Source organism: Gossypium raimondii, chromosome 8 (assembly GCF_025698545.1).
Source record: "Gossypium raimondii isolate GPD5lz chromosome 8, ASM2569854v1, whole genome shotgun sequence".
Classification (NCBI taxonomy): domain Eukaryota; kingdom Viridiplantae; phylum Streptophyta; class Magnoliopsida; order Malvales; family Malvaceae; genus Gossypium; species Gossypium raimondii.
Window position 1 is genome coordinate 33,451,903 of NC_068572.1, and position 72,089 is coordinate 33,523,991.

The 72,089-nt window shown below is 32.1% G+C and overlaps 4 protein-coding genes across 16 annotated transcripts; 1 reads left to right on the top strand and 3 right to left on the bottom strand.

Moving 5' to 3' along the window:
- The first annotated feature begins 9,411 nt into the window (after positions 1–9,411).
- Positions 9,412–12,783, top strand: LOC105791266 (uncharacterized). Of its 4 annotated transcripts, XM_012619268.2 has the most exons (7): positions 9,412–9,561; positions 9,657–9,832; positions 9,912–10,754; positions 10,946–11,057; positions 11,644–11,739; positions 11,828–11,940; positions 12,401–12,783. In XM_012619268.2, the coding sequence occupies exons 2-6, from the start codon at positions 9,774–9,776 to the stop codon at positions 11,909–11,911; spliced, it is 1,194 nt and encodes a 397-aa protein (XP_012474722.1). In that variant the 5' UTR covers positions 9,412–9,561; positions 9,657–9,773; the 3' UTR covers positions 11,912–11,940; positions 12,401–12,783. The 4 variants fall into 4 exon arrangements, with proteins under 4 accessions (XP_012474722.1, XP_012474723.1, XP_052490248.1 ...); XM_012619269.2 differs by lacking the exon at positions 12,401–12,783 and having other exon boundaries at positions 11,639–11,739; positions 11,828–12,031; XM_052634288.1 differs by lacking the exon at positions 12,401–12,783 and having other exon boundaries at positions 11,828–12,031.
- A 1,307-nt stretch (positions 12,784–14,090) lies between these two features.
- LOC105791267 (probable aquaporin NIP5-1) lies at positions 14,091–18,354 on the bottom strand. Its single transcript, XM_012619272.2, has 5 exons — positions 18,272–18,354; positions 16,294–16,537; positions 15,308–15,727; positions 15,159–15,220; positions 14,091–14,641 (listed from the first exon to the last, which is right to left on the bottom strand). The coding sequence occupies exons 2-5, from the start codon at positions 16,510–16,512 to the stop codon at positions 14,446–14,448; spliced, it is 897 nt and encodes a 298-aa protein (XP_012474726.1). The 5' UTR covers positions 16,513–16,537; positions 18,272–18,354; the 3' UTR covers positions 14,091–14,445.
- A 1,933-nt stretch (positions 18,355–20,287) lies between these two features.
- LOC128043030 (protein MAIN-LIKE 1-like) lies at positions 20,288–21,023 on the bottom strand. The gene is made up of 3 exons (XM_052634823.1): positions 20,893–21,023; positions 20,730–20,814; positions 20,288–20,626 (listed from the first exon to the last, which is right to left on the bottom strand). Exons 1-3 carry the CDS (start codon positions 21,021–21,023, stop codon positions 20,288–20,290), a joined length of 555 nt encoding a protein of 184 aa, XP_052490783.1.
- A 17,404-nt stretch (positions 21,024–38,427) lies between these two features.
- LOC105791268 (uncharacterized) lies at positions 38,428–46,435 on the bottom strand. Of its 10 annotated transcripts, none has more exons than XR_008198823.1 (7): positions 45,832–46,432; positions 45,661–45,757; positions 45,344–45,405; positions 45,044–45,093; positions 44,825–44,945; positions 44,087–44,143; positions 38,428–39,610 (listed from the first exon to the last, which is right to left on the bottom strand). XR_008198823.1 is itself a non-coding variant. In XM_052635149.1 (7 exons), the coding sequence occupies exons 5-7, from the start codon at positions 44,118–44,120 to the stop codon at positions 38,492–38,494; spliced, it is 654 nt and encodes a 217-aa protein (XP_052491109.1). In that variant the 5' UTR covers positions 44,121–44,143; positions 44,836–44,945; positions 45,044–45,405; positions 45,661–45,757; positions 45,832–46,433; the 3' UTR covers positions 38,428–38,491. The 10 variants fall into 10 exon arrangements, 7 of the variants coding, with proteins under 7 accessions (XP_052491109.1, XP_052491107.1, XP_052491108.1 ...); XM_052635149.1 differs by having other exon boundaries at positions 38,428–39,015; positions 39,515–39,610; positions 44,836–44,945; positions 45,044–45,405; positions 45,832–46,433; XM_052635147.1 differs by having other exon boundaries at positions 38,428–39,015; positions 39,515–39,610; positions 45,044–45,405; positions 45,832–46,433.
- Positions 46,436–72,089: the final 25,654 nt, after the last annotated feature.

The window sequence follows — 72,089 nt, forward strand, 5'->3', positions numbered from 1 at the left end:
CGAAAAATCCAAAAGAAATAATCAAAATCTGAAATTTTTTACAACTGTTATCTGTCTTTTTTTGTTTGGTGCTGCGTTGTTCGTCTTTCGTTTGTTGCAGGAATGGCCGTACGATGATGTGGCACGGCGTAGCGTGTGGAGGCGTGGGGAGAACGGCGTTGGAAGCTGTTGCGACGCTCGTGCTAGGGCTGAATGCCTAGGGTTTCTTTTTCTCTTTGGTGTTGGGCCGTATGTATTCAGGTTTGGGCTTGGGTTTTAGTGGGTTATTGTAAACGGTTTTGGGTCACTGTAATATGGACATTTTGGAGATTTAATATATATATTTTTGTTTTTATTATCCATATTGGGCTGGGCAATATTGGGCCATTACATATTTTATATACCATTTATTTTTAAGATGTTTTGTGTATAACTTGTTCTAAATTTCTTATTACACAATATTTATTTTTAAACTCATTTATATATTATTACTTTATATATTACCTATTTTCATTTTTATATATTATTTATTTCAAACTTGTACATATATTACCTACTTTTTATGTATAATTTATTTATTGATTTGTATATTGTTGATTTCAAATTTCTTTTCCTTTATTATTCATTTTCAAATTTATTATTTTTAAATTTGTTTACATTTTATTTTGCCTTATATATATATATTTTTACACTCTTTGTTTTAAATTCATTGGTCTTTGATTATTGATGCTAGGGTTTAAATATTTGCCATTATGTGTTTTTATAAATTGTTTATTTGTATTTTCATATTGCCCTTTTTTTATCAAAGTTTTTATGCATCATTTTAATATTGCGTCAATTTTTCCAAATTTTAAAAAAGAAAACTTTTAAAAATAAGGCAATATTCGGTACTTTGGAGCTTTGAGAAAATCGTGCCCTAACTTACTGGGTTTCGATTTTTTTGATCCAAATAACCGAATATCCTTTTTAAACTTTAATGCATGAGACAAGCTTAGTTTCAAGGGTTAAAATGTCGTATCCTAACTTACTGGATGTGACATCTTATTACTTTGGGACAAGGAGGTCTTAACATCAAATTCGATTTATTCAGGTTTTTAAAGAGGATCGTATTTTAAAATCTTTTCAAATTTTCGACATTTGGATGTTAATTAATCAATTAGGTACCAATTTTTGGGCATTACGAGGGTGCTAATCCTTCCTCGTGCGTAACTGACTCTCAAGCCTGTTCTCTCGAATTTTGTAGACCAAAATCATTATTTTAATAAATCAAAATGTTTTATTAAAATGATTAATCTCAAGGTGACCCGATTACACCTCGAAAAAAGATTGGTGGCGACTCTATTTTTGTTTTAAAAGTCGACCCCGTTTTTCAAAATAAAAATGGTTTTGACAATGAGCTATAGGCTCAATGGTTAAAGCATTAAGTGCCCTTCCAAACTCAAGTTCAAGCTCCTCTTCCTCTTTTATTTTGGGATTTCAACAAACCTTAGGGAAAATTGCATGTGCCGCCTCCTAGTAGTTTAGCTAATTCTTTTCTAATTAGAATTCATATATTGTCTTTCCTCAAAATTTCAATAGAATTAGAATTCCACCATCTTTTTCTCTTCTTTTCCTAATTAGATTTTCGTATTGCCTCTTTTCAAATCCTAATAGAATTTGCTCTCCATCTTTCTATTTCTTCTTTTATTCTTTTCTTTCCATTTTCTTTACATCATATTTTCATCCTAATTATTAATAATTATTTTTCTTTCTTGAATGAAGTCATCTTTCATTCAATTATTCATTCTAATTATTTTGTAATTGTAGTCAATATCAACCTTACCTTTGCCAAAAATCAGCAAGTACATCTTATTTCTGATGTTTAGATCTTGAATTTTCGTAATACTATTATCCGACGCTAATTTTACTTTCAATTAATCAACTTTTACAGTTCTTGTCAAATCTTTTGACTATCTTGCCAATCTCGACACCAATTATTAATTTGTGTGTAATGTTGATTGAAGGATAGGATTTAGGTGCATCAGACCAGAATCGAGCGTAAGGAACGCCAACCGAACCCTCGCTAAAATGTGTATTCCTTTTCCAAGTGAATCTATGGTGATCATGTGTAAGATTAGGGTCACACGGTCTTCCACACAGACATGTGGACCATAGGTCCCATTCGGTCATGTGCCCTTGTAAACCCTACGCTAGTTCATGAACCACACGGCCACAACTCTCCTACACGGTCTATTACACGGACATGTCTTTCCTATAGGGTAATTTTAGCATTTGACACACGACCACAGTCTATTACATGATCGTGTAACCCTTCCACACAGCCTGTCCACATGGTTATGTGGCCCTTGTTTTATAGTTTTGCCCAGAAATTTATGATAGGTTCATTTTGGTCTTTTTATATTCCCTAAATTGTTTTTAGAGTTTTTATTCACTTAATTAAGTCACTGATATTGTGTTTATTCTTGAATATGTGATTTAATGACTTAAGTGTATTATTATATTGTATGAGATGTATGAGTTAGCTGTTGGGTAGCATGAGAGCTCCAAACATATAAACAACAATGAAGTTATTGGTTTTTTTTTTTTTAACATGGTGAAATTCTTATTTCGAAACTGCTGGGGGCAACGAGTCCTTTTGAACTTATTTTGAAGAAATTTGATTTAAATTACAAGCCTAATATGGTGCGCCAATGGTAATTCTTATTAGGGGAAAATAGCATATGAGGTAAGTCAGCTACCACAGGTGGATCGTTTTGCATTAACTGACAGTTGCGTCTCAAAAATTGCTTTGGATCAAGATGTGTTTCAATTGGAATGCTTCCACTTTGGGTTATAAACTGAATTCAGAGATAAAAAATAATAAAGATTAGTAAACCTAATTATAAATAAGAAATAGTAAAAATAAAATAAAGAAATTGTATCGATAATTTTTAATTTTCCTATTTATCCTACTAATTGCAGAAAATAAATTTAAATTTAATGTCAAAATCTCTCAGACAATGGTGCCAACAACTTGATTGCCTTTAAACGTGCGAACGTTTAGAGTAAAAATCATGCAAATAAAATATATAATTAAGTGCGATATCTGTAAGCGACCAGGTCAAATTGTAATATAGTTTTGTGTTACAATGTAACACTGGTAAGTATTACGAGGATCGTACCCAAAGGAAGTTGAATTAAATCTAAAAAAGTCTTCTGCAATAGCAGGTCTAAATAGTAGTCACTAAAAATTATATTACGATAATTAAAACTAAGATTAAAGTCATAAAATGAAAAAAAAAATACTAAAGCAAAGTTAACAAACAAAAAACTCTCGAATAAAAAGCAGAAGATTAACTCGCTTCAATGGTAGTAATTAAATTCAAAATTCGGATTTTATTAGTGAATTAGTTATTAACTAACCAGTATTACCTTTCGGCCTCGACTAATTAATTAATCGACCAGTACTCACTTATCTCTCGACCTCACTTTTCTAACCGAGATAAATCACGATTTACTGACAACTTATCTCTTAACCTCGTTTAATCTAGATTACTTCCTAGAGTCGTTAATCCTAGGGTTTAAGCCCACATAAATTTATATCAACTAACTCGTATGAGAAACCCTCATTCTTTCATTAATCACTCCTATATCCACTTGTTAATCTCCCTAAAGGACTTAGCCACTCATCGATTCAATTACCATCTTCATTAGAATTAAATTAACCATGCAAAAAACGCAAATTAAATTAAAAAGAGAAAGGATAAAAATTGATCTGTTTAATAAACTAGATGTGCTCAGATCCACAAAATCCTTGAACAATTGTCGAGATATCGTCATTTGCAAGAGGAACGTAAAAGAAAATTATAAAAATACTAAATAACAAAGACTTAGACTCAAATCGAATAAAAAAGTAAAACTATTTTTAAAATAAAATAAAACTAAGTTAAAATCCTAAACTACTAAACTAAAACCCTAAAACGGCTTGGAAAAAGCTCCCCAAGCTTGACCTATGCTTAACTATTTATAGGCAAAGCTAATATCCCATTTTAGGTCAAATACAAGCCTTAATCACACTAAATATGGATTGTGCGGACATAAACACCCTTAATTAATTTTGACCCTCCGTTAGACTTGTGACACAACTTCAAATATAAATTCTTGTGTTGGTTTGGTTGTGTTGCGACCCGACTGTTGTTCCTGATGCTTTTGGGCTTGAAAGTAGGTGTCCTGCACACTCAATTAAGTCGTTAAAACTACCTTAAGGCCGGTATTGGCCCAATAGGTCAACAAACTCAAAATATTACGTAAAAATGCTTATTTTGCAATAATTTGAATCTAAGCTAAGAAAATTGAAAATATAATAATTAAACACGAAACGAATTAAAAACAAACTCATTAAGTGCCAAAAAGTACTTAAATTGCCACTACAATTTGTGGCAGATCAATGAGCTTATGATATTGTTAAACATAGTTTCAATTAGGGGTGTTCATAACCGAGTACCCGAATTTTTGAGTATTAAAAATGTCGACCCGTGACCCGACCCTTGAATATCAGGTACCCGTAATAATCAGATACCCATATTTTTAGGTCACAGGGTACCCAAATTAAATTTGTGCAATTTTTTTTACAAATCATACAATTTATAGTGATTCAAAATGACAAACTTAAAAATCCAAAGTAGATAATAGCATAATCCAAACATAAAGTTTAGAAATCCAAACATAAAGTTTATAAATCCAAACATAATCCAAAGATAAACTTCAAAAAAATACAACTAAAGATAAAACATATAGTCATGTACTCATCAATCAACATGGCATGGTGTGATGTCCAAAACTTCGTTTGTCTCATAAATGATAATAGTTGGTTGCTCCAAAGTCAAATCTTGCATCTCTACACACACAAAAAAAAAAAACATTTCAAATATACAATAACAATGTATGTTTAGAAATATAAAGATTTAAATATCTAAACTATGTAAATAAATATTACAAAATAAAAATAATAAATTTGAAATCGAAAACTAACCTTCTTCCATATTCTCCAATGCTAGCAAGGTCTCCTCTATCATAATGGGGTCATGAGAAGCACGAATCCAATCTTGAGTACAAATAAGAGCTTCCACCAACCTAGGAGTCAAAGAAGTGTAGAAGGAATCAAAAGCACGTCCTCCCATGCTAAAAGCGGACTCCGAAGCAACAGTAGAAACTGGAATCACAAGTATATCTCGTGCCATTGTCATAAGAATAGGATAACTGTTTGTTTGTGCAGACTACCAAACCAATATATCAAAACTATAATCATTATCACGAACACATTTATCCCCCCAAATATCTGCCTAGCTCAGTTGTTGTTTCTAAAGTATCAATTAATTCTGTCTCAATTACATAGTCCTTCCTCAAATTTGTTCCTTTTAACCTCATTATTTCTCCCTCACCATCATGGCCACTAGAAATTGGATCTGAAAAGCATGATTCCATTTGTGTTGATGAAAAATGCGAAGAAGCATAAAAGTCAAACAATAATGTCAAAGTATTTTTAATTCGTTGACATAAGACATATGAGTTGTTAAGATCATAAGAACGGTGAACAATCCACTAAACATATCTTAACTTATGCCTAGGATCAAGAACCAAAGCAATGGACATCAACACATTCACATTCTTAACATTTGCCCAATACTTAACAAATTTCAACTTCATTTGGCGTGCCATACTCTTAAGCACACCATTCAGGTTATCAACATAACGATTAATTGAATACCCAATATCATATATTTCTTCCACAAAGGTATTACTAGTCACATACCTTGATCCAGAGAAGCTCAATGTAGTCTCATAAAAGATTTCAAGAAAAGGCAAGAAACAAGCAACTTTGTCCCAATCCTCATCATCAGGAGCACCACCAACTTTCCTAAGCACTTTTGTGTAAGAAAGGTACTTAGTTTTTATATTTTTGAATACCTTCCTAAACACCAAAGCACTTTTAAGCATGGAATAAGTGGAATTCCACCTAGTTTCAATGTCCAAGCAAACAAAACCTTTACATTTTATATTCTCCTCTTCAACACAATATTTAAACTTTTGAAGCCTTGCAGGGGAAGACCTCACAAATTTCATAGCAGCATGAACTCTCATAATAGAAACATCAACATCTTTCAGCCATCTTTAACAACCAAATTCAGAATATGTGCAGCACATCTCATATGCAAAAATTCAGCATTAAACACACTTCCATCCCATAAGTTAACAATTTGCTTCAAATACTTGATCGCTAGATCATTAGAACTAGCATTATCAACTGTTATAGTCAATATTGTCTTAAGACCCCGTTCTAGTAGACACTTTTCAACAGCCCTACCAATAAGCTCCCCAGAATGACCAGCAATTGGGCAAAAGCTAATGATCATTTTATGTAATTTCCAAGCATCATCTATGAAATGGGCAGTAAGACACATATATGACAAATTTTGACCAGATGTCCATGTATCAGTGGTAAGACATACCCTAGAAGACAAATTCTTAAAATAGTTCTTTAACATCTTCCTTTTTTTCAATAAAAAGAGCATAACAATCTCTTGTAATAGTAGCACGTGAGGGAGGAACAAAATCAGGAATGGAAATCTTGCAAAAGTAATGAAAACCTTCACGTTCAACAAAACTAAATGGCAACTCATCAATAATCACCATTTTAGCAAGTGCTTGTCTAATCTCATCTGGATCAAAACGCCATAATCTAGGAACACTAGCAGTTTCTATGGTCCCATCAGCGTTGCACTTTGTCTTAGACTCAAAATCTAAGAATGTTTGTTTTTTTATCTAAGTTGAAAAGGGCTTTCTTACACCTACTACTGTGACACCTCATTGCATTAGTTCCATTGTTAGATGAACAAGTTATCTTTCCACCACAATAAATACATTTAGCATGATTTTTATCACCATCAATTTTTTTAAAATGATCCCAAACAGTAGAAAGTTTTCTCTTTTTACCTCCATCTGTTGTAATTTCAACTACCTTCTCCCCTTTCCTTTTGTTTTTTGCACTTGTTAGAGTCTCCATCACCATTTTAGCCTTTTCAGGTTCCTTAGACGAATCAGTTGAGGAAGATATCTTCTTTAAGTCATCATCATTTTCCACAATCATCAACATATTTTGAAAAAAAAAACATATACTTTTGTTAATTATGATTCGTAGAACAAAAAAAGTACACATGAGCTTTGGTTTAGTTTATTTATATTTACATGCCTTCTTCCTTATATAGAAGAAAATTAACCCTGCCATCATTGGTTAAACACATGCAAAAAGTGAACATAAAGAAAAAGTCAACATGCCAACATGTACAATGAAAGGTGAAAGCAACGAAAACCATGATAACAAATACTCTTGGTTGAAAATTTGAACTTTTATCATAAACCAATTTGGAGAAAATAAGCTAAAAATTAGATAATTAAACTACAATAACTCAATTACTTATTCTCACAGAGTTGGTGGAAAAAGCGGACTAAATAAGAACCAAGAGAACAGTTAAGATGATAATTACAGTCAAAACAATTAATTGAGAAATGAGTTTTTCATCAAAGACAGTATAGTCAGAACAATTTAAATTACAGTCAACAAATAACATCAAAAAAAGGAACATGATTTATGAACAGAAACTATCCATAGGGCATAGGCAAGAACAAAGTGCATTCAGAAAAAAGAAGTATAAAGTTGTCTTATATGATTAGACAATCTGCAGAATACAATCGATGAAAGTCTGATTGTGTAATACTAGACAAAGTTAATAGCAAATCATTTGTCTCCTCATTCCCATAGGGTCACAACATGAGGTATAAAATGGAAACAATCAAGCAATAATTTAGAATCTTTTAACATAATAATAGTAAATATCAAGCTCTAGCATTTACGGTTGTTATAAAATATCCATAATTTCTAATTTTCTATCACCCAAAAGATTTGCAAAACACCATAGTGAAATAGAAAACAACAAAAGCTCAAACCGACTGACTAGTATACCAAAGAAAAAACAAACAAAAAAAAAACAAAAATAGAACAAAACAGAGAAGTTTGAGAAGAGACAAAGAGAGAGACGGGTAGACTGAAATATTGAATAGTAGTGCTTACTTGAGCTTTGAGACGGCGACGAGCGGTGATGGCGGGAGCGGTCAGATGGCGGGTGTCGGGTGGTCAGAGATGGTCAGTCGATTGGTGGGAGTGGGGTTGACAGAGATGATTTGCATGGGAGAATTGAAAAGTGGGATAGTGATTTAGTAATTAGGGTAAAAAATTAGGAATCAATTTAAGTTTTAACTAAAAAAATACAAATACACATAGGTAACAGGGTCGAGTACCCATGGAATTTAGAAATTGTGGCTCGGGCTCGACTCGTGAACCCGTAAAAAATGGCGGGTCAGGTACCCGGCCTGGAAATTTTTTTAAAAATAAAAAATACTCGTTTGTTTTTATCGGGTCAACGGGTCGAATATCTCGGGTCAGGTATTTTTGAGCACCCCTAGTTTCAATGTACTTGTTGATTTATATTAGATAGATGACTATCAAGCCATTATGACCGATGTTGCTAACTTATAAAGAATTATGTTTTTATCCTTCAAAAAATGATTTAGTTTATGTTTAATAAAATAAGATTTAAATTTTTGTAACATAATTATTCTATATCTATTTTATTTCAAAACATTATACCTTTTTATCTTATAAATTTTTATTCTTAATTATAAATTGTATAGATTTATATTATTAATTAAAATTTTAATTTTTAATTGTAATTTGAACTAAGATAATATATTTATATTCTAAAAAATTTAAAAAACGTGTTAATTTCAAAACTTGATTTGTGTGGAGAGATAGTTCAAGTTTTTGTCGGATTCTCGTTTGACACGAATTTAAATTATGTGACGTCCCATCCCAAAAGCACAATTATTTAAAGTGATAAATATAATATATAACTTGAATTTCTGATTTAACTAAATTGATTCAGACATTATTTATACTAAATTATTTATATTTTTTCTGAAGAGTTTTTAAAATTTAATTTGTTGATTATTATGCTTTAACTATTAAATAATGCAATTAACTCATATTATAAAAATAGATTATGTTTCATCCAAACCAAAAAATAATATTTGATTCAAATGCCGAATTCCAATCCCACCGATTGCTGGTTCAGCGAAGACCTCATCAAATTGGGAGAAGTTACTTCCAAATGGAACTGTTCCTATCATGGAAACTAGGAGGTAGAATTTAAAGGCAAAATGGATGGAGGATCATTTTTATAATTGCTATAATACTTTAATAGTTTTTTCTACTGATCATCCGAATCAGTGAACCCACTAAAAAGACGTCAAGAAAAGCCTTGAGGACTAAAATGAAAAGGATGGTATATTTTAGGGACTAAAGCGGACATTAATCCAAATCTCTTTCCCAGCCCTCATTCCAATTTTGAATTTTCCGTGTTTCCCCATCTTTCCCCAACTCAAATCATCACAATACCAAAAGCGCAACGTAGGAGGCAAATCGTCGGCGTCATTCTGATCACCTCTCACCTCTCACCTCCGCCCCCACCTCTCATTCTACCTTTTGAGGTTAGCGTCTCGATTCCCATAACCGCATATTTCTTTCATCATAGGGTCCGGTACCCAGTTTATTCGTTTCTTATTTTATTGCTATTATTCATCAGAAAACTTTCGATGACCGGAAGATTCAGATTTTCAACGAAACTTTAGAAAGAAATAAGTTACAAAAAAGACAAACCTTTGAAACTCTTCAGCATTGAAGACGTAGTGAAGTCTGATCTATGGAATCTTCCGTTTGTCCCTTTTGTCACCTTAGCGTTCCCTCCTCAGAACTCCAATGGTGTGCTCTTTTTTGGACTTTTTTTCTAGTTCTATTTCTGATTTAGGATCAAAGTAATGGTAGTAAAAATTTGATACAGGCACGCCAACAGTCACTTCGAGGATGAGGATAAGGAAGCTAATGACATGGAATTGGGTAATCAAATTCAAATTGCCTCTTCTTCAGGCTCCACTGACGTGGTTAGCATTTCTTCTTTGATTGGTTTACAAACAAGGAGCAATTTTTATCACGTCAAGGATGGTTTGATTTCCTTGCTGAGAAATTGTTTAGAACTAGAAGCTCGACACAACTCATCCGTAACCATATTGTCTGGCTACGTGGATCACTTCCAAAGTCTTCCGTCCGTCGATGTTGGTTGGGGTTGTGGATGGCGTAACATTCAAATGCTAAGCTCTCATCTGATTGCTCACAGGAAGGAAGCTAGAAAAGTCCTGTTTGGTGAGTCAGGTTTTGTTCCTGATATCGCTTTCCTCCAGCGTTGGCTTGAGATTGCTTGGGAAAGTGGATTTGATCCACCTGGTGCCCAACATTTTAACTGCAAAATATATGGTACCAACCACAGGATTGGGACTACTGAATGTGCTTCTCTTTTTCGTTCATTTGGTCTTCGTGCTAGGGTGGTTGATTTTGGTCCTAAGGAATCTGAACTGCTCTATCTTTCTGTTCCTGGTTCTACTTTTGGACAACCAGTTAAGCAAAGGAATGCAGTTCGAGTTTCTGGACCTATGGATAAATATGTTCATCGCCAGCAGGGTTTGATTAAGGGAAGGCATTTTTGTCACTCTTTGCATAATGGGAAGAGTGATAATGCTAAAGGGAAAAGTGAAGGACCTCAGGTTCTGATTGATTGGGTGTGGAATTACTTTTCAGATAAAGGGTTAACCATTTCTGGCTCCAGTCAAGTTGTAGTGAGTGATAGAGCGTAAGTAACCATCAACATTGCTAGCTATACCGATATTTATTTATTTGACGTTCCTTTTTATTCTGAGGTGTGCATCAAAGGCATCTCATTGTGTTTCTATCCATATTTTGTCATAATTTTATTATGATACAGAAAGGTATGTTTCTTATTACATTCAATGATTCTGTCTTTACCTTAGCTTTTATGGGTAGGCCTTTATACTTCCAACACAATGGACATTCAAGAACAATCATTGGGATTCAGGTTAAACATCAAAAGAATGGGGCAAATCAGTTCAATCTCTTGATTTTGGACCCTTCTGATGTGAGTACTACTGATGTAATTCCTTTTGTGGTCACTTGATGTGCTTAAAAGCTTGTAGACCTTGATAAATGATACCATTACTGAATATTTTACTGATTTAGTGCTTATGCATCATGATATTGTTACTTCATAGAAGTTTTGATGATAATTGTTCTCACTCTGTCTATCTTCAATTATTTGCTCGTGTATGTTTTTTAATAGTCTGGTTTGTATGCACATTCAGAGTTCCAGAGATAAAGTTTGCCAACGTTTCTGTCTGATTATTTTTCCCTTGTAGCTGTAGACTTCAAGCATGATCCACATGCTGATCAGATTTATTCTGTAATATGGGAGTTGAAATTTGGGAAATATGTAATCAGAAATAGTTCTTTTACCTGTGATTGATAAAATTGGCACTTGCAAGGGTGTCACTAACCTTTTTTTTCCCTTATATTGCCAGAACGTAGTTCTTTTGTGTGTGTGTGTGTGTGTGTGTGTGTATGTGTTGCTGCATGCATATTCGTGTAGGTGATTGTGATGCAGCTAATGTTACATATCTTCCATAATCTTTGTTACATATCTTCCATAATCTTTTATACAAGTGCAGGGAACAGTTGCTTTGGAAAGGTCCCTTAAAACAAATGTGGGATGGCAGAAGCTTATAAAAAGAGGAGTCCACACCTTGAAGAAGCCACAATACCAGGTTATAACACAATTGGTCAAATGATTTGACTTAATAAATGACTATCTTTTCATTTATTAGCTTATATTCTTCTTCATTTATTTTTCAGTTGTGCTATATTGATCCTGGAATTGCTAGCGGGGAGGAGCTCAATGAACTCAAAACAATTAATAGCATCTTCTTTGAATTGTAGAGAAATATAATCAAATTCGGTGTCCCTAGGTACTGTGTTTCTGTTTCTTCTTGTAAGTTTTTGTGTCCTTTCCAATGACAAAATGAATGGAAAACCTTTTAAGTTGTTGTTGTTTTTCCATGAGCTGCTTTACATAAAAAAAATTGAAAATTGAAGTATACGTGCTTTTGTATGCTTTGATGTTTGTTGGCATCTCAAATTGTCATAATCTTGTATAAGAATTCCCCAGTGCTGCTAGTGATATTAGAGTTGGATGTCAATAAATCCCTAGTGTGGACCTCTATTATGATCCCCTGTCTGGACGGCAAGCATTGCTGGTCAAACTATCAAATTCCGGAGCTATATGCCATTTTAGACTGCACATTTAGCTTATTGTTTCCTATATGGGAAATATAGACTTTTCTGGTCAGTGGCTATTCCTTGACCTCTTGCTTTCTTCCACTTGCAACATGGCAACTCCTTTTCTGAACAATATATCTTCGTGATCAGGTAAAGCACATGAAAAATATGGTATGCTAGGCATCCCCTCAAAGCTGGCCACTCCTTTCGAGTCATCATGGGGCGAAGTGCCTGAAAGTCCTGTAAGTTAGTGCACAATCCTGTTAGTTTCAGAAGCCTAAATAGTTCCGATGTGCATATTGAGGACTTTTTGACTTCCTCTTGGCCTGAGAAGTGCCATTTTCATCTTGGTTTCAACTTATAACATGAATCGTTGCTTTGCACTTGGAAGGTAAGCCTAGAAGAAATTACTGAGAAACAAAATGATAAAAATAATAAACTAGATATGGAATATATTAGTACGTGGTTCAAACTGAATACTGCATTTATTACAACAAGTTTACTCTTTAGAAAGATCAGAACTCAGAAAATCACGTTTATTTGTATTGTTGATGGGATCATGAATTCTTAGATTGGGGTAGTAAATGCTTTGGCAGTGGAGATAGGATCATGAATTCTTGGTTTGGATGCCATTATAATGCTGTGTTTTCACAGTTGTAAGGATTAGGATGGACTGCCTCTTAGTTGCAGAGGGGACATAATTGCATGTGCACTTAAGTAGATCTGGTAAATGAGTTATTCTATAGATGCCATGATATGATATCATTTAAGGTTATTAGCAGTGAACTGCAGTAGGCTGAACCTTGTCAGTGGATTATATTACTAATTGCATAGTTTACTAAATCATAACACATAACATGGTTTATACATAGTATTCAAATCATAACGAAACCTGCCATAACTATTTCATGTAATACTTCCTTCTTTGTGGCATATAGCTATATCACGAAGACGCTTATGGCTTTGCTTCAATAGCACAAATTTTCAGTTATCACTATTACCATATACCTTAACTATCATATAATCAAGAATCAATGTCTTAATTATTGTACTATGCTTAGCAACGGTCACATCATTCCTCATTTAAAAAATTTTACTCCCAATACTTGCTCATTATCAACTAGTCATACGCTTAATGTTATAATCACAACTATAATTAGACATGTTTCAAGCATACTTAAGATTATATTTTTCCAAGTTATCAAAAACACCTTTATCTCATTATGGATTAGACCAAGTGCGTAAATGGTGCATCATAAAATAATTTTGCCCATCATAAGTGTTTAGAAATCAGAGAAATCAACATCTAATAATCAAAAGTATTTACCTGCAATTTAAACAATCTTAGGTGCCTTCGGATGTCAAATATCCTCCAATCAGCCTAAACTTTCCTCAATAATCCTTTGGATTGCAAACTTTAATTTAGTTTATGCCCTTTCCAACGCATTGGCTTTGATTTTTCTGACCGGAGCTTTATAATTCAGTGAAACTTCACAGCATTAGTCGGTATTTTTTACATTTCTGCCCACTTTTTCTTGTCTTGTACTGCATGTTTACTTCTTTTATGCTACATGTTTATTTATTTATTTATAATTTTTAAATAAATTTATAATTTAATATATATTTTTATCAAATTTCAACATATATATTTTTTGTTTTTATATTAAAAAAATTTTAAATTATTTTATATTTTAGTTTCAATATTTTAAAATTATTTGCAATTTAAAATCGTTAGTTTATAATGTATACCATGCTTGGTAATAATAATTAATGGTCATTATTGATCAAATCACATTATGATGATAATTTGATCACAATGATGATGCTAAACGCCAGCTAGTTAAATGAACAGTATTACACATAAACTTCATTATTCATAATACAGATCAGTAAGGAAATTACAAATCAAACCCAAGTTCCATAGTGGTACATGATTAAAACAGACAAAGCAAATCCCAAACAGAAAAGAGCAAAGCACAACATTATTCAAGTAAAGTACTGTAGGTCGTGGACTTAAGGTCACATCGCCTATTATTCCCAAAAGCTATCTTATCTTTACCCCACACAATCAAACAAACAAACGAACAACGATGTGTATGGTTTCATTTCATAGAGAGACATTAGGAGAAGAAAAACAAACTTTTTTTGCCCCTTCCATTTTCAACGATGTCATAATTTCGTGGGCTCCATATTACCTAGCGTCGAAAACTCCTGACCTGCCGTGGTGCGTCGACCTCATCTTCGCGGAGCTTCACCAAAGTGTAGGTGGCAGAACCGATCACAGCACCCAGTGTGGGCGCTATCAAGTAAATCCACAATGCCCTATAATTCCCTGCTGCTACAGCCGGCCCCAGTGTCCTCACCGGATTCATTGAACCCCCACTACTTGGCCTGCAACACCAAAGGTCAACCACTCCTTTTTATTTTTATCACAATTATTGTCACCCACTTTTTATATTTCTAATATTTCTATCAAATGTCCATCCATGACACGTTGCTACCTATGTTCCCAACTTGTCACTTCTGGTTTATGTGTACACACCACGTCTAATAATTTAATTATATAACTACATCAGAATGTTTATTATCAACTCGGTTTAAATTTTATTAAGATATCGGATACTATTTCAACGAGCATTAGTTGGGAAATAAGTCAGACTTCATTAAAATCCTCATTTTTTTGTCCTTGAACCAAAGTAAAGTTTAACAATAATATTTAAGAAACAAAAAAAGATGAGACTTATGAATTTATTATATTCATTTCTAAGCATGCATCCCATTAACTTTTAAGAAAAAAAAACAAGTTCAGACGAAATATAGATTAGAAAGAAAAAAAAAACCTTAAAACATGGCAACAAGAAAAAGGAAATGGATAAGGGTGAAGAGAAGAAGCGAACAAAGAACTCACCCAGCAACAAGAATGTTGAGCATTACAGTCGCCCCAACAGCTATTCCAGCCAGCTCTCCCACCTGTAAGGTTAACATGATCACTTTCAACATGGAAATCGATTTTCTTAAAAAAGAAATGTTAAATTTACAGTGTAAAGACAAACATACGGCGCGGGTGTCGGTGGCAACGGCGGTGACGACGAAGAGAAGATTAAAAGTAATGAGGAACTCGAGTGCGAAAGCTTGTCCATGGCTGACGGAGGGGACAGTAACGCCACCAGACATGAAGGGATGGAAGACTCCCTTTAGAGCGAAAGAAGCGCAAATTGAAGCCGAAACTTGAGCTGCTATGTAGGCTGGAACCTGAGTCCAGGGGAAATGACGGCAGGCGGCAAATGCAATGGTGAGGGAAGGGTTAAGATGAGCCCCAGAGATGTGTCCGGTGGATAAAATTATTATCATCACGGCCAGGCCTGCGCATGCGGCGTTTCCGAGCAGTGTTTCGGCTCCCGAATACTTTTGGTTCACTATAGGTCCCGCTGTTGCCGCAAAAATTAGGATGAAGGTTCCCACAAATTCTGCCCCCAGCTGCATGATATAATATAAATCCATACATCATTCTAACTTGTACTACTCAATGTATAAACCAGCTCCATGTAGGAAGGTAATTATAACCAATTTGTCTCAGTATAAAACATATTTTTTGTTTGATAAATTTTCTTAAAAATTGTTTTCAGCGAGAAGCAATTTCTTTATTTAACTATATTATCACTTAATCATAAACAGTATTAAAGCTTTTATTTAATTTTAAAATTCATTATTAAAATAAAATTTTGATATTAAATATAAATACGCATGTCTAATAATATTTTTATTTGGGAATGAACTCATTACTCTGGAAGTCATTCATAAAAATAGTTTATATAAATATAAAAATCATTTTCACCGAAACGAAACGCATCTTATAGAATAATGGAAGTCAGCAAAAATGAAGGTTTTCGCTCAAGTGGCCCCATGCTTCGGCGTTTAAATAATGCAACTAAACGCTAGACACCTATTTGACGTTATAATCTCTTCAATTATATTACCATTTCAATTTAATAATAATTAAAAAAACTCTCAAGTGAAGTGAGAAAGAGAGGGCGGTGGCGCACCTTTCGGGTAAGGGATACGTCAGGTGCAGGGAAGTCGGTGAAGCATGTGTGAGGTTGACCCCACGTTGGGGCAGTCACCGGAAAGCATTTGCATCGAGGCATTGACTTCCGATCATATGACAGTGAATCCACCCTCATGGAATTGAACAGCGGTCCACCTGGCGTTCCCGGAGTTGCCGGTGCCGATGCCGTTGGGGTTGCAGTCTCCTCGTCGGGCATTTTTTTTCTTCTTCAGTAAAACAATCTTTTTTTGGATTTTTTTTTTTTTTAGAATTGATATTTGATGGTAGCTAAGAGAAACGACTCTTACATGATTTGACGGCTTTTATAAAGGTGTAGCTACACGATTCTTTTAATCTTGTCCATGACCACTAAGAATCAAGAACAATAATATTTAACAAATTCTATGGATACATTCTACTATATAACTACTGATCCTTTACCTCTTTTTCTTTTCTTTTTTTTTCTTTTTTTGGGGGTTTGTAATTGAAGAGATGGAAACACTATATTACATGCTGTGCAGGCTTTTTTAAATGCTTGGCTAAGGAATAGGAGGGATGGACGTAGCCAGATTACAAACTACAACTAGCTAGATAGATAAACGCAAAGCTTCAACCACTTGCATAGAAACAAAATATCTGGGTTTTTTTTCTTTTTCTTTTGAATAGGATTTGAACAGGGAAAGTCGAAACTTACATGCTTGAAATGTTTTTATAAAGGCAGAGTTAAGGAAGAGTGAAAACGATCCGATCCAGCTTCAAAATGAAAGACAATAGAAAGCTATAGAGCAAAGGCAAGTTGGTGATCAAATAAGAAGAATACAGTAAAAGAAGGCAAACCCAGAGTTTGGAGATCAGAGATGAAGAGGACGAGGGAATGAACTTAGTTGAGAGGGTGATGAATTGATGGGATAAATCATAAATGCAGTTCACTACATATATATAACACAGATCGAGGTTGTCTAGGGTTTCCATATTTTATATTTTGTTTAGAAAAGTCAATGTACATCCAATTATTTTGCTAGAGTCACCGCTCCCTTCACATCACAGACTACCTCACCACCCTTAGATCGGATCTATAACACTGGATAAAGTTATGTCAAATCCTGTCATTAGACCTGTACTTTGTTTAAGTTATAGATTTAGTATTTGTATCTTAATTTAATCATTTTCAGTCCCTATATTTTCAGAATTTGAAAATTTTAGTTCTAATCAAATAATAATTATTAAATTCATTAAGTTAAGTTATGTTGTTTTTAAATTTTGATGTGTCAAACATATTATCACATTGTAATGTTATATATGTTTGTTATTTTCACATATTACTCACAAAAACTAATTAATAAATTTAACGATGGTTGTTTGCATTAATACTAAAATTTTGAAATTAAAAATATAGCTACTAAGAATGATTCAATTAGTGAACGTGGATTAAATCTATAACTTTCTAATGACATAATTTAACCAAACAAATTAATTGTTACCATTGGATTAGGACTAAAATTTTAAAATTCGAAAAAGTACACAGGTACTAATCCACAATTTATACAAAGTATAAAGTCTAATAGCAAAAGCTGACAACTTAAGTTTTCTGATTCAAAATTCACATAACTTTCGACTCGGTTAACCATTTTTTTATTCCGTTTTCACCAGAATACTCACTACTTCACAAGCTATCGTTTGACATAATTTTAAACAAAGTGACCAAGGTTTTCTTCCTCCCCTTCACTTTGGCCGAAACTTACTATAACATTATCTACCTATTTTTGTTTTGTTTTTACACTTCTAGCAAGTTAGAAAGCATCTCCTAATCATTTTCCATCAAAAAACATACACATTCCGCTTAATTTTATAAGCTTGCATCAATATCCTTTAATGACAACTTTTAAACACTTGATAAAAAAAAAAGACTATTGGTACATATATGTAAAACAAGCTTCAAAGATTTAAAATCTATGAAAATTTTGAAGAAAACATACCTTATATGGAGAAAATATGGTGTAGAAATTCTTTTTCTTCTTTTCTTGCTAGGCACCAATATGAAGGAAAGATGATAAAAGTCTCATCATCTTTTCTCTTCTTTATATATATATATATATATATATGATATTACTTATAAATAATATTATTTTAAGCAAAATAATAAAAATATATTATTTAATAAAATGTCATTCAAAAGTCATCATGAGTAATTTAACTTCTTCAAGAACAATTTCCCTTTGTTTTTATCAAGAATAAATTTTTTAATATTATTTTTAATACTATAAAAATATTGGAGGGGCCTACTTATATTTTTAAGAGGACTATAATATATATACAAAGGGGAAAGCTGCAAAAATCTTAAACCTTAGGGAGCCTACTTATATTTTTAGGAGGGCCATAATATATTTACAAAGGACAAAATTGAAAAGAATTAAACTCCGCGGTTGCAGGAGTACTTTGTTGATTTTGAGACACGTGAGGGGTTAAAATTAATTTGGTTATATGAGTTTTGGATCAAAAGGATGTGTTTGATGTATATTTGGAACTATAACTTGATATAATTTTTATTAGTGCATGTGAATGCAGTACTTATGCTATTTTTATGTCGGTATATCATACATATTTATACCCTAACAATTCGTGTGTTTCATATTTGCAGAGGGATTGGATTTGAAGGGAAAATATGTTGCATGTGTGTTCAAAATTTATGTAAATTTTTATTACATTTGTGTCATTTTCTTTTCTTTTGTCAAATTTTATTTAATTACTCTCATGTCTCAATTTTGACCTTTTTTCTTTTGTGTTTTATATAAATTTTCATTATGATTTTAGTTTTTAGTGTGTAAAGTATTATAAATTTTATAATTCTTTTCCACATACTCAATCCATTCCATAATATTCATTTATTTAAGAATTAAACCAATCATATATTACATTCAATTAAAAATTCTTAATTTTAATGGAAGGTTCAGAGAAACTAATTTTGAGCTAGTCGCAAGAGTAGTGTATTGTAGACATGAGAGGTTAGGTTAAATTCATCCAAATTATCAAAATAAATCAATTTTAGAGGGTAATTGAAGTATTGCATGGTGAAGAAAAAGAAAAGACAAAATGTGTTTGTAATAATAGGTATTATGTACTTATATGAGTTTTAAAAGGTTTATAGCTTTTTCAACCTTTTGACATAATATTTTTAGTGTTACTTTTAGTTATTTTTATGCTATGTTTGGGTTTTTATTTTGGCTGTTAAACTTTAAAATTTTCATTTCGAGCACTAACATTTGAATTCGCTCGTGTTTTGGTTACTTATTCTTAAGTTGATAACGAATAGCCATATTCTAACCAATATAATAACACATTTAGTCTTCTATATTTGCATATTCTATAAATTTGATTCTAATTCTAAATAATTCAATAAATTTAGCCTTCACATTTACAAATTCTATCAGTTTGATCCTCAAACTTCCTAATCAAAGCTTTCACTTTTAAAATGCACACATTCCACATATATTATATATTATATATTTAAAATTTTATTTTCAATTATTTTTAATGGTGTTTAGTTAATTTCTAGCACTAATTTATTAAAAATATAAAAAGGGTTATGTATCAATTAGATAATTTCAACTATAAATAAAACAATTAATAGATGTGAAATGCCTCTATTTTAAAAGCTAAAAGCTTTGGTTAGGAAGTTTGAGGACCAAACTGATAGAATATGTAAATCTGAAGGGCTAAATTTATTGAATTATTTAGAATTAAGATCAAATTAATAGGATATGTAAGTATTGAGGGCTAAATGTGTTATTATATCGGTTAGAAAAAAAAAACTTTCCGTGCGGGGTAACCAAAACGGGAACAAATTCAAACATTAATGCTTAAATTAAAAGAATTTAAATTTAAGCGACCATACATATACTCACTCTAATTTTTTAGTATTGTATTTATATGGTATAGTCATGTTGGTCTAGAATTGTCAAAGTCCAATTAATGTTATTAAAATAATTCTTAATTTAATGTGGTATATCCATTTTTTGGGTCATAAATGCATTCAAGGTGTTATACATATACTCATACCGATTTTCCCACATTTCTATGTACTCTGACCAGTATCTAGTCCAATCCGTAGCTAATAGCCGAAGGTCGATTTTGTGGTGCTCGTTAAACACCTCAGGGTCCGCAGGGATCGGTTGTCTACATCTAAACTGTCGTAGGACTCTGTCTGTCTGGTGGGGCTCCACGGTTGCATAGTTTATCAACACCACTTTCACGTGCCAAGCGTTCGGATTTTGTAAAAACTCTTCCGGGATTACTGCCCGGACTGCCGGATCCTCGTATGGTGTCCATTGAAACTACATGAACATGATAGAAATATTACATATATACATAATACTAAATACTAAATATCAATCCACTAGCGAATGTATGGAAATATCTATTTGCAATAATACTTACTTCTGCTTCCGACCATTGCTCCAATAAAATCCGTATATCTTCAAGTTCAGATGGTAATCCATAATAACTTGCCGGATGGTTCCACCTAATTAAATAAATTTTTAGCATACTTGTATTCTTACAAAATCTACATAACAATTTCAAAATGTAATATAAAATTTACCTTGTTACGAGTGGGAATGTATATGGGTGGTTCACTCGAGGACGTAGAAATGGAAAGCGAAACCGTGCCCATGATTGCAGAGATGACAGCAACCTCCGATTTTTGCTCTCTTGGTTTGGTCGCCTGCACATCTCCGATATAATGTTGCCAAGACAATGAGACCCTAACTAAATTCACCGTGCTCTAAAATCAATGAGTTTTAGCAGCCACCTTAGATGTACATGGCTCCGTGACGTGTCGGCCATCAGATAGCCTCCAATTATTTGAAGAATGTATGATCGGGCATATCGAATTCTTTCAATTTCGGTTGAATTTGCATTCAGATTGGGGAAGGTGGCACGAATCACCCATCTCCACCTTACCTCCATCCATTTTATCCTAATAAAGACCCAAAAGCTCGTAGCACACCACCTCCCAATTGCTAGATTGGGCAGACCCGGTGACTGGGTGCCCGTCCACCGGCAATCCCAAATGTAGATGGACATCTTCTAGAGTGATAGTGCACTCTCCACATGGAAGATGAAATGTGTGCGTCTCGGGTCTCCACCTCTCGATGAGCGCCCGATCGCCGGCTCCAACTTGCATCACCGGCCTACCGTCGCCACGTGCCAAAATCCCGCTTCCCGCAGGTAGTTCTCTACTAACGGTGATGGAGGACCATGCATATTCCGAATATTGCATTCCAATACCTGATCTTCAGTGTAACGACCCAAAATCCGTAGGCACCGGAAAAGTATATTATCGGGCTCCGTCTTAGTAAACTGAGTCATAAATAATTATTAGAAGTAATTATGAGTTTAGTTGAGTGCTTAATTAGGTGAATTTAGTCTAATTAAGAATAATTAGGAGAAAAGGATCAAATCGAATAAAGAGTGAAAGTCTAATTATAAATTAAAAGAAAGTAAAAAGGGCTAAAGTGGCAATTAAGCCACTTACATGGAAAGAGGCGGCATATATGCGTTAAATTCAAGACTTATTTAAGTTATATATAAATATTATATGTATATAATAATAATTATTATTTATTTAAATTGTAATTTATATTAATTGTATTATTTTATTATGGAATAAATTAAAATTAAGACAAATGTGTGGTGATAAGATGGTACAAGTGTAATAATGTATAAATATACACTTGTATTATAATTATTATTTACTTAAAATTTAAGTAAAAGATATTAATTAATTAATTAATTATATTATGAGATTTTATTTGGTAAACAAATTAAATAGTGACAATTGTATGGTGTTGATGGTGTACAAATGTGAATATATGATTGAATATTTAATAGATACTTAGAATAAATATATTATTATAGTATAAAGTAAATAAAATAAAAGGAAATAAAAACAAAGCAAAAGAAAAGAAACAGAATAGAAAGAACAAAGAAACAGAGAAACAGACGAAACAGAGGAGAAACAGGGGAGAAAGAAGAAAAAGAAAGAAAAAGGGAAAATAGGGTTTTTAAAGCTTGGAATTAATTTGGTAAGTCAATCAAGTCCTTTTTCTTTTAATTTAGATGTTTTAGAAGTTTAAAACAAAGTTTTATTGAAAATAAGTTGAGGTTTTGGAAGTTGATAGATTTTTTTTGAGTAGGGTTTATGTTGATTAAATGATGGAATTAAGGGTTTAATTGATAGGAATTTTGTTTGGAATTGAATAAAGGATTGAATTGTAAACTAAACTATAAATTTTGAATTCTAAGAATTAAATTGAAATAAATTCGAAATTATGAAAATATGATAAAAATTAGATAGTTAAATGTGAGTTTGGCAAGAAATTGAGTAGCAAGAAGGTATGAATTGAGAAAGAAAAATATATAGATTTAGTTAGGATTAAATTGAAATTTAAGTAAAAGTTAGATAAAAATTTCAGCAAGTAAATTGTGTTGTGCTAATAATTATGAAAATTATCTTAATTTCTTTTCTAGCTAATATCGCACCCGAGGCATCCACGAGGAAAGGAAAAGAAAAAGTGGACGAGGAATAGACACGGGAATTACGGTTTGTATCACTATAATTCAAACTTTATTATTATTAAATGTTTAATTTGCTAATTATGTGTGGTAAGTATTTTAAGGTAAGTGTTTAATAAATGATAAATTTACAATGTGATAATGGGATTGAAACCGATATTGAATTAAATTATGGAATACTGGATATTGTTTGAGTACTGCGTGAATTGTGAAAATACTAAAAATTTGTTACGTATAATGTATTGAATTGTGAAATTACTGTAGTAGTGATTACTGCAATACTGTGAAACTGATTGAAATAAGGAATTTATAATTGATACTGAACTAAGATGAAAAAGTGTACTGAAAGTGAATTAAATACCCTATTAACTAGTCGGGCTAGTCGGATATAGTTGGCATGCCATAGGATATGGAAGAGTACGGTGTATTTGTCGGCTTACTGATTAGGCACTTATGTGCCGATTACTGTTACTGTTACCAATTCGGCACTTTGTGTGTCGAAATCATCGTTATCATATCACATGATTCAAAGACTTTGTGTGTTGAATATCATTACTTTTATCATTCTCGTTATCGCATCGATTCACATCTTGGTGTGTTTGGTTGGAATCCGTGTATCCGCCGAGTCCGAGCCAAGTTAATAGGATAAATGAAATAAATTCTTGATAAAACTAATCTCGAATGATATATTATATGTGAAGAGTGAAATTTGAAATAAAGAAAGATAAAAAAAAGAATGATATTTATATATAATTAATTGCTAATATTAAAGATTGAATTGTTTATTAGTAGTGATAATTGTGATGAAAAGTATGTGTGTGATTTAATGCATTTAATTATAAATTGAATTATAGTGATACCACTGAGTATATGCATACTCAATGTCGATTGTTTCCGTCTTGCAGTTGTAGAGGTTAAATCTTGATCCAAAGATCCAAAACCGGACCGACTTCAGCATACTTTTGGTGATGTATATTTTATTTTGGTAATGTGGCATGTACATAGGATGTGTATAAAGGTTATTATGTTTTAGTATGAATGATTAAAATGTTAGTAGTATAAGTTTATGAATTATAATGAAAGAAGTTTATCGATCTTTACTTAATTTATTACATTGTTAAATTTAAATTGATGTTATGTTGATTAAGTTGATTAGAAGGTATTTAGAATAGGAATTGAGAATGTGAAATGAATTGGTTGAATTGGTTGAGATTGGAAATACTATGGTTTTAATTGCAGGAGGTATTATGCAAAAATAAGCCGAAATGCTGCCGAAATTTTGTAAAAAAAAAATCTCGGAGTATTTGAACGAGTTTCATTTCACTTTTTCATTCATGTTTTGAACTTCAAAAGTTTATTATATGGATTTATTTATACAATTATATTACAATTGTTATTTTATTATGAATTATTCGTAAACTGTTTGATATGTCTGGTAATGCCTCGTAACCCTGTTTCGGCGACGGTTTGGGGTTAGGGGGTGTTACATTCAGACTTTTATAACAAAAAACAAATTAATATTTATCTAAAAATACATAAATAAAAAGATCTTAAATAAAATTTAAAATTTAAATTTAATACTTACCGTTTTCATTTGCTCCACCGATATGTGATTCCTATCAAGACGAATCAATGATTCGACCATTGTTGAAAATATTAAAAATATTAAAATTATTTTTAAAAAATAAAAATATTTAAAATTTTCTTAAAAAATGAAATTGAATGGAAAAAGAAATTTAATATGGAGTTGAGAGATTTTTTGAAGGAAATTGAGAGGATTTTGGAAGGAATTTGAGAGTTTAAGAGGATTTTGGAAGGAAATTGAGAGAATTTTTGAAGGAATTTGAGAGAATTTTTGAATGAAATTGAGATAGGATTTGTTTGTGAAAAAATAAGGGGTAGGGGGTTTTATAGTAAAAAAAATTGTGACCGTTGGGGGGGGGGCAACGGTCAAATTTTTGACCGTTGGGGAACTGTTCACGCGCGCATGTCAGCGCGTCCACGTCAGCAGGTCGCCCTGACGTGGACGCGCTGGTCTGTCACGTACCCTGACATCGCGCTTAGCTGGCAGCGATTTCGGGAAAAATGGGCTATTCCGGTAAATAATTAAAAAAGCGGCCCATTTCGGTAAATTTAAAAAAAAAAGGGCTTTTTTTAGTGTTTTGCCGGTCATGTTGGTCTAGAATTGTCAAAGTCCAATTAATGTTATTAAAATAATTCTTAATTTAATGTGGTATATCCATTTTTTGGGTCATAAATGCATTCAAGGTGTTATATATTTACGACGCATTAATAAGATTTTAGAACATTCATGCATCCATTTGGTGTTTTAATTATTTTATCATATCATACAATTTGAAAAATATTGAAAATGTTTTAATTATTTTATTTAAATTTATTCAAAATTGAAAATTGACAAGTTAGATAATTTTGTATTCACTATCCTCCATTGCAATTATTTGTTTCTCTAAATTATAATTTCACATGTAAAAGTATCTCAAAATCATATCTTATCTTTTTATTTTTCTACTGAAAATGAGTAAATTAGCCCATGTTTGTTACATAAGTGAGCAAAGTAGCCATTATTAAAATTTGGTGTTTATACATAAGGTATAATAATAAATTTATCCCTCAATCTTTACGCATTTATTTAATTTGACCCTACTCTTTTATTGGAAGTAAAATAGAAAATTGTGAAACTAATAAGAATAAAGGGTCAAAAGGACCTAGTAATTAATTAATTAAACCCTTTTAATATTTAAAATTATTTAAAAATCATAAACTTATAAACAAAAGTTATAAAAACTAAAATTAAAATTAAAATTTTTCTTAAAAATAACAATAAAAGAGTAGGCCAAATTTTTAAAATCTTATAACCATGGGTTGGATTGTTATTTTAATAAAATTTTATAACTTCCTTTATAAATTCTGTTTGTAATTTTATGATTTTTAAAATAATTTTAAATTTTAAAAGGCTTAATTGATTTTTAAAAGTTTTTACTAAGTCCTTTTTGACTCTTTAATTGCAGAATTTTCATATATTTTACTGCTAATAAAAGAATAAGGGGTCATATTGAATGAGTAAAATAGTACTAAAGGGTTTGTGTGGTAAATTTACCCAACTTAACTAAAAGATTTCAATGCAAGCATCTTGCGTCGTGATAGCTCTTTGGCTAAAGTAACAGGAGGAGTATAGGCGTCCGATATTGTGTATTGTTGGATGGTTTTTTGGTCAACGACTGTGATCCAGACATCCCTCACATGCATTGACACGACATCAATTATATTTTATTAATTGCAGTACCCGCCCAATCATGATACTAAAGTAATAAACAAGCATCTCCGGTCCAAACCAAATTAAACCACAGCCACCCATCTTAAAGGATCCAATAATAAATAGAAAAAAGAAAACATATTTAAATCCCCCTCAATCATCTTCATCAACCTGTAACATATATTATCACTAAAGCCTTGTACCTCATCATTACATTAAGATCACAATGTCTGAAAAACAACCGAATTAAGGCAAAGCCGTGGAAGCCTAATTGCCCATACCAACCCTTGGAATCATTCAGCTTCACCCATGCATTGTTGTTGCAGGTACAACAAATGTAAGTTCCGGGGCATAATTGTGTTTAAAATTCTTGACCCCATGAACACGACATTCCAACAAAGGCAGCCCAGAACCAAACCCTAACACCTATGTACGTACATGAACGAAGGTTGGACATCAGAATTAGCGCTTTTCTTTTTGAGAATACCAGAGTTAATTATAGTTAATGACTGCTTTATTTAAACCTGCCAACAAAGTCATATTAAGGAATTCTTTAGGATTAAATAAAGCATCAATTTACTTCTTTTTTAGAATGATTCCATACCACCACTGTAGTGGAGATTATGCCCCCAGTTTTGTTCTTTTTGCATTATGTGTGGGCTTTATGCAATACCTACATCCTTAATTGTTCTTTCCTTTAAATAATTTTCATTTTTTATTTAAAAATATTGGTCTCGCTCTTTAATTTTGGTATTAGAGTTAACAATCTTCAAGGTAAAGTAATTATTTTATCTCTTTAACATTTACATTTTTTTGGTTAATTTGGTCATTACCCTTTAAAATTACATAATTTTTTTCATATAACAATCAGTTTAATTGGTTCAAAGTAAATAAATTATTAAAAATCAAAATAAAAATATTAAAACAGTTCAATTTTCAGTTTAACTAAATTTTTAGGTCAGTTCAACCAATTCATATTGGTCAAGAAGTCTACTATTTTTAAAATATTTTAGCCCTCAACATTTATAGTTTTTTATCAATTTGATCCATACCCAAGTACCACACTTTAAGAGAAATAGTTTATTTTATTTAAAAAACATAATTTTTAAGGAAAAACATAAAAATTTAAAAGTTATAACTTTTAAAAGATAAAAAATATATGAAAAAATAAAAAAATTCTTTAAAATTCAAAAATAAAAATATTTTCTTTAAAACTATATAAAAAAATTCTAAAATTCAATATTATCGAAACCGAACCAGACTAATTAGATTAAGAACCAATTGGGGGTATCATTCCGGTGAGAGATAAAAAATTGTTGACTCGCGAATCGATACGGATTGGTTGAATCGGGCTAAAAAATCAATTGGACTGATTTTTATAGTTTTTAATATTTTTTTATATTTGATTTTTTAATCATTTATTTGCTTTGAAGTGATTGGACCGATCATTTTGGGAACTAACTGGTCAGACCAGATCGAAATCTGTTCACCTGTCAGTTTATTCGATTTTTTTATCTCAATTCTATCATTTCATATTGATTCACGAGTCAACCGATTTTTTACCTCTCAATGAATCGATACCCCAGATAGTTCCTAGTCTAACCGTCTTTGACACTATTAACTTTAATCGTAAAATTAGAGTGAAGGACCAAAAGTTTTAAATAAAAAATAATATAGAAACTAAATGTGTCAAAATGAAAATATTAAATATTAAATTTAAAAAGAGTATTTAAACCTATTGTTTCAAAAGGCTGAGGGAATAAGCGGAGAATACTTGGCCGACAACGTCACAGGCAGCTGCTTAGTTAACTTGGCAGCATCAAACAGGTATATTTATTTTAGGTGTGATTAAAATTTAATCAGAAACTTCAAAGGGATTGTTAATTTGTCTGTAGTAGCCTTGTGCACTGGGATTTGATGGATCATTTTAAAAAAGATACAAAATTGAGGGCTCATTGCACCACCACTTTGCGGACAAAACGCAGTGGAGCTCCTTTTTGGTTTACTGTTTTAATGATGAGTTTTGGAACTCAACCCAAGTCCAGATATCCACCTCTTCTTTTTTGCCTTCCCTTTCTTCAATTTCACCCGCTACTTTACTCCAATTTATGTCTATTTCAGAGACAAGTGAGTTTTATAAAGCAGGGTTAACTGCACCCAGCGCATCGTTAAATTTATGTTTTTGATTATTTAACTTTAAAGAACTGTAAAATGATCACTAAATTATTTAAATCATTAAATTGCTAAAATCAGGGTTGTATAGCACTGCCTGCATCATTCTTTTCTTGTTATTAGTTCAAAGGTTGATTTGAGTATAAATTGTATTTATACAAGATAGAAACAAAAGCCAACTATCCATCCAAAAATGTCATTTCTAAGATTACTTTTTGTGACTAGTTTTCGTATTAATGGTTAGCACATTGCCTATGTTATATTCAATTGGGAAATTCAAAAGCACCTTTATTTTTTAATTTCACAAAGTTGGCCAAAGCATCATTACATATTATATTAGTGAGGTTAAGTGCGAAAGTTCTTGCAGATTGTGGAGTAATGATGCATGTGATGTGAGTGGGTTTGACTTCATACTTTCAAACAAGCTTCCTTTACTTTTTGGTAGTGATACTTTTGTGCCACAAATTTTGGATTCCTGACGTGATTGTTGAGTAGAGAAGAGGATAAACAAGAGCCATTCTTTCCATTCATTCTTTTCTTCCCTTACTCATCATTTAGCTTTCCAGTCCAATAGCCATGGGCAGGGCCTAGCTAGCTACCACCAACCTTTTTGTTTAGTAAAATGGCACCAGCTATGTGCAACAGCAGGGAACAGAGGACATCACTACTAGAACCTTCTTCCCCGCTTCACTTTTACAGGTTAAACACATGCCTCTTTAAAACAGATTCTTCATCCCTGGACATACCCTTTCTTTTTACTTTTTATTATTTATTAATTTTCTACTCTAAATTTTAATACTCAATTACCTTAGTTAAAGTTTGGAAGTCTAAATTTTGTTAATAAAAAAAATTGAAGTTAGTAAATAATAATAATTTTATTTATTTTTTACCATTATTCATGCACTGATCAGTGCGTAATGTTCTAACCGGTATAATTAAAATTGATCAAAATAAGTCATGTAATGATACGGATCAAAATTTACACCAAAGCACAAAAAGAGAAGTGAGCATTTCAATTTATTATTGGAACAACACCAAAACCAGTGCAAAACCAGCTACATTAATTATACTACAATATACATCAGCACTCACGAGTTCCATGTATGGATATAGAATTATCTCATCAAATGCACTTTCATGGAAGTTACTGCCCCTCGTATATATCACAATTCACCAAGAGGAACAAGTCTATGATTGATGCGTGTATATGCAGCAAGATGAGCGTTTTCAGCGGTACGATCCGCATGCAAAGCTCCTTAATTGTATGAGTTAGACTTACTTAATGGGATGTCAACGGGGAGGAGTTGCATGCAAAGATTTCTGTATCTCTTATTCTCAGACTTGATTTAATTTAAAATCAAATCTCAGAACTTGGATTCTAAGAACTCTGCATAATTATTTTATGATCCCTAAGCCGGGTTTAAGGATAGAGGAGTAGCACATGGTAGAGGGGGTAAGAATATATGTAAGAAATCGTAGTAAAAAAAGAAGGAATTTAAATGGCATAGCAACTCCTTATGTGACTCAAGGCCATAAGCCAATCCAACTAACACTTACTTTTTAGGTTATTTATTTGGCGGATGATATAATTCTACATACCTAAATCACAGATGTACCAACTCTTCATAACCAGCAAACTTCTGAGGGTCCAAAAGGGAGCCACCTCCACCAACTTTAATTTTGCGTTTCAAAACTTTTTTTTTCCCATTAAGTGCACTTTTTAAAATTTAAATTTACCTTTTTATCGTTATAGAAAAAGGCTGATAAGTTTGTTTAAAACTTTTAAATTTTTATCATCTTCCTTAGAAGTTTTTGGAGAAAAATAAGTTGTGTAGTGCTAAAGGTCTCGATACCAAATGGGGATTATTATGCTAATAGTTAGTTATTATTTATTTAATTTGTTAGGCTAAAAAATATTAAGAGGGGTAATTTTAATACAGTTTTACCTTTGTCTGTCGCATGGCACGTCTCTGTCTGCTGAGTAGCAAAAACCTTTTAGGACTCTGTTTGGTAGATCTTGTTTTTTAGGGTTTCTTCTCCTTCTTTTTTGTTGTTGTTTCTATTTAGTTCTACTATTGGAGTCTTGTTTCGTTCGATTGGGGCAAACAAATGGAAAATAAGTTGGTTGATCTGCATATTAGGGAGGAGGAAGAGGAAGTTTTAAGGGTAGAGGAGATTGTAGGAGATCATAAATTGGTGTATGATCTGTGTTTAGTTGGCTGTTTCGTTACCGCTAGTGTTGTGCATTTTCCTACAATGTGTAACACTCTTGCGAATCTATGGCACCCGTTGGGGGGCATTGAAATTTTAGATCTAAGGAAAAAGATTCTTGTTTAGATTTTTTCATTGGGTTGATATTGAAAGGGTTATAAAGGAGCAACTTGGACGTTCAATAACCACTTATTGGTTTTTCATTGTTTGGTAGAGATCGAGGAGCGTCCGAGAGTGCCATTGATCTACTCGTTCTTTCCGGTTCAAGTTCACGGACTAACCACTTAGTTTCTTTTCGGAAGCCACTGCGAACTAGTTGGGGGATTTCATTGGAATCTTTGAAGAGTATGATTATAAACAAGTTGACGGTTTTTTTACTCAGTTTATGCGAATCAGGGTAAAACTGGATATTATATCTCATTTGAAACGCAAGAAGAAAATCCAAGTTTCCACCTAGAACCATATTTATGTTTGATTCCATTACGAAAAACTCACCGTCTTTTGTTTTCTATGTAGGAAGCTAGGACATAGTGATAGTTTTTACCCGGTTAGGCTTCAGAGGGATGTGGATAAGTTGGATTTGGGATGGGATATTTCACTTCGGGTGTCGAGAAGGAAAGCTACCACAATGGAAAGCATTGGGTTGCGTAAAAGAAATATGGAAGGTTTACAGGGTGGCTCCTCCCATGATTGGAGAGATAACAGAAACATTAACAATCATCCATTTGTGAATGCCTTGGGAAAAGTAAATCCCATGCTGGGAGTAAATTTGGAAGGAGATGGTGCGGGGTTTTAGATGGATCGACTGGATTCTTCTTTGGCTACAGGACGTGATCCGATGATCCATGATCTAGAGAAGAGTCTCATTGGGGATTTTGAGGGTAAAAAGAGCCAAAGAGTTGGGGGTTGCTCTGAAGGGGTTTGCGAGAGCTCGAATTTTACAGGGAAATGTGATGAATGACTGATGGCTTATCAAAATGAATTATCGGTGACTACAAAGGGGTAGGTCAACCGGCAATAATGAAAATCATGTGTTGGAATGTCCGTGGGTTGGGGACTTCACGGACTACGAGAAGGCTTAAGCATATGCTGAGACTTTATAATCCACAAGTAGTTTTTTTTATAGAGACTAAGTTAGATTCAAAACGTATGGAATTGGTATGAAAGAAAGATGGTTTGTGCATGATATTGAGGTGGCGGCGAAAGGTACTAGGGGATGACTTTGTTTAGGTTGGAAAGCTGAAGTTAATATAATTCTAAGAAGCTATTCAAGGAACCATATAGATGTGGAGATTAGATGAGATGTTGTGGAGGATGACGAGGTTCCATTGGTGCCCAGATATTCGATTTTGATCGAAATCGTGGGATCTTCTTCGAAAGTTGGGTCGGGTAGCACGTTACTTTAGTTAGTTTTTGGGGATTTTAATGAAATTTTTTATTCTTTTGAGAAGAAATAGGATGTTATTCAAGAAGAAGGTCGAATAGAATATTTTCAAAATGTGCTACACAAATATTAATTGGACGATATGGGATATGAAGGGTCATGGTTCACTTAGAAAATGGGGAAATTTGTAAAGAATAATATTAGAGAGAAACTGGATAGAGGGGTCACAAATGATGCTTGGAGAGAGTTGTTCCCTACATTTTCATTGAAACACCTTCCCCATTCGTTCTTCGATCATTGCCCATTATTGATAGACATGGCGTGAAGAATGGAAAGATACAAAGTAGACAGATTTTATTTTGAGAACTGTTGGATTTTTGAAGGCTCTTGTGAAGGGAGATTAGTCGCATTTGGAAGGGAAGTGGTAGTAGTGTTCCACATAGATTGGCGTTGCTATGCAAAGGCCTTAACAAGAAGGTAGTTAAATTAAAATTAAAAAGAGGTAGATGAATGAGGGCGTTGCGTAATCACTTCGTAGAACTAAACGAAGAGGACAGAGAGGAAGGTAATCTGTCTAATCTTTTGGGGAAAAAAGTGGAATTGAACTTGGAAATGGATAAGGAAGCATCGTATTAGGAACAGAGAGGTCGAGCGAATTGGCTAAGATAGAGGGACAGGAATACTGGGTTTTCCCATTGTTTTGCCTCAGAAAGGAAGAGAATGAATACTATAATAGGTTTCTAGGGGAGGATGGGCAAAATGTATCGAGCAAAGAGGACTTAATAATTGTTACTAATAATTATTTTACAAAATTATTCACCTCGCGAGGAGAAGGTAACACTGATCATATTTTAGGGGGTGGATGTGTGTATCATTGAAGAGATGAATAAGTGTTTAGATGCATCATATGAGAAGGAAGAAATACTTATTGCTTTGAGATCTATGGCTCCTACGAAAGCCTCTGGACCGGATAGGTTACCAGTATTGTTTTATCAATATTTTTGGCATATTATGGGGAACGATGTGAGTTATTACTGTTTGGAGGTTTTGAATAAAGGTAAATCACTTGCTAAAATAAATAAAACAAATATTGTCCTTATTCCAAAGACAAGTAGTCTGACGTGTACGCAAAATTTTTGCCTCATAAGTCCTTATTCTATTCTTTATAAGATTATTTCAAAAACAGTGGTGAACAGATTTCAAAAAGTGCTAAATGTGTGTGTGGATGAAGCGCAGAGTGCTTTTGTCCCTGGCAGATTGATAATAAACAATATTCTTCTTGCTTATGAAATCCTTAATGTTTATAAACATAAAAGATTGGGTAATAAAGGAAATTTCGCTCTCACGTTAGATATGAGCAAAACCTACAATCAAGTTGAGTGGATTTTTCTAGAAAAATGATGTTGAAAATGGGTTTTTCGAGGTGAGAGGTAGGATTTATAACTCACTGTGTTAGTACGGTGTCTTACTCAATTATTTTGAATCGAGTTCTGGGTAAAGAGTTTTTTCTTGGAAAGGGTCTTAAACAAGGGGACCCTTTCAACCCTTACTTATTTTTGATTCGTAGTGAAAGTCTATCCTCCCTCATGTAGATGACGATCCGAGAAGGAGTGGTACGTGGTGCAAAACTGAGTAGAAGGGGCCTGTAAATCTCACACTTACTGTTTGTAGATGATTGTATCCTCTTTGGCGATGCTACAGTAAATAAGGCTTTAATTTTGAAATAGATTTTGGTGGAATATGAGAAAGCATCGGGGCAATGTGTAAACTTTGATAAATTGATTGTTTATTTAAGTTTGAATGTTGGTGAGAATGTTAAGGAAGATGTTATGGGCTACCTAGATGTTCGATCCTCTACTAATCCAGAAAGATATTTGGCTTATCGAACATGGTGGATCAAAATAAAAGATAGGCCTTCCAAGTTCTGGAAGACCGTATGAAAAGCCGTATCAGGAATTGGTGCATTCGACCATTGTCCTAGGAGGTTAAAGTAATTTATTAAAAGTGTCTTATAAGCCATTCCTACTTTTACTATGTCATGTTTTTTGTTGCCATCATTGTTTTGTTTAGAGTTCATTCAACCAGACACACCAGATAGGACCTTGAAAGGCCTATCCAAATCTACACACCATGTTTGTGGACTAAGCCACTCAAATAAAAGTACGCAGCAAAGTTGACATAGATACAGTACAGTGCATTGCGGCAAACTGTTGTATAGATATATTGCAGTTAAACTGCTAGATTATTTCAGAATCATTCTTCCTTCCCTTCACAACCAAACCCTAAATCATGATGTAAATACAACAATGCACACCAAACACGAATGGTCACATAGATACAGAAGGTCATAAACAGTCAGACAAATACAAAATTCTATGCAATTACAAAAATACACACTCTTTGGAATCAGACACACAGATCAGAGTACAGAATCAGAATGCTCTTACACGCACAAACTCAATGTCAAATTTCTTCACAGTTATTGTACACGATTTCACTTCGTAGAGCACATTACAAATACGAACTATAAAATCAAAAGTTTAGCACCACGCTTAAAGTTAATCACATGACCCTAAGCCGTATCAGAGTCCTTAGTACTTATACAGAGGCCCCAACAACCGTTGGATGGCATAAGAAACAAAACAGATAAGTTACTCTATAGAACAACATTTTAAGAAATAGAGCCACACGACCGTTTGCTCCGGTCGTATGGAAGTGCCTAGGCCGTGTGGGGGTCAACACGTCCAGGTGGAAAGGTATACGCCTCGTGTGAAAGGAGGCACACGACCGTATGGCTAAGGCACACGTCCGTGTGACCTAGGGACATGGTCGTGCGATCCAGCTGTGTAACTCTCTGTCCGTTTGTGCTAAAATAAAGTACAGGGTAGACACGACCGTGTGAGGGTCTCACACGCTTGTGTGCCCACCAGACACGGTCGTATGTCCAAAACACATGTCCGTGTGGGATCTTTAAATCCCCAAATTGACTACACGGTCATGCAGCACCAAACCATCCAAACCCTAATTCCCAAATACACACGCCGGTGTGCCCACGGGACACGGCCATGTGGAAGTCGAGTAAAATCCCTAGATTAGCCACAAAACTGTGTAGCCAGGACGTGTGACACTAGAATTTGCCCAGAAACCCTAAAATCTCAAATGTACACCGCCGTGTGAACCGCCTGTGTGGCCACCCGTGTGGTCACGAAACCCTACTGAAATTGGCTGTAAATCGTGCTTTTCTTTCCCGAAATGTATTCCCAACATTAGTAGATCTAAATCCCACCCCGAAATTGTATAAAAACGATTCCTATCCGCTTTAATACTAAAAACTACTGTTTAATTCCCGTAGTATTCAAGACATAACTAAACTCCATGGAATCCAATATCAAAGCTAAACAATTCAGAAACACACCCACAATTGCCGAATTTCACATATCCATTTTAGAATTTCAATAATGTAAAAGAAAAGTTCGAAACCCACACCTTAGTTCGTGATCGTACACCTAGACACCGACTTAACAATAAGAAACCGACTTAACAATAAGGAAACCACAGCTTTCCAAAAATCATAAACAAAACCGTTCTTTTATTTTGTCAAAAGGCGCAAGAAATCCAAAAATAAAAGAAGGAGAAAGAAAACGATGGTGAGGGAAAGGAAGAACGTGAAAAAAAAAGGGAAAAATAAAAAAAATTAAAATATTAAAATATTAAAATTTTTAGCACAACAAAGCTAAATATAAAATAATTCCCTCATAACACACTTGATGACTAAAACACAGAAGCACACATAATTGGTCGAGCTACACATAGACCCTAAATGTAAACCCTAAAAACTTTTAACCCCAAAATCTGAGGTGTTACGACTTACCTTTTGTAATAGGGCCCAATTGACCCAGGTCCAAAAAAATTAAAAACAGTCCAACAATAAGTGGCCCAAAGCAAAACAAAAAACAAAGAACCCTAGCCCTAAACAAGAAGGAGCAAGATTTGCCAAGAGCCAGCCCTCCCCCGCCTTCAGCCTCCAGAAGATCCGGACGCCGCAAGTTTCGGCCTCACGCATGCCAAACTCTCCACGCACCTGCAAACACGGATTCAGAGAGTCCATTAGCGAAAATATAGTGTAAAACAAATGAGTTTTTAGGCTATATAAAGCCATATATTTTGTAACAAATGGGGGGGGCAATAAAAAGGATTCAATATCAACAAACAAATTTTCTTTTCCGAATACAAAAGGTTTTTTTCATTTTTTTTCAGCATTTTGAGTTTTGTTTTTTTCTTTCCCTTTTAGCCTCTTTTGTTATTTTATTTTTCATTGAAAATAAAAAGAAAGGAGGAAGAAATTTACACAGTCGCGGAGTCGACGGGCAAGCGTCTTTTTCCGTCGATGGAGGCCATGGGCACCAACCGAATAAGGCGTTGAAGGGTTGATAAAACCCTAAAAGAAGTAGACTTTGCTTCAGGGAAAAGAAAGTCTCCTAGCATTTTTTCTTTTTTAAAAAACTTAAAACAAAGCGAGTATTGATGGCGCTGTTTATTTGGGGTTCACGATGTCAACATTAAATGGGATAATTGCACAATAAGTCCTTCCCTTTGCGCCATGTTTTATTAAGCCGATTATCTCTTTTAATTTAGCCCAATGTTTTTCCTCGTTTCAAATTGGTCCCCATTCTTGCAGCGCGTTTTAGGAGGCGATTTTTCCTTTTGGTCCTCCACCCTTGCGCGCATTCAATTGGGTCCTTTTTAAATTTATTCTAAATCCGCCCATTTCTTTCGTTTTAATTCAATTTGACCCATTTCTTAGTTTTTTTATCACAATTATGCCATACTATTATTTTGTCTTATTTTATTTACTACTGTAATATTATATATTATTTATTATTAGGCGTATATGCATATGCATGTTAGTATGTATATACTTTAATATTTTAAATATATATATCTATTGTATGCACATTGTATTATTACTTTGTTTTCATAGTTTTTTTATATATAAATATACATACATACATACATATATTTTTTAAAAGATTTTTACACTTTTCATTTTTAAATTATTATAAATATTTTTAGTTCATGTATCCCATTATTTTTTATATATTGTACATATGCATGTATTTAAACATATCATTGTAAATTTTCATGATTTATCAAGACACTTCCACGTTTGCTTTACGTAAATATATACATATACATTCTTGTATTATTTTATTTTCATATCTTTATACATACATATTTTTCTTATTATAATGTGTATATATTCTTAGACTTCTTAAACGCATGCATATATTTTACATACGTTTTACATGTTTCATTTTATCTTTTAGCTTTTATATATTTTATATTTTATATTTTATAGACATATACATATTCATTTCTTTTATGTCTGTAAATATATATACATATACATATTTTTATATTTTCATTTTACTTTCAAAGTTTTCATGAGCACATGTACATACTTTTATTTATTTATTTTATTTTTTCACGATTTTCAAATACATACATGCATTTTCTATTAGTTTTTATTGGCATATTCCATTCTATCTTTTACATGTATACTTGTATATGTGTGTCGATATATACGTACACATGTTTGCAAATTTACTTGTATATTGTACTTGTATATATATTTGTAAATATTTGCTCACACGTGTATTAAGTTAAAGATTTGTATCATATTGTACATTATTTTTTTTAAACATACCCGTTTTGAGAAATATATTTTGGTTTTGTCAATATATCAAAATCATTTTTTTCCCTTGATTTAAAAGTTTTTTTTTTGAATAAAAGCAATATTCAAGGTTGGGAATTTTCGAGGAAATTGAGCCCTAACGTATTGGGTTCCGATTTTCTTTACTAATTCTAGATAACCGAGGATATTCTTTATTCAAAATGCATGAGTATAAAAATCATTTTGGGAACTTAACTTGTCGTGTCCTAACGTATTGGGTGTGACATGTTACTTTCTCAAAATGAAGATTTTCACATAAAATAAAATTGATATTTAGAGTTCGGGATTATGAGGAATTGTACCCTAACGTATTGGGACTCGATTTCTTTACATGACTTGAACAATTGATTATCCTTTTTTAAATTTCATCATTTGAGTTGATTTAAAAATCTTTTTAACCTTCGACACTAAGGCATTAAATGATCAATTTGGTACCGATTTTAGGCGTTACGAGGGTGCTAACCCTTCCTCGTGCGTAACTGACTCCCGGACTCGTTTTCTCAAAATTCGTAGACCAAAATAATTTTTAAGGTGGGCCGGTCACACCTTAATAAAGGATCGATGGCGACTCCAGTTTTATTTTTAAAAGTCGACAGCTAAAATTTTGTTTTCAAAAAAACGGTTTCGACACCTTTCTTTAAAAAAATTTCGTCCCCGAAATTTTCCATTAACAGAAGAGTCACTTAACCCTGAGTCTACCACTACGCTCCCGTTGCGCACTCTAACCCGACCAGTACCATACCAACATTAAGACCTTAAACACACAATTAGAACACTTAGCCACTGAAACAGTTACATATTTGTTCATCATACACACACAAACGTTATCCAACGAACAGTGGAACGAATCATTCGCAGCAACAACACACAATGACAAAATAACCTAAACCTATACTTGTCTTAATGTCGTCGAAGACACTCCGAATCCAATGTTCTCTGGACTCGCATAAAAAATACGCTCCCACCCTTTTCCAATAATTACCTGAATGACGCTTCTTACAGTGCTCACCAAACGGAGCGTTCGCACCACTACCAGTGCCCTTCACAATACCTTTATTGCCACTCAAATGTGTTCTCTCATGCTTCACAGACTGAGGCTCCAACCTCCAAGGACTGCGATCTCTCTTCTTCTCACAATCTACACACTTATTTTTCACTAACTCTCTATGTCTATCTAACCTAGCCTTGAGCACTTCCTCTAGCACTTCTCTTACTATCCGAGTCAATGCCTCAGTACCAAGGTCTAGGTTCTCACTACCTGAAGTTGGCCAAATCGCATTGACTTCAGACTCTTGAATAGGCACACGTCTCAATGAAGTAAACGACTTTTTGAGAGTCTTACCGGATTGATCCTCGCGATCTCGCTTGTCACCTGAATCCATATTGGTTTTATAACTAATATTTAGAATATCTGATTTCCAGAAAACGGACATAGAATAAATACAGAAGTCTACATTTTCTAGTCTTACAGTTTCAAAATTTCCACCCGGACTAGCACCGGAGTCTCAGACATTTTATTTTTGTAAAACATTTCCAAAACACAAATCATTTCAAATTATTGTGGTATAGTTTCTCAAAATTTTTTCTAAAACGAACACACGCACACACGGTTAAGTAAAAACATAGACCGAGTTTTTACAAACCTAGCTTTGATACCACTAAATGTAACACCTCAATACCTGGGCTAGTATTTTAGACTGAATTTCAGAGATCACATTGATCACCGAAGTGATAATGGGAAATTTTAGTTTAACAAACCGAAAAATATTACCGTATTTTAGTTCTGTAAAAATTCTCAGATATAAAATCTTGGTATTAGAAAAACCTCAATCTAAATAACGCTTATATGTATTTAATACAACAGTCCATACCACAGTTTTCAAAATAGTACTTAGACAAATTATTTAAAATGCATAACTCTGAGACCTTCGGCGTACTGAGTCTAGCATCAAAATTTGAAAATGTACCTGAAAGGGGAAACACTAAAGGGGTGAGCTACACGAGCTCAATGTAAGTTCGAGACAATACTAACAACAAAATTACAGACCAGAATTCCAGATAGCAGTACAACGGTGAAACATACTTATAGAGATATACAGAACCAGAAGGTATACATGAAGCCAACGTCCTAAACGAACATACTCAAGCAAAGCACTTATCATCACACACAGTGTTACAAAATGTTATTACACGCAAGAACAATCACGAATAATAAGTTAAACGGACAGAATGCAGATAAACAAACTTACACCCAATCACTTAATTAGATGCTTATGAATGCAGTCAAGTAGGGAAAACCCACCCATCCAGCCAAAACACCTATCTGTCCCCTGATCACACTCCAATAGAGTTGTTTAAGCTCATCTAACCAGATAAACAACATAGAACCTCAAAAGGCCTATCCAACTCTACACACCATGTATGTGGACTAAGCCATTCAAATAAAAGTATACATCAAAGTTGACGTAGATACATTATAGTGCATTGCGGTAAACTACTGTACAAATATGTTACAGTTAAACTGCTAGATTATATCAGAATCTGTCTTCCTTCATTTCACAACCTAAACCCAAATCATGATGTAAATGCAACAATATACACCAAACACGAACAGTCACATAGACATAGAAGGTCGTAAACAGTCAGACAAATACAGTATTCTGTGTGATTACAAAAATCAGAGACACAAAATCAAAGTACAAATTCAGAATGCTCTTACACACACAAACTCAATATCAAATTTCTTCACAGTTATCGAACACGGTTTCACTTTTGCAGAGCCATTACAAACACGAACTATAAAATTAAAAGTTTAGCACCACGCTTACTATTAATCACACGACCTTAAGCCGTATTAGAGTCCTTAGTATTTATACAGAAGCCCCAACAACCGTTGGATGGCACAAGAAATAGAACGGATAAGTTATGCTATAGAACAAAAGTTTACAAAACAGGGCCACACGGCCGTGTACTCCAGCAGTATGGAAGTGCCTAGGTCGTGTAAGGGTCAACACTCCCAGGTGGAGAGGCACACGCCCATGTGAAAGAAGGTACATGGCCGTGTGGCTAAGGCACACGTCTGTGTGCCCACCAGACACGACCATGTGTTTAAAATACACACCTGTGTGGAATCCCTAAATCTTTAAATTGACCACACAGGCCGTGTGGCACCAAACCATCCAAACCCTAATCCCTAAATGTACATGCCCGTATAGAAGTTGACTAAAATCCCAAATCAGCCACACAGACATTTGGCACCAGAATTTGCCCGAAAACCCTAAATCCCAATGTTCACGGCCGTGTAAACTGCCCGTGTAGTCACGAAATAACATCGAAATTGGCTGCAAATTGTGCCTTTCTTTCTCAAACGCATTCCCAACATCAGTAGATCAAAAACCCACCCCGAAATTGTTTAAAAATGATTCATATCTGCTTTAATACCAAAACCTACGATTTAATTCCCTTAGTATTCAAGACATAACTAAACTCTATGGAATCCAATATCAAAACTAAACAATTCAGAAACGCACCCACAATTACCGAATTTCACATATCCATTTCAGAATTTCGATAATGTAAAAGAAAAGTTTGAAACCCACACCTTAGTTCGTGATCGTACACCCAGACATCGACTTGACGACAAGATAATCATAGCTTTTCGAAAATCATAAACAAAACCATTCTTTTTTTTGTCAAAAGGCGCAAGAAATCCAAAAATGAAAAGAGAAAGAAAAACGATGGTGAGGGAGAGGAGAGAACGTGAAAAAAATAATGAGGGAAAAGAAACAAAACAAAATAAAAATAAATAAATATTAAAATTTTTAACACAACAAAGCTAAATAAAAAAATTCCCTCATAACACACCTGATGTAACACCCCAAATCCGGTCTAAATGTTATGACCGAATCTGGCGATGTCACATTGTAACACCCCTTACCCGTATTCGACGCCAGAATAGGGTACGAGGCATTACCGGGACATATACACTTATAAACATGTTAAACCGAGTTATAAAATTTCATTCAAATTTAAACTCCTCAAAATTTTAACATGCTTTTATAAATCTTCACGTTATAACTTCAAAATATTATATTTGTAACAAATAGGGCTTCTGAGACCCAATACATACTCATGCAATTCAATACTTCATTTCCATTTCATTTAATTCATGATTCTCATGTTTACGATTCAATTCAATTTCTCAATCCAATATACATTTCAATACCACAATAATTTATTTAATTTAAATCATATCATTTGCAATTTCCATTTAATTCACGTACAATTCAATTTCATTAAGTTCAATACTAATACATATTTATCGTTTAACTTAACGTCCCTTTTTTGCATCATTTTACACTTCAAGCATGAACCTAGTATTTCATTTCCTTTCCACTCTCGTTCCCTATGCATATCACACAAGATATAAACATTACACTCAACCATAGTCGCAAGCTAGTCTTTTTGAAAACTAACCACATGATAAACCATTTTAATAAAGATTACAAACTTTAAACCTTACCACCCTTTCATGATCACAAGCATATTTCCATCTATATATTTACCATCTCAATGCATAATTTTATAAATTTAATGTGGTGTAATCCAGCCACAACTTGGCCAAAGCCTAAGCATACACACCAAACATGCTAGCCAAATAAACATATAGTATAAGCATTATAAGCATGGATAAGCACCACATTTATTTATGTATCAAACTTATCAACATGAGTTAATTCATAAACCATTTCTGACATTGCTACATACCAAATCATATACCAAGTATACCACATACACATACTATGAAACTTTATTTTCTCACATGAACTTTAATTATAACTAATAATGCACAAATATAAACATCATTTGTTTTCAATCGTTTATCGATTATAATCGAGTATATGGCCAATTATACACAAATCATTCATATGTTCTTCAAATTTTCCTCCTCTTCCTCTCCATTCCACATCCTTAATTTGTATAACACACTTAAACAACATTAACTACAATTTCACTATTCACTCACATATATATTCAAAGTTGTCTATTCGAAACAGAGTCACTAAATTATTTTTACCCAGAGCTACAGAACTCCAAATTAAGATCCGTAAATTTTCCCCAAAATTAGATTCACATATCTTCCTACCATAAAATTTTTAAAATTTTTGATTTAGCCAAATAGTACAGTTTATTCTTTAATGTTCCCCTATTTCACTGCTCGACAGTTTTCTAAAGTCAGAACAGGGGATTCCGAACTCATTCTGAATCTGTCTAACTAAAATTCAAATATCTCAAAATATATAACTCTTTTTCTTGCTCTGTTTCTTTTATGTGAAAATAAACTCATTCAGATTCAATTTCATATATTATTCAGCCTCTAATTCAATCTCCACCATTTTTGGTGATTTTTCAAAGTCACACAACTGCTTTCGTCTAAACTGTTTTATTGCTAAATGTACTCTTTCATAATTTTACTTTTTCACTTTCAATCACAATTCAATTCAAAATTCACTTTTCCATTTCTAAGTCGATATTCAATTCAATTCCACACCTATATTCATTATTCAATTACACTTAGTCAATTTCCCGATGAATACTTCGGAATAATAACAGATACTCGGTGGATTCAACACATAGCAACCACCTTACTAATTAATGATGTTCGGTTCACATAGTAGCCTGCACATAGTACTACACACGTGATCAAAACTATCCGGTACGCATAGTAGCCTGCACATAGTACTACACATGCGACCTATCATTCCGGTACACGTAGTAGCCTGCACATAATACTACACACGTGACCATCACTTTCACTTTTACATAGTGGCCTATACACAATCCGTGCCACATATGTGATCATTTCTGTCACTTCATTCGTATCCCTTTTTATTTCAAAGGTTCATTCGGGAATTTTTCACATTTTCTCACTTTTCTTTTTTCGATCAATTTCAATTTCTCGTCTTTCTTGATTTATAACAATACATTTAACTTGTATAACATTCACACTATTCATTCCAGTCCAAAAATCATACTTCGGAAAAATTACATTTTTTCCCCTAAATTTTCACAATATTACAATTTTACCCCTAGGCTCGTAAAATAATTTTTATTAAATTTCCTTGCATTTTAGGCCTAGCTGAACCATTTTCACAACTATAGCAGTCAAAAATACTCACTTATTCACACACCTGTGGCATATTTTATAACTTTTACAAATTAATCCTTTTAGTCATTTTCATCGAAAATTACTTAGTACAAATCATTTATCACACTCCAAACATTAATATTCTTCCATAAAACATCAAAATACATGCATATCATTAATGGGTAAATTTTTAAACACAAACCCTAGTTCAAAATAATGATAAAAATAGGTAAATCTTGTTACGAGAATTTTAAAAACGTAAAAATCATTAAAAACGGGGATAGAACGGACTTACAATCGAGCTTGGAAGCTTGAAAAACCCTAGCCATGGTTTCTCCATGCAATTTTCGGCCTAGGGGTTGAAAATGGACAAAAATTGACTTTTAATTTTGTTTTTAATTCATTTTAATAATTAAATGACCAAAATGCCCTTAATGAAATTTTTTTGGAAACATGGCCAACCACACCCATTTTTCTCCACCAACTTAACCAATGGTCTAATTACCATATAAAGACCTCCAATTTAAAATTTCATAACAATTAGACACCTCTAACATATAGAACTAAAATTTTTTACTTTTTATAATATAGTCCTTTTGACAAAATTTAGTGCCCAAATGTCAAAATTTTCGAACGAAATTTTCACGAAATCATTTTTTGAAATCGTAGACCACAAAAATATATTGAAAATAAATTTTTTTCTTGTCGAATTTGTGGTCCCGAAACCACTATTCTGACTAGCCCCAAATTTGGGCTGTTACACCTGAGGACTCGAACCCGGGACCCTAGGCTAAACTAACACAAAACCAACCACTAGACCAGTAGGCTCATTCTGTCACTAAGATGCAGAAACACATAATTGGTCAAGCTACGCATAGACCCTAGATACAAACCCTAAAAACTTTTAACCCCAGAATCCAGGGTGTTAGAAGGGCGGTGTTTGTTAAAATACCCTAATTCACTTCTAGCGTGATTGCTAGAAAGAAAATACTATCCAAATTATGATTTTATGAGTGCAAATTTAGGTCCTTACCCTTCACATACTTGGAAAAGTATCTGTGCGGCAAGGGGTTTGTTGAAATCGGGTGTGAGTTGATGTGTGGGCTTTGAGGAAGGCATTAGAATTTGTGATGACGCATGGGTTCTAGGGTTTCCTACAAGATATATTCAATCAGGGGAGAAGATAATTAGTTAGGCTGGTATCAAAATTGATAAATCATGATGAAAGAAGATGGGATGAGGCAAAGCTTACACTGTACTTAGATGAGGACATTGCAGAGAAAGTGCACTACATTCCCCTTACTGATCATTCGTGGAAAGATATGATGGTGTGGGGCGAGGAGCCATCGGGTGTGTTTATAGTCAAAATTGGTTACAAAATTTTAATGCATGGTAATAGGGAGGCTACAGGGGATAGACATTACAAAGCTTTTTACAAAAAACTCTGGCAGATAAATTTACCAGAGAAAACCAAAATTACAGCTTGGAAAAATTTTAAAAATTACATTCCTAACTATTACAATTTGCATAACAAAAGATTGAGGAACTCTACCTTGTACCCGAAATGTGCAAGAGAACGGGAAATGCTGGAGCATATCTTCAAGGATTGCCCATCTATTACAGAAATATGGTAAAAATTACAAATTGCATGGCCTGATGATATTGTTTATACTTTGCTACAAGACTGGTTAAACTATATCTTTGCTTCACTTCCTAATCCTATCTGCAGGATTGTGACTTGCATTATATGGTTCATTTGGTCAGCAAGAAATAAACTAACCCATGAGAATAAGGTTATTTTGCCACAGGATATTATCTACAGAGTGGAATCCTACATTATAGAAGTGGATGAACCGCAGAGGAAATTACCTGCAAAACGAGTGGGTAGGGAGAGATGGAGGCCTTCTGAATTTCATTTCCATAAGCTTAACTTTGGCATAACGTTTGATGGGAGAGGAAAGCGTTCCTGCACTAAAATAGTTGTAAAAAATTGGGAGGGTAGAGTGGTGGCTTCCAATACAGTAATAAACAACAACATACCTTCTAATTACGCTATGGAGGCTATTGCTTGTGTACCTTCCAATTTTGCTACGGAGGCTATTGCTTGACTACAGGCAGTGAATCTTGGTAGAGATCTAGGATTTCAAGAGGTATTGATCGAGGGAGAAGCTCTATCTGTGATAAAGAAAATGCAAGCCTATGGCAAAGATGGTTCACTTATTGGGGCTTATATATATGACGGTAAACACAAAGTAACAGGTTTTATCAAATGTGACTTTTTTCCATATTCAGAGAGATGCAAATGGAGTAGTAGATATTCTAGCAAAGGGAGGCTCAAAGTTGGGAGAAAGTACTTATTTGGTGGGTCTGATGCCTTTCTTTGCGAAAGATACGACTGAGAACGACCTTTGTAGGCATTGCTTGGGGGATACAAAGGGTCACAACGATGTTCCTCTTTTATCGTCTTGATTGTCAGGCTTGCATAGTTTCTCTGGAGACGTGACTAGATTGGAAATGTGTGAAATGAATGATTTTGATTTTGTTGTTTTCAAATGGAAAGCGCGTTGTTTTTCTCCATTGGGCTGTTAGTTTTCCATGGATAGGGAAAATATCTGGCTTTGGAAATGATGATCATTTAATGCTCTGTTGAGTTGTTTGCCAGATTAAGGATTAGGTTATTTGTTTTTTTTTTTTTTTTTGTTTGTCCTTTCGTTTTTTCTGTTGGGCTATTTTGTACTCTCCTATTATTGGTTTCTTTTTGTTTTTCTTTTGGGCTCTTTTTCAAAGACGTTTTTATGGGTTGTTTCAGCCCATATTTCTTTTATCAATAATAACCCAATTTCCCTTAAAAAAAACTAAAAGGGGTAGATTGGTATTTACAAACATCTACAATTTTTTTTTTAAATAACATAGAGCAAGGAGAAAAGCTTGTACAAATGGTTTATAGTAGTTCGACCCCAACTTCTAACTCCGCTATTTTAGATAATTTCAGCCACTAAGGATTTCTCAATTCACTTTATTGAATTGAAACCTTTTGAGGACAAGATATAACCTTTATAATTTATCTGTTCAAAGGCTAAGATAGAACTCTCCCTTTAGTTTTTATGGCTCAACTAGTAACCTTCTAATTAATTAAAACTATAAAAAGATAAAGTAAACAAATATAACCTTTAGGAAGGTATGTGTTCACAAAGCTTGGCTCACTAAAACAAGTAAAATGAGAGTAAGGAAAGAATTTACAATAAGTGCAAAGACTATGTATAAAAGAAAAGTGAGAAATAAAGAATCTGAAGCTTTTTTCTTAACTTTGATGCTTGGATATGTTTCTCTTTTGTTTTGAAGTGTTCTTAAGGTCTATTTATACCTAAGAATAAGTTTTTGACCATTTATAACTATTGGAGGATGAAAAATAACCATTGGAAGCATTAAATTAGCAAGTTTTTAAAGCCCTACATGTCAGGGGATTGATCCCCCAGTTCAAATACAATAGTTGTTAGATTGTAGGGATCGATTCAAGGGGGATCTATTCCCTAAAATTGTTTTTAGCTATTAACTTAGTGGGGATCAATCCCTTCAGGGGAGGGATTGATCCCTCTATACCAAAATGCTTAAAATGAGTCGGGATTAGTTTAAAACATGTTCAAAGGCATTTGCTTTAACTCAAGAACATAATATATGGGTAAAATCAATTTAAACAAGTGTTCTTGAATTTGTTTTGGACTTGAAAACATTTTCTATGATATTTCTTTTATTTCCACAAAATGAATTAGGAGATATAATATATAAAATTTATCTTAAATATTATTTTATCAAAAGCTTAAGACATTAAAGTTAAGATAATTTTACCATACGAAAACTCAAATCTCAAACCTTAAGCTCTGAATTAAAAATCTTAAACTCAAATCCTCAAACACTAGCCCCTTGAAACCCGACCCCCAAAACTCAAAACCCTTAAATCTTAAACCCGAACCCTTAAACCCCAACCTCTTAAAACTCGAATATCACAAATAAAATACTTGAACCTAAAAACCCGAACCTAAAACTTGAAACCTTAAGTTTTAAAGTATAAATCCTAACTTCAAATCTTAAAAAAATAAAGGGCAAACTACACCCAAGATCACTAAACTATTAGTAAATTTACGCTGTGATCACTCAAATTCAAAAAACTACAAAATGGTTATTGAACTATTTAAAAATTTCATTTAAGTCGCTAAATCATTCAAAAGTTTTTATATAAGTCAATGAGTTGTTGAATTTTTATTTTTATTTTTAAAAAAATTGTGGCTAATGAGCCCTAAATGACAATTCGGCGATCGATACGATGGATCGATATGCATGGATGAGTGGAATAGCATATCTTAGATCTAAGTCAATTTGACAATCAATGTCGGAGAAGGTAGAAAAAAGTTATTTGGGTTTTGGTTGGCAGATTTGTGACATTTAAAATTGCTTTATGAAAAAAAAATCTGAACTATAGAAGAAAATGGGAAATAGAATTTTGGATTGGTTAGACAATGCAAATAGAAAAAGTCATATATCAACGATTTTAATAGACCAACGATTTAAATGAAAACTTTTGAATAATTTAGTGACCATTTTGTTACTTTTAAAAGTTGAGTGACATAACGTAAACTTAATAATAGTTTAGTGACCCTGAATGCAATTTATCAAAAAATAATTAAAAAGAAATAATGGTTGAGATTTTAATTAAAAGATTAGATGTTAGCTACATATTTTGCATACCAAATTTAGAAAAATAAATTCACAAAATTTCATTTTTGGATAATTGGGCGTGGATGAAACAAATAACAAATTTCCGCACCTTGTAGCTAATCTCATTTACAACTTTGTAACATATTAAAAACCAAATTTGTGAGAAAAAATTAACAATAGGATGATACCACCTTTTCTTCTTAAACAGATCTACTAAGATTTCGTTTAACAGTGCTTTCTGCTATTTTCCTATTATTTTATTGTCAAGTAGAAACCTTAATGGAAAGTCTTTTTTCTTTTTGGTATAACCATGAGTGTGTAGGTAACATTATGCACAAGCAATCATTTAGAGATGTAAAATAGGATTTTAACCCATCAATGGTGATGCATACTGAAAGCAGAAACTTAAATTGAGACGCAAATGAGACAGAGACGAGTCACTGAATCTCAGCTGCAAATTGGGGCAGGATTACAATCATGTACTTATTAAAGGTACTTTAATTTATTCAATTAGCAAGGGGTTATTAGTTTCTAGGAGTATCATGCCAAATCTAAAAGACAAGCATCAAAGACTATCTTGCAAATATGCCGACGTAAACACAAGCATTGCGCAGATAGAAAGACCTAATAAAGTACATGCATGAATCAGTTTCTATAATTATTAGTTAAAAATTTTGATGAAAAAAGTGTTGTTAATTTTTTTAAAAAATTGTGCTTATTGATGTACAATAAAATTACTACTTGAATAGAATTCTAAGTATCTTAATTATCACTGAATTAATATTAGAGTTACATACCAATTAAAATTTAAGTTAATTTTATAAATAGAGGCATATTCAATCAAGTAGCATCTAAGATAAATTACCGATTTAAAATGAAGATTTTAGAATTAAAAAAAAAAAGAATGAAGAATCAAAGCCATAGTTCCTTGAAGAAGCAATATTGAATCATATTAAGAAAACAGTGGCGTCAAAGATTGATTAACGATTATATTAATTGATGATGAGGTAATATGATATTATGATATTATTTTTGAAAAATATTCTATAAGTTTATACTGTGTAAAGGAAGGGCTTTTAAAATCATTTTTTATCTATCTATTTTGTTTGGTGCATGTGAAAAATGTTTTGTGTGTTTGTTTTGAAAAGAAAGTCAAATTTTATCAATTGTTTTTAATCACTATTATTAAATATGTTTATTAATTTAGTTTAAATATCTTTCCTATTTATCATGAATTATTATTATAATTGTTACATGTTGTTTAAACTATTTTTAAATATTTTTCAAATTAACATTATAGCTTACTTTTTTTATATGGTTTCAAATTTGTATACCATTTAAAAACTAAGAGAAATTATCATTATCAATGATAGATAACAATAATTAAATATATTTTTATTTAAAACTAATTAAAAATTAAACGCGTAAACTTATATACAACTCATATAATATTAAAACTAGTATATATAAAAATACAAGTTTGAAGAAACTTTTGAACTAATGATAACACCATTTATTTTCTATGATATTACTAAATTCACTTTTAAAAATAATTATAATATTTAATTTATAATTATTAGTTAAAAATTAAATAAAATAAAATTTATGATAATTGTATATTTAAAAATAATTATAATTTAATAAAATTTGTGATGATTACACATTTAAAAATAATCAGAATTTAAATTTAAATTATTAGTTAATTTTTTTAAATTTTAAAATAGAGTTACTATTTGAATAGAACTCTAAGTATAAAATATAGGAAAAAGTTGTGATAATTATATTATATTTACAATTATTAGTTTAAAAACTCTTGATGTTAACAAAAGTTCTGTTGTAACATCCTCGACTCGGTCTAGGAGTTTTGACTAAGTTGAAGGCATTACATTTGATCACCGAAGTGATCCTATAAAGCCATTCTTTTTACTTGAGTCGATTTGTTTAAAAATTGCTCTTTTGTTTTAGGAAAAGTAATTCAATTACAATAATATTAATGTGAGGATTTGAAAAACAGTAAGGGTTTGAGGAAAAGATTTATTTAAAACTTTAAGTATTTTTTAAAGTAGCGGAAAACAAAAGATAGTTTTCTAAACTGAATGCCATGCAAATATTAGAGTAATATTTAAATATCATGCATAAAATAAATAAGCTAACAAATTCCAAACCTAAGATACAAAAATGAGAAAATACGAAATAATTACAAACCCAAAATAAACGGTTAATTTTTTTTTAAATAAAACTTAATAGTAGAACTTAATAAAAAAAAAAACGACTTGCTAATCGAGGGTCATCCGATGCCATTCCAAGTCCTAGTTCTCTGCGTTGCCTGAGAAGTAAGGAAAATGGGGAATAAGCTTACAACGACTCAGTGTGAGACTAACCTTAAACCATCATATATAATTTACTCAAATAGTAAAGCACACAATTTATAGCATAATAGCAAAGGAAGCATACTATAAAGAACATATAGTAAGTCATTGCATAGACAAAATATATTCACGATGCAAATGCAAATTTATGTTTTAATTTAATGTTTTAATTTCACACCCGTCCATCCGAACTGCCCTCGAACATTACTCGACACACCATCCCACATAACAAAAATTGACCATCTTGGATTTGATTTTCGGTGACGGTGGTCGTTCACTGGTCATCTGTGACGATGACTTTTACTACCACCTTGGTTTGGTTTGGTTTTGATGGTGCTTTAAACGACCATCCCGTCCTATCTGGTTTAGATGACCTTTCACTGCAATAAACTATCATCTCAATCGACCCGATTTGGTGGCTTTTTAGCCTACCATCTTGAATTATCCGTTTTGGATGACATTGCCGCCTACTTCATGCAGTAATGACTTTCGGTGTGGACTTAAATTACCACTGTCTCCCACAGAACTCCTTCGTCCTCTATTCTCAATTTCATGTAATTATGCACATAAACTTAACATATTTATGCTATTTATCATCAATTGATGCAACATTCAATATCTCATGCTTTAGCATTAAAAGACATATGTTCATGTATTCATTGATCTCACATGTCTACACATATATTTTGTGTGCGAAAGAAAAATAATATCACATGTAAAGTGGTTCACATATATCATATATAGGGTTTGCACATAACATATATATAGAAGTCACATGTAACATATATAGGGTTCGCATATTTAGTCTAGGGTTCGTATGAATGAAATTAGTTACTTCTAATTCAACAATTAATTATACATAATGACTTAAGTTTAGATCTCACACTTGATTTGAAGACTTAAAAACCTTAGCTTTGGAGAGATTGATGATCTACTCGAGAAAAGAGGGATGAATTCCTTGATTGAAAATCGTTTTAACAATGGAAGAGAAAAAGAAAGAACTCAAGAATTTGAAAGAATTTTGCAATAGGAGTTTTGAAGGAAAAATACAGAATAAATAGAAGGAAGGAGGATAAATTCTATTAGGATTTGAAATTCAAATTAGGATAAGAAGATAAAAAGATATGAAATTTTAATTCTATTTAAAATTTGAAGAATGTTAAGATATGAATTCTAGTTGGGATTAAAATGGAAGGAGAAAGGGAGAGGTGTGTTTCAAACTCGGGCTCATGGGAGATGTGAGATTTGAACCTAAACTCTCTAGAAAAGGAAGCTAATATTTTAACCATTGAATATATATATTATTTCTTAATAATTTTTAACAGTAGTAATTTTTAAGGCATTCTAATTCTCTTATCCTATGTTTAGAAAAAATAAATCTAAATTTAATCCCTATTTCATATAACCGGGATGCAACATGTGCTAATTTTATTTAAAAAAGTTATGTTAATTTTATTGATATAAAATAGAGCTATTACTTGAATAGAATTCTAAGTATATTAATTATCACTTAATCAATCTTAGAGCTAATTAGTTATTATTTTTAATAATGTTAATTTGTATTAATTATACAAAGTAAAACTATATTCAACAGTTGACCATGTTAAAAATGCTTTAATTATTATTTGAAAGTTTTCTATTATAATATTTGAATTGAAAAATTAACGTATTTTAATAATATTCAATAATTCAAATAAGATTACGCTAATTATTTCTATTAAAAGTACAATATTAGAAAAAACTAATTAAATATTAAACTCGAAAATTACATGCAATGCATATTGCATTAGAATCTACTATATATAAAAGCACGAGTTTGAAGAAACTTTTGAATTGATGATAATGCCATGTATTTTCTATCATATTACTAAATTCATATTTAAAAATAATTATAATATTTAATTTAGAATTATTAGTTAAAAAGTTAAAGCAAAATAGAAATTGTGATAATTATACATTTAAAATAGAATTATTATTTTGTCCACTAGTAGGGTTCAATAAATAACACGTGTTTGTTTTATTTTTTATTTTAAATACTCCTTAAAGACACATGGTAGTATTTCACCTCTGCTTGTGGAGTTTTTTAACTCCACTGACAGTACATTAAATAATATTTTAATAATTAATTACAATTTAATAAAATTGTGATAATTATACATTTAAAATAAGTAGGATTTAAATTACAACTAGTAGTTAAAAAGTTGTGTTAATTTTAAAATAAAGTTATTGTTTGAATGAAACTCTAAGCATAAAATATAGTAAAAAGTTGTGATAATTAGAATTATATTTACAATTATTAGTTTAAGAGTTTTGACGAAAATAAAAAGTTGTGCTAATTTTATTGATGTAAAATATAGTTATTACTTGAATAGAAGTTTAATTATATTAATTATCAGGTAATCAATATTAGAGTTAATTATGTTAATTAATTATTATTTTTAATAATGTTACTTTGCATTAATTACATAAAATAAAACTATATAATAATATGTTGAAAATTTTTATTATAATATTTGAATGGACAAAATATATTTTAATTATATTCAATAATTCAAATAAAAATATTATTTTATACTAATTAATAAAATTAAAATATAATATTTAAATAAATATTAAATTAGTAATATTGAAAAAATGCAACTTAAAAAAAGAAGAAGATAATTTCTTTATGGAAAAGTGTTAAAGTTATGAGAAAGGGCACTTATTTTAATGTACAATCATATACTGGAATCAAATTATGTCATTTTTAGTATATCCAGGCATCAAAGGTAGTAATTATTTAAGAGCCAAACTCAAGCATATCCACATAATTGAAGGAGTTATAATGAAGTACAGGATGGTGGCATCTGTGTTTCAATGAACACCACAACGAATATATGTGTGTTTGGAGGGAAAAGAAAAGTAGAGTGAAACCAAAGTCAGAGGATAAAGCAAGCAACCACAATCCCTAAAATTCAATAATTACAACAAAAGCTCCCCTGAGTTAACCATAACCACAATTGAATTTTGTATTTTTCGGCTTAAAAAATTAATTAATCTTTTCTATAAAAAATATTTAATTAAGTTTTCAAAATCTTAAATTCTACCAATTAAGTCTTTTGACCATCATTTTTCGTTTTCTATCGTTACAGCGTTGATATGATCGTTAACGACATTGATGTGACGTTTTACGTCAGAAACCGTTGCTAACATGACAGTGCCACATCATAAAAAAATTAAAAAATTAAAATAAAGATCTTTGTTTTTTTTCATTTCAGACTTAAACTTTTTAAAATTATAAAAAATATCTTTTAAAGTATTTGTACTTTTTAAATATTATTAAACTTTATAAAATATAAAATGAAGTTCAAAAAATAAAATAAAAATAAAGAGGGCCTAACCGCATTGCAAATAATTATTAATTAGTTTAAACCAATTTTTCTTTCTTCCTCAACGTTTAAATTGTAGGATAAATGAGTTTTAGTGTGTTCGTGCATTAACAACAATATCAATATGCAATAGACTTAAAAATATATTTTATCAAAAATTGAAGAAATCACATTTACAATTATATTTTACGTCATTTTAAAAAAACAAGCTGAAAGTATAAATTTATTTTCTAAAACAATCATTCTATTTTAATTTCTGTCTAATGAACATTAAAATTTCATTTTCCTTCAACTATATAGCATATTTAATATTTATATGAATAAAAAGTTCCTTTAATGTTGAGTAGAAATTTAACAATAAAATTAAATTCTGCACTAAATTAGTGAAAATGAGTGCTAAGATAGTTTGTTAAAAGATATAATATTTTTTAAACTTTTTTAATTGTTTTAATAGTTTCTATAAATTGTAATAATGTTTTACAAATTTATACATTTTTAAAAGGTAATATAAAAATTTAAGTCTGAAATGAATTTGGACAAATTGTTGTCTAGGTTCATTCTAGTAAAAAAATTCAAATATATTTTAATTTTTTTTATTTTAATAAATTTGAATCTTTTATGCTACATGTGGAAGGTAGCGTGGCATTGCAACGTCAACAACTGTCTTTAATATGAATGCTATGTCAACACAATTAACTACCACGTTAGTGCCATAACGATCAAAGATGAAAAACATTGGTCAAAGGACTTAAAAGATACGATTTGAGAGTTTAAGGGCTTAATTGAGTGCATTTTTGTGGTACCCTACACCCGACCCAAACAACGGATCCGAATGCAGGATGCTACATTCGTTATTAAAACAACTTAAAACAATAAATAATTATTGCATTAAAGCTAAACAAGCAAGTGTAGCATAAACCATAAAACAAAATCCAACATTCTCAAAGGCCCAAATATATTTTAGAAATTATATTAAATCATTCCTTAAGTGTTTAGACATATCAATTACATAAAGTGAACTTTTGGCAAAGAAAATGCATTGAATGCATTTTTTTACAACTCTAATGCTATCTAAATGGTGTTTTGGCAAAGTTCAACTGTTAGGACAGTTTACTCCTCATCCAAATGACTAATGTTTGCCATACGGATGGCCCTAAGTTTGCTAGCCTAATCAATACTAATCAATGATACTAATCTATTATGTAACAACCCGATTTTGGGCTAGTCGAAACAGTGGTTTCGGGACCACAAATCTGAAGAGAAAAAATTTATTCTTATTATATTTTTATGGTCTACAATTTCACGGAATAATTATGTGAAAATTTCGTTCGAAAATTTCGACGTTTGAGCACTCAATTTAGTAAAAAGGACTAAATTGTAAAAAGTGCAAAAATTGAGTTCTACATGTTAGAAGTGTCCAATTGTTATGAAATTTTAAATTGAAGATCCTTATATGGTAATTAGACCATTTTTTAAGTTGGTGGACAAAAATGGACATGGTTAGGCATGTTTCCAAAGTTTTTCATTGAGGGCATTTTAGTCATTTAGTAATTAAAATGAATTAAAAACAAAATTAAAAGCCAATTTTTGTCCATCTTCAAGCTAGGGGCAAAAATTTGCATGGAGAAACCATGGCTATGGTTTTTCAAGCTTCCAAGCTCGATTGTAAGTCTGTTCTAGCCCCGTTTTTAATGATTTTCACGTTTTTAAAATCATTGTAACATGATTTATTCATTTCTACCATTTATTTGAGATATGATGAAGGTCTAGGTTTTGACCCATGTTAGAAATTTGTGTACTTTGATGGTTAATGGTAGATTATGCATGTTTATGGTTAGAGAAACAACTTTTACTTAGTGATTTTCGGTGAAAATGCATAAAAGGATTGGTTTGTAAAAAAATTATAAAATGTGTGTAAGTGTGTGAATAAGTGAAAATTGTGAACTGCTATAGTTATGAAAATGGTTTGGCTAGGCCTCAAATGTAAGGAAATTGAATAAAAATTATTTTACGAGCCTAGGGGCAAAATCGTAATTTTGTGAAATTTTAGGGGCAAAAATGTAATTTTCCAAAGTATGATTTTTGGACTAAATTGAATAATGACAGTGTTAAATAAGTTTGTATGTGAATAATGTATTTTTTATTTTATTTAATATATTGTTGAGATACGATTGAATATAGAATAAATATTTGATGTAGATTACAAAAATATGGTTAAATTTGAAAAAGTTGGTAAAATGTTGTAAAATAAGGTTCCCGATTGAACAATCGATTAGACCGGGATTCATTGAATGTAAGGGGTTGCTAAGTGCAAATTCCCTAAATCACTGATCAAAAAGGGGTTGCTAAGTGCAGATTCCCCGAGGGGTTGCTAAGTGCTGATTCCCCGAATTATTGATTCTAAAGGTGGTTGCTAAGTGCTGATTCCACCGTATCCTTGATTGTGAAAGGGGTTGCTATGTGTTGATTCCCCGTATCACTAAATATAAGTTGGTTGCTAAGTGCTGATTCCACCGAGTAACGGTTAATATTTCGAAGTGTTCATCAGGGAAATTGGACAAGTGAAAGTACATGTGAAATGAATAAGATTACATGATGAATATTGAGTTCTATATTTAATCGACCCTTGAGTAAGACTATATGAAGTAATGAAACTATTAAAGAGTAAATTTAGAAATAAAACAGTTTTGAACAATAGCAGTTGTGTGACTTTAAAAAATCACCAAAAATGGTGGAAATTGAATTAGAGGCTGAATAATATATGAAATTAAATCTTAATGAGTATATTTTCACATAAAAGAGAAAGAGCAAGGAAAAGAGTTTTATATTATGAGATATTTGAATTTTAGAGAGACAGGGCCAGAATGATTTCGAAATCCCCTGTTCTGACTTTGGAAAATCATTAAAAATTGTAAAAAAATAATTATGGGCTAAACTTTATATGTTTAGAATCCTGAATGAGTCTATTTTCAAACAAATGATAACATTATCTAAATTCTGTACAATGAGATAATTAATTTTTAGTGAAGAGGGTTTGGAATTGTCAAGCAGTGAAATAGGGGAAACTTTAAAGAATAAACTGTACTTATTGGCCAAGCCAAAAATTCTGAAAATCTTATGGTAAAAAGATATATGAGTCTAGTTTTGGGGAAAATTAATGGATATTAATTTGGAGCTCTGTAGCTCGAGATATAAATAAATTAGTGACTCTGACTTAGATAGATAGCTTGAATTTACATACAGGAAAATAGTGAAAGTATGGATAATGTGGTTTAAGTGTGTTATACACATTAAGGATGTGGAATGGAGAGAAGGAGGAGGAAAATTGGAAAATATATGAATTACTTGTGTATAATTAGTCATATGTTCGATTATAATTGATAAACGATGAAATAGAAATGACACTTATATTTGTGCATTATTGGGCATGGTTTAAGCTCATGTGGCAAAATAAAGTTTCATAGTATGTGTGTATGATATATTGGGTATATGATTTGGCATGAAGTAATGTCATGAATGGTTTATGAATTAACTCATGTTGGTAATTTTGATACATGAACAAATGTTGTGATCATCCATGCTTATAATGCTTATGCTATATGTTTATTTGGCTAACATATTTGGTGTATATGCTCCGGCTTTGGCCAAGTTGTGGCTGGATTATGCCACGTTAAACTTATAAGTTATGCATTGAAATGGTAAGTGCCTAAATGGAAATATGCGTGTGATCAAGAAAGGGGTGATACGATTTAAATTATGTAATCTCTAGTGAAATGGTTTATCATGTGGTTAGTTCCAAAAATAATTATGTTTAAATGCACTAGCTTGAGACTATGGTTGAATGATATGTTTATGTCTTGTGTGATATGTATAAGAAACGGGTATAGAAAGGTAATGAAATAGTAAGTTCATACTTGAAGTGTAAAATGATAAAAAGGGATAATGAGGTGAATTGATGTTGTTATTTAAGCTAAAGTGATATTTTCATTGCAAAATTGTGAATTTCATAGATGTGTTAATGAATGATATAATCGATAAACATTGAGTTAAATGGTAAATACGTATTAGTATTGATCTTAATGATATTGAATTGTAAGTGAATTAAAAGGAAATTGCTAGTGATATGATTTGAATTGTAAGCATTAGAAATTGTGAAATGAATGAAAAGGAAATGAAGCATTGAATTGCATGAGTAAGTATTGGGTCTAGTAGGCCCTATTTATTATGAATATAATATTTTAAGGATATATAGTGAAGAATTATAAAAGTATGTTAATAATTTGAAATTTTTAATTTAGATGAAATTTTATAACTCGGTTCAATACGTTTACAAGTGTATGTGTTATGGTAATGCCTCGTACCCTATTCCGGTGTCGAATACGGGTAAGGGGTGTCACATATTAGACATCTATTTGACATACAAAAACAACCTTAAAATACACAAAATCAAGGCAAAAAATACATTCTATCATAAACAATTCATTTAGTAACTTAAAAGCATATATAATTAGATTCAACTAATTTTCAAGTTCGCCATATAAACTATTTTAGGTCCTAGACATAACCACCATTTACACACATGACCATGCTATACCAACTAACCAAAATTAACCTAAAAAGAATCATAAATTCCCTAGAAATTCAACCCATGTGCATGAAAAAAAAAGCACATCTGCATACGGAGTATTGAAAGCTCAATGGTGCTAACATAATTGGATTTCAATACGTAAAAGCGTTAAGCAGTAAAACATACTAACATAACATTATAACATATCATTAAACAAGTTTCATTACATTCAAAAACGAATATATATAAACATATCATTATGTCAAATCACCCTCAGGGTATTTATTCAACCTTTTCATATGTTAGGTAAACCAAATTTCAATATCATATTTTAGTTACACAGGGTTATTCTATCACACTAATAAGCTCATAAGAGCATAACCATTCAACACACCAAAGTATACATAAATATAGGGCTTGAAGGCATCGTAACATATCCCTCCATCACACCAAAGTGAAAAATGTAAAAGCATCATTTCATATCACTCCATCACATTGAAGGCACATAAATGCAAGGCCTAAAGGTATAGAAATCCAACAAGACTCCAGACACACTATAGACCCTACTTAGCACGCCAACTATACTCAATTATGTCTGACATTGTGTAATAGGTCATTTTCACGACATAACATTATTAAAACAAGAATCGTCATAATTTTTACAATGAAATCATAATCAAGAACACATTTACATATCTAAAATCAGATCACCAAATTTTAAGTCATCAAAACAAAGTGGCACATTTCATATCATCAATCATCATTATCCCTCAAGCCTACCTATATAACAAGCTTATGTAAGGAAAGCGAATTAGGCTACCATAACCATAACAGTCACGTTTCAAATACTTTTTCCTTTCCTTTTTCTTTCGAAGGTTCGATCATGTTTTTAGCTACGATCGATAAATCAAACATGAAAAAAATGTTAGATTCACACATTCAAATAATAAATCATTCAAAATAAAGATGAGATGCATTTTCCTATACTTGACCAACTAAGGTTTTAATGTTTGACCTTCACGTAACTCAAAATTCTCCCATTCAATGTAACATCCCTAAAACCACTATGCCATACAAGTAAAACGTTATATATATCGAGGATATTCATAGTATTCACGGGTAAACAAAATAAGATGTATTATAATGGTAAATGGGATTTTTTTTAATATCAGAGAAAGTTGAAAGAAGTGTTACATTGTTAAATATTAATTTAAGGCATAAACTAAATAGTAAAGAAATGAAAAGTAACGAGGTCAAATAAAAATAATCAAAAGTTGTGGGGTCAAAGTGAAAAGGTGGAACAAGTTTAGAGATAAAAAGTATTTGATGAAGTATGATGTATAGAAACACAAGTTTTAAGTAAAAGAGAGAAATATGATTTGTATTATGAAAAGTTTTAAGGTAAATAAATGAATATGTTATCAACATATAAATTTAAATGACTAAATTTATTAGTAATTAAAATTATAATGGTTATGAATGTTTAAATGAAAGTTAATGCAAAGAACTATTGAAAAATAAATATTATCACTAAAACAATTTCTAAACAGAGCAGAGCTTAACTTTGAAAATTCACCAAAATTGTAAAAATTTGAGATAGAGGTTGAACCAAACATGAAATTAAAGCTTATTGGGTCTAGTTTTGTATAGAAGAAACGATGTAAGCAATGAAATTGTAAAATATGAGATAAATAAATTTAAGTGAGACAAAATCACATTAATTTCAAGTTCTCCTATTCTGACTTTGAAAGTTCATTAAAAATTGTAAAAATATATTTAGGAGATGAAATTTATATGTAGCAAATATTAATGAGCCCATTTTCTGGAGAAGGAAACAAGAATGTTATATGAATTTTGTATAGAAAGATAAATAATATTTAGTGGAGAAAGGTCAGAGCTGCTTAACAGTAGAATAAGAGAAGATTTCAAGAAAAACAGGTATTAATCTACTTTGAACTAAATTTTGAAATATTTATGGTAAAAATTTCATTGATTCTAGTGTAACCTCCCCAACCTGGCCTAGACGTTATGGTCAAATTATGAAGACCACATTAGTCACTTGTGTGACTAAATGACCCTACCGTTCTTTGAAAACCTTAGTTACCCTCTTTTAAGAAAAATCGCGATTTGCTCTTGTGTTAATTTGGAAAACGTTCATTATTTAAGTCAACCGTTCTTAAGTCTTTTTCTTAGAGATAGCAAGGTTTTTAGAATAAAACATGTTGCATTCATTTCATTCAACTAAATTTTAACAACTTGCATTGCAGCGGAAAACTTAGTTTATGAAAAATTTTAGTTAAGTCAAGTATCATGCACTGTCCAAATAAGAATTTAAATCCAATCAACGAGATAAGTATGCATAAGTAAAACCCCAAAATGAAGAAAATCCCAAACCACAATCCAAATAATTTTATAGTTAAAAAACCAAATAAACCTTAATAAAATTTTAAGCAAAATAGATGTCCAGTCCGAAGTCCTTCGTATGTCTACATGTCGGGTCTGTTCCTAGCGTCAAGCATTACCTGAGATGTTTGAAACTATGGGGTGAGCTAACTAGTTCAATTTGAGTCTAAAGCAGTATAAACACTCAATTCATTATACGGATAGTAAACATCAATATAATATAACACCAAGCGTAGCATAAAACACTATCATTCGAATGTGCTATGGACATAATATAGTGCAAAAAGATTCCTACCAAACCATCCGCTAGACACCACGAGTTCCCCAGAACTCGTCTGCCAATCTCCAAACATTGCAAGTTGCACTCAATGTGGTTAAACCACCATTATAAATAACGCAGTTATACTGCCATTCAATATGCAATATAATCACCATTCTCCTTGTTACTCTCGGTGCAGTGCACTAACAACATTAATGCAGATTTAATCTACCGCCATTACTCCACGGAACTCCTCTGTCATCCACAATATCCCACCCCATGCACATGCATTATGTCATGCAAGATACAAACAAATACATGTTTGCATTACAATTACATTTCAATGACATGCTTTACACACATTCATTATATCATTCATTTCCATTTAGTGGTAACACTTATCAATAATTCAATTTCACAATCAATTCGATGACATTCGAACATGTCTCAGTTTGATAATCATTTCATAAGTAATTTAACATGCTACAAAAGTAATTTTCCAGTGCATGTATAGCAACTTTCAATTAATTCATTCCATGGTATCTCACTTAAACATACAATTTGAAATTTCAAACTCTCATTCCATAAAAACACATGTTATATAAACAACTAGTAATATTTAATGATCAACCAATCATGTTATACCATATAATTTCGGAACAATCAGTTTTGCATTCACACAATTTAATAGGGCTCGAAATGTACCTAGTTCGACCACCTTTAAATTAATTACTTAGTAATTTAATCAAGCTTGTCGAACAAGCTTAATTATCGCATTAAATAATAAAAATACATATTTATCATTTATTTTAGTAAGTTAGAGCCCACACCTTAATTTCGAAAATCATAGTACTAAATCGTAAAATCCGTACTTCTACTTCTAAGCCTTAGATGAGCCTATATCTGAAATCAACACTTAATACGATAATACACGATTAATTACTAGCCTTAAATCACCCAAAAGGGTTTGGCCTAAGTAGTGTTACAAGCACGAATTTTCAGATTCAAATTATCAAGCAAACTTACACTGTATTGATACGAACGCAAGTGCGATTGAGATCTACAGTCACTACAGATCCAGGACATTTAAATCAGTACCTAAACATAACTAATACCAAAAAATTAGTAACCAAAACCCCATTCAGAATTTTAATCAATCAGCGATAGCAAAAATTATTAACAAAGAAAAATAATGCAATATCTCGCACAAATCTACACTTTGCATTATCTCGCACAAATCTACATACACCCGTGTCTTAGGCCGTGTGGGCATTCGAAGTAGGGACACACAGCCATGTCCCAACTCGTGTTCGTGTAAGTCTCTGACTTGGGTCACACAGCCAAGCCACACGTCCGTGTACCAGGCTGTGTAACTTCGAAAAGAAACCATTAAAAACCTACAAGGGAGTGGCCATGTGTCACACACGATTGAGACACACGCCCGTGTCTTAAGCTGTGTGGACAAGAAATAGGCCAAGTTCAAGCCATTTCTTTCACCAAATTCAAGCACAGCTAAACCAACCATTTGTACACATGACCAAAGTATCAAAACAAGTTCAACCATGCATAAGATGACCAATTTCAAACAACCAATATGCCATAAAGGCACCTCACACACATTCATTAAACATACTTAAACATGTGCATATTTAACCATTTAACAACTAACCTGTTTTCCATATCAACACATACTACAATTGACCCATACCAACCTTACCATATTAAATTCTTGTCATAGTAAAATAACTTAATCATTTGAACCATTTCTCTCATATATCAAAACCATATAAATGATACAAAACTAGCCATTACTAAATGGTTCCAACATCCAAAATATATATACCAAATTAATGTCTAAATGGTCATAATTCTACTAAACATAAACATATTTAAGCATAAATCAACCATACAGAAATACCATTTTTTTATACCAAGCCATTGCACAATTGACCATATGCCAAACCACATCTAAACATACCAGTTTGGTAGTTCAAAAATCATACATTCATTTACCATATTTACAAGCCAAACATAACAACTAGATCATCAAACATAATTCCCTATACATGCCATTATAACCATGGCCAAAACATCAAAATCTACTGAAATTTATGCTGGATAGTGTGATAAATATCAGACGAGCTTCCAAACCGATCAAGCTTCCAATAATCTGAAAAGTAAAAGAAAGTAAATACGTAAGCAATGAATGCTTAGCAAGTTCATTTAAACTCTAAACAATACATTCCACTTCAACAATGAACCTTATAGGTTAAATAAAAAGCTATACCAATGCCTCAAGATTTATCAACTACTTAACCACCAACTCACAAATGAAGAAGTCTATCAACATCACTTCTTTTTCATTCCTAATATAATAGGATTTTTATAAAACATTTTACATAATTGTTAACCCTTTCATAAGATCATGAACCATTCCATTTGCTTACTTTTCATTCCATTTACTTCCTTTACATTTCATTTACTTAACATAAACTTAAATAACATCATTGATTCACGAATTAGTGTATTTATTCATGACATAAGTAAATTCACATATAGCATAAGAAAATTTCCTTTCCTTACAAGTAAATCCTTTAACTTGACAATCCTTTTATTTCATCACATTACATCTCAAATATGCACCTACCATTTCATTACTTATTCTCACCCATTTCATTTGCATACAGATAAGACATAAACATAACATTAACCATAGCCACAAGCTAGTGCATTTAAACATAACCCTTTTAGAATCAACTACATGATAAACTATTTCATAAGAAATTACATACTTTTATTCTTACCACTTTTCATGAACATAAGCATATTTCCATTTGGTCATTTACTATTTCAATACATAACTTTAAAAGTAACATAATATAATCCAACCCCTAGCTTGGCTCAAGCCTAAGCATCATTAACAAGACAAGTTAGTGATTGAACACATAACTTAGCAATATCATCTCATGGTAAGATAAGGTACATACATAAAACATCACTTAAACTATACTTTTCATAATCATAAATATTCATACTTGGATCATAAAAAATTTGTACCTTTTCATAGGTTCTTAACTTAGCTTTCGATATGCTTACCGTTCTTTACCTTTTTATGACCATTGAACTAGTAGCTTGACTAGGATACTTGGATAACTACACCTTACTAGGGGCATCATAGATGCATAATAAGGGCACCAAAGTGCAATCAAGAGCACGAATGTGCAATCAAGGGTATCGAAGTGCGAATAGGGGCACAAATGTGCATTCAGGGGTACTGAAGTACAAACAGAGGCACGTAAGTGCAATTAGGGGTACTGAAGTACGAACAGGGGCACGTAAGTGCAATCAGAGGTATCGAAGTACAAACAGAGACATGTAAGTGCAATCAGGGTCTAATTTACATAACAATTAAATAATTAAATATAAAATAATAATACATATATAAATTCAATTATACAATTTAATACTATGAACTTACCTGGCTAAATTGCAAAAATGTCAAAGTACAAGAGCATTTTGGTAATTTTTCATTCTCTTTGATTTTCCACCCAATCTTGATCTAAATTAATAATTTCATTGAATATATTAATTTAGACAGTAAAATAATGTATTTTATGCAATTTAGTTTTTTATATTTTTACAAAATTTCCCTAAAGTTTTACTTTTATTCAATTTCGTCCCTAAGCCTAAAACATGCAAATTAACCGTTTTTACCCAAAATTGAACCTAGCTGAATAATTATGGCATCAAATACAACCCATATTTATGAAAATTTTACATCAAATCCTTGTAATTTTATTAATTTAATAATTTAGTCCCTAATCGATAAATTTAACAAAAATCTCTTAACAAAATACTTTTAACTACCAACTAATATTTCAAATTCATCATTTAACATAAAAAAATCACTAGATTCATAAATTTCAACATTCAAAATCTTTCACAGTTTCAAAATCGAAAGTATGGGCTAGCTAGACGTAGTTGTAAAGATCTCAAAAACATAAAAATCGTTAAAACGGGTGCAAAATGGACTTACATGCACAAAATGAAACATGGTTGAACCTCACTTCACCATAGCCATGGCTTTTGGTTGAAATAAAGAAAGGTTAAGGTTGAAAATGACCACTTTTTGAATTATTATTACTTTATTAACCTTTTTAATTTATTAATAATAATTTACTTATAAAACATATAAAATTAAAAGATTTTAAAGCATCCAACTGTTCCACTATCTTAGGTATGGGTAAATTAACCATTAAGGTCATCCAACTATAATTCTTTAAGCAATTAACACCTTTAAACTAATAGCGATTGACTTTTTAACTTTTACGATTTAGTCCTTTTTACTTAATTAACTATTGAAACGTTAAAATTTTTCAACGAAACTTTAATACCACCTTAATGACACTTTATAAAAATTTTCAAAAATATTATGGCTCGGTTTATATAAATGAGGTCCCGATACCTCATTTTCCTAAAACCACTTGACCTTAGGATCTTACCACTCAGACTTAATAAATCGCTTAAATAACATAAATTAGCAAATCAAAAAACTTTCAAAGTCACATTTGACTCGTAAATATTAATTAATAATTTTTACAAACTTACTTGTTGTATTTGGTGGCCCCGAAATCACTGTTTCTGAAACCACTGAAAAATGGGTTGTTACAACTTTCATGTTGATTCGTGTTTGTGATGGTGCCTTGAGGCATATTGGTTAGAAGTAGAAAAATGATATGATTTGGCATGTAGTTGTGCATTTTGAATAGGTTTAGATATTGGTTAAGTGTGTATTTATGTCACATTTGAAAGTTTGGTTTTGTAACTTGCATAATAGGGTTCGTAACGACACACACGGGCTAACACTTAACCGTCTGTCACACAAGGGCATGTGACACAGCCGCGTGCTCTTGATGAAATGGGAGGTTTTGGTTAAACACAATTTTAGTTTGTTACCCAGGTTGGCCATACACCTGTGTGGTACTATAGATACGGTAAATGAATATTTCACACGATATCAATATCTTACATGGCCTAGCTATACAGTTGTGTGATTACTTCTAAGATTTTGCATTTAGGTCGACACGACTTTAGTGAGTTACACAACCTAGATACATGGTCGTCTGACTCATTGTAGTTTATAACACAGCCTAAGCACACGCCCATGTGACCCTATTTTATGATTTTTCCCTAGTTCTTTAAAAGTTTGTAATTTAGTCCTTCTTTTCACTTGAGTAAACATAAGAGCTTTCATAAGCTCGATTGAGACTCAAAATTGTTTGTAAATTGTGCTAAACATGTATTATGAGTTATTTTGTTGAAATATTAAGTATGAAACTATAAAATGTATGTGATTTGTTCTGTTAACTATTGTAGCATCCTATAGCTTGGGTTCGACGACCGGACCGGGTAAGGGGTGTGTAACGCGGTTTGTGCAAGTGTATACAGTTGTTCAAGTTATAAGTAAGTAAAAATGAGTTATTGTATCTACAGGGATTGTATAAGCTTAACGGGTTAATTGCAAAACTATAATTAACCATTTGGTGTAAAAACTCAAAAATTTGGATGGTGATGGTTAAACTAAATAATTTGGATGGTGATGATTAAACTAAGTAAAATTAACTAGATGCAAAGATTGATTCCTATGTAATTCTAATCTAGATGCAATTTACCTAAATGTATGAATGAATGGCTTTAGCAACAAAAACAATAAACATTAAATGGGCTAAGATAACTATATTAATCAATTCAATTTACTTTATCATGCTTAATAATGTTTGGAAATACTTCCACTACAACTCAATCTTTCTTGAGTTTGAAAACCAAATTAAGTCCTTTCGAAGTCTTTTACTTAGTTAAATATGCATTCTACTGATCATATTAACTAAGGGTTTCTTAGTATTTATGCGAGGTCATAGGGACATTTACGTTTGCAATAGTTTAATCACATAAACCTAAAAACAATATAAGATAATAGAGCTAACTAAAGATATTATGAACCTCAGCTTAGTCGGGTTTAAGGATCTAAATTGAGCATTGCACTTTTCAATTCAACGTCTACTAGTCGTTGTCTGGTTAGGATCGCTTAGCTAATCTGAATGCACCCAATCACGTATGAATGAAATTTATCATGATATTAATTGAAAACATGATCGAATGAGGCCTAAACCTTATTGAATTAACATAATCATCCTAGCAAATAGGATTTAAAATATCATTGTTGATGTCAAAAACAATAAACTCAAAGCAAACATATTAGAATAAATAACAAGAGGAAAGAGTAAACTCTATTCAGTTCAGCAACCTTTCAGATCTATTCTCACTAATTTAGTTTAGCAGAGTTTCAAATCTATTCTAACTGATGTGCTCCTTCGTTCTGCTCGATGCTTCTTTTGCTAATGATTTCCTAAGGTGGCTAACCAAATAATGATTTTGACAAAGCTTTTGTGGCTAAAGTATGGCAAGGAGATGGGGGCTATAAAAGGGAAGGAAAAGTGAAATGGAATGTAAAGAATATGCTATGAGAGAAGAGAAATGAGTTGTGAGGCATGAGGCATGAGGGATTAAGGGATTGATGCATGGTATTTATAGGTGAAAGTAAAAGGTAGAGTTTGCAAAAAATAGATTTCAAATTCCTTCTTTTTTTATCACACATGGTTGACCACATTTCAAGGAGAAGGGGATGACTTAGTCTCCTCATTTTGAATTCAAACCTAGGCTATTAATAGCCATAGGGTGGATGGTTTCAACAGCAAAGTTGTTGGGCTGATTTCTGATTATTTTCCAACTGTAAGGACCTTTAATTAAATACCCAAATGCTTGCTTTTGGGCAGCCATATACTTGTTCTGAAATTGGACTTTAGTTCCCCTTTGTTAGATAGTTTCTCAGTCCAATAATTGAGCAGACATGTCCAGCTTTTAGCACATCTTTTACTGGGTCAAATTATCAACCCCATGACCCAAATTGCATGGTCTTGCCATCCATTTGAATTAATTTGTGTATGTCCATGTTTCATTCACATTAATCACATCTTCAATGGTCCTCCTATATAGTGAAAAATTGCATATTAATAAATTAATACGAAATAATATAAAATATGTACAAAAATCATGTAATTAAGCACAATTTCACATACTTTATAAACTTATGCCCAATATTACTAATTAAGTAAAATTCATTTATTTTAAAAACAATTAATCAATATGAACATATTTATTAAGTAAAAAAGGTGGTAAAAATATATAGAAAAACACTATATAATTTCGAGTTTAAACATCCCCAAACTTAAACCATTGCTCATCCTGAGGCAATTTTACTGAGGCAATTTAGCAAAATGATAAAGTAGCATTAATCTTCGCACATAATCATGCATCAACAAAATCATGCTAAAAATACTTTTTATTGAGAAGTAGCTCGAATACAAATATTATTTCCAAACTTTATACTAAGTATATCATAATGTCAACATGAATCACAGTTTGCATGCATTTTCAATGTCATACATAACGTTCACCAATTAATATGCTTTCTTTATTAACTAAACATAGCAATCCCAATGTTTAATTAGTGGTTTTCATAAGTTGAGCTTAGTAATTTCTCTCCACTAATGTAGTCGGTATAATCATCCAATCCATAGGTATTTTATTAGGTTGTAATGAGGCTAGGCTAAAGGTAGAGATAAAGAGAAGTGAATTTTGAGGTTTAATAATCTTAAACTTAACTTATCTTGGATCTTTATATGTGACAACCTTCGTACAATTGGGTCTTTGGAACACGCCCAAACTTATTTTGAACTCATGCTCAACTTTTACTATTTTTTCTAGACTTTGGGAAAACTTTGTTCTTTATTTTTGATAATTTAAGCAATCTTTTCTTTGCTTTTTATTCTTTTGAACAAACTTTCCTTTGTTCTTTCATTCATTCTTTGTTTTTTTTTAAATCATGTGAAGAGCATGTACATCTTTTCATATTTTTCCTCAAACTCTGACCATCAAGACAAATTTAGTTAAGGTAGGTGCAAAAGAATAAAATAAAATCAAAAGGATGATAACGTGGCTTATAATGTAGGTACTTTACAATAAACAAGCCGTTAAGCTCAAAAATTAAGTTTCAAGGGTTAATCTAATAAGGTTGGATTCAAAGGCTCAAACGATCCAAAGAAAGTGTGCCTATGTCATATTAGATTCTTATACCTCTTAGGATTTCGCCTCAAGAAAGTTACGAAGTCAATTCTAAATATTTAAACCTTCATACATGTATATTTCTAAAAAAAAAAAAATCAAATTTTCATGGAAAATATTACATAAGACTAAAGATCATGCAAACATTCCATCACTTAAGATAACGTAGAAATAACTTAGATAAAATCAGAAGTCATGCTTGCATTTGAACATACTTAATAACAAAAATTCTTCCTGAACATTCATTTATTTCAACATACTTAAGTAAAAAGATTGAAGCCTAGTTTAAAAATTCATGTGAAATGCCTTATTAAAAACTCATGCGAAATGCCTTACCCCCTTTAAAAAGAAACAATGTCCTCATTGCGAAAACAAAGTAATGAATGAAAACTGAACACCAAGTAGGGTTGCAAGAAAGGAGAGGTGAATCATAAAGACTGCTTAAGTACCATGTCTTTCTCCACAATCCAATCCTAGACATGTTTATTCCCAATACTACATCAATTTATTTTTTTCTATTGAAAGGGCCTTGAGCTTATATATTCATACTTGCTATTTTATTATGCGAAAGCGAAATTCGAACTAAAAAAAATAAAGACCTAAAAAGAAATAAAAACTAAAGACAAGAAATTCCCCCATTTTATTTATTTGACTTATCCTCCTCGTCTTCCTCCTTTGATGTTTTATCCTTGCTTGCATTCTCATCTTCCTTCCATAACTCGAAGATATAATCTGAGAACTTAAGAACAAAATTGTCAGAGATATTTTTAAAAGTATTTCTTACAGAATCATCTCTAACTTTTGCATATTTCTAATAAGCCTGTTGTTGGTTATGCATAAATTTCATCAAATCCATCATAATTGACAGTTCTGATTTCTTTACAATATTTAAAGAAGTGGGCATAGGAATAATCAACTTAGGATCAACACTTGGTTCAACTGGCTCATCAGCATTCAGCTCTTCTTTTGGCTCAAAGATTTTCGGTTCCTTTATCGGTTCTGGATTGCTTGGTTCTTCCTCAGATTCTGCTTCTTCTGTCTCAATAACTGAGTTAGCTTCCATATCAGACTTGTTCGATGACTCATCAGTTTCTGGTTCTGTTGGTTCACTCAGTTCAGGTGGGTTTAGTTGGTGGACATTCTCCACTATGCTTTCAAGATCATGGGTTTGATGCAACCTTGAACATATGGGCCCTTCAGCTTTGCTTTTATTTTAATTAGGGCCCTTAAGCAAAGTGAAGTTATCATTGATGAGAAGTAAGCACTTCCAGTTTTCTTTCTAGAACAATCATGGATTTCCTTGAGAATGATCTTCCTAACATTGATAGACCTTTCTGTCATAATTACATACAAAAAAGTATTCACTCTATCGAGATGTTGGGACTATGTGAGATAGGCATGAAACTATATCGGACAAAGTAGAACCATACCGTAGCTAACAATTTTAGATATTCCCTTCTGCAAGAATGACTACCATACTTTCTTATAATCTATTGGGATCCCGGATTTGTCACAATATTAAGCACTTGTTGAAGAAAATCCTAATTTATATTTGTCATCATGGCAAAATACTCATCTTCTTCAACATTAGGTAAGTTAAATAAATCATTAATGGATTTAGAAGTTAGGGGTACCTTTTTCTTGCGAACAAGAACTTCAGTAGCATCTGGCTTAGTCAAATTGGCATAGAACTCTTAAACTAACTCTTCATCAGGCAATGATCGTGTATCACAAAAATAATTTGAATTGAGGGCATCAATTGTCTTTCGAATTGGCAAAGGCACAACCATCTTATCATTGCTTTCCAAGTTGAAACCTTTTTTTGGCATCATATGTTGATTTTTGAATATAGAATCAAACCTTTCTTTCTCTTCCTCGTCTTGAATCATAATGGGATTTTTGGAAGAGGTTTTGGAAGATCTAGTTTTTTTTTGTGAGACATTGTGATTTTTCTTGAAAATAGGCAGAATTTTAGAAAAAGGAAAGGAAGAAAATTCGGCAATGGATGGAGCAAGGGATTTGCAGCGGCGATCAACTTGTGGCAGTGACGGGCTTGCGGTGGCGCGAAGCTTGTGACAGTGATAGGATGCAAGGACAGTAAGAATGTGGCAACGATATGGTTGCTCCTACAAGGAAATGATTTGAGGGAAATTTTTTGGGATTTAGGTCGACGACTAAGAGGAAAAAGAACGAGTGGTTAGGGTTTAAGTGAATTGCTTGAAGGGTTGTGAAAATTATGATGGTAGAGAGGGGTTTATATAATGGTGAATTAGGGAAAATTTGTAGCAAAATTTTAGCTACTTTAAATGACTTTGGTGGCAAGTATGGATAGAAGGAATAAGTGGTGGCAAAAATTAGGGTTTTAGGGAACCCTTATGGACGATAACAATGGGTAAATTTCTCATCTTTGTTGTTCAGGCCTTAAGCTCAAATTGTAT

What these genes read in the sequence shown, in the direction of transcription:
- LOC128043030 (XM_052634823.1), bottom strand. Translation starts at nt 21,023, where the DNA reads ATGTGCAGGCGACCAAACCAAGAGAGCAAAAATCGGAGGTTGCTGTCA. An exon ending in ACATTCCCACTCGTAACAAG is followed by an intron (nt 20,815 to 20,892) that starts GTAAATTTTATA and finishes TTATTTAATTAG; the next exon opens with GTGGAACCATCCGGCAAGTT. An exon ending in AGCAATGGTCGGAAGCAGAA is followed by an intron (nt 20,627 to 20,729) that starts GTAAGTATTATT and finishes ATGTTCATGTAG; the next exon opens with TTTCAATGGACACCATACGA.
- LOC105791268 (XM_052635144.1), bottom strand. Translation starts at nt 45,713, where the DNA reads ATGGAAATGAAATTCAGAAGGCCTCCATCTCTCCCTACCCACTCGTTT. An exon ending in CCTACCCACTCGTTTTGCAG is followed by an intron (nt 45,406 to 45,660) that starts GTAATTTCCTCT and finishes TTTCTGTAATAG; the next exon opens with ATGGGCAATCCTTGAAGATA. An exon ending in TCAAGCTTCCAAGCTCGATT is followed by an intron (nt 39,611 to 44,086) that starts GTAAGTCCGTTC and finishes TTCCCCTTTCAG; the next exon opens with GTACATTTTCAAATTTTGAT.
- LOC105791267 (XM_012619272.2), bottom strand. Translation starts at nt 16,512, where the DNA reads ATGCCCGACGAGGAGACTGCAACCCCAACGGCATCGGCACCGGCAACT. An exon ending in ACGTATCCCTTACCCGAAAG is followed by an intron (nt 15,728 to 16,293) that starts GTGCGCCACCGC and finishes TATATCATGCAG; the next exon opens with CTGGGGGCAGAATTTGTGGG. An exon ending in TTGCCACCGACACCCGCGCC is followed by an intron (nt 15,221 to 15,307) that starts GTATGTTTGTCT and finishes TTAACCTTACAG; the next exon opens with GTGGGAGAGCTGGCTGGAAT.
- LOC105791266 (XM_012619268.2), top strand. Translation starts at nt 9,774, where the DNA reads ATGGAATCTTCCGTTTGTCCCTTTTGTCACCTTAGCGTTCCCTCCTCA. An exon ending in TGATTTTGGACCCTTCTGAT is followed by an intron (nt 11,058 to 11,643) that starts GTGAGTACTACT and finishes ATACAAGTGCAG; the next exon opens with GGAACAGTTGCTTTGGAAAG. An exon ending in TGAAGAAGCCACAATACCAG is followed by an intron (nt 11,740 to 11,827) that starts GTTATAACACAA and finishes TTTATTTTTCAG; the next exon opens with TTGTGCTATATTGATCCTGG.